Below are 60,948 nucleotides of genomic sequence, written 5' to 3'. Positions count from 1 at the left end.
AGGACCCGGAAGATGGGAGGCTGTTTGTGCCTCTGCCCAGCCCTGTGCCTGGCTAACAGCATTACCCTGGAGGTGCCTCATGCCTCATCAGCCCTTTTGCTACTCTGTGGTGTCATTCTGGGCACTTGGAGCGGCTGATGAGGTTGCCTGTTTTAAAATAGATTTTATTGTTATTCAGGTAGGAGGAGGGCGACAGATCAGAAGACAACTGCCCTTGAAAAAATCGTTCATTACTCACAGTTCCCAAGAGGGGCGCACATACCACAGGCACATGGACGGTGTGAGACCCAGTGTGGAGGCAAAGGGGACAAGGGAAAAATATGGACAAGAGCCTTTATTGTGGCATGTGTTGGCAGCAATGGAAGATACAGGGGGCACGGGTGGGGTGACTTGAGCAATTGCACCAGGCTTGTGGCCCAGGGCTTGTTCCTAGTTGCTAAGTGCTTGGCTCTGGCATGATCAGGCAGGGACTGGCAGCCTGGGGTGTGTGAGAACTTGATGAAGAAGCAGGGTTGCTTGTGGGTTCTGGGTCAGGTGATTTACACACTCAGGGAGTGCTTCCAGTGAGCCCCTCACTGCCAACCCAAGTGCTCAGCAGAGCCACAGGATGGCAGAGTGTCAGAAATAGACAAGGAAAAGAGCTCTGTGTTGTCACTTCTTCTTGCAGAAGGGGATGGAACACCACCCCAGCAGGCCTGCAGCCCAGCCTCCAGGTGGCAGGACAGCTGAGGCCTGACCTTGAAGGCCTGTGGCCAGTGGACATCCCCAAGGTACTGAGAATTCCTTGAGGGGGAGGTGGCCAGTTTCCCAACAGATCTCCTGTCCCTACCCCAGACCTAGCTTTATGTGGCTTCTGGTTCTTGTGTATTTTCTTTACCACATTTGTTTGGAGACCTTAGAAACATAAGAAAAGGCATCCAAAATGCACAGCTCCCCCACCTACAGACATACCTGATAGTGACCAACACCTGTTCCCCGAGCCCCTGGATCCCTACCTGCCTATAATCCCAGGCTGAACCTGACTGCAGTGCCTGGGTTTTCAGTGGGCAGGGGTAGACTGTCCCAGGGGTGATGGAGCACCTGTCCAAGGAGGGCTTCTTTGACACCAGTACTTTTCTTTGTGACTCTTGCCTCCTGTGTGTGGCTGTGGCCTTTTGAGAACACCACGTCCTCTCCAGTAGCTACTGTATCCACAGGCCCAGCACAAGCCCAGCATGTAGAGGCCCCTCGGTACAGCAGAGAAGCGAGCATGCTGCCTCTCTGCCTCCCCGGAGGCCTTACTTGGTGCTCTGGCCTGGTCTTGGTTTCCAGTGAGGCCTCTTAGAGGCCTTTCTGTGCTTTGACTGGGCTGTGGCTTCTGTCTTCTACAGGGTGACCGGAACCCTTTCATCACATCGGGACTGTGGCCAAGTCTTGCTTCAGTCCTTTGGTTTTGTGTGTCCCATTTTGTGCTCATGTCCTTCTTGTGTGTTTCCCCCCTTTTAACTAAAATGATCCATTTATTGTGCTAAAGGTTGTGTATTCAGGACACCCACCCGGCAGGTAAGCCTGCATCACAAGCAATAGCATGAAACAAAGAAACCAGTTCTTTATTTTCTAGAATATTTAATGGCATAAAGACTGCAATGGGGCCTATCCATTCTTTAGTTTTGGTAACATGGCCTTAATGCAAAACTTGTTGTTCTAACCACCCTTTTAAAGTGTGCCGGTTAGTGTCGTTGTGTGCCCCTGTGTTATTGTGTCTGTCAGTCTTTTCATCTTCTCAAACTGAAACCTTGTGCCCTTCAAACACCTGTTCCAGCCTCTGGCAACCACCACTCTGCGTTCTGCCCGCATGAATGTGCCGGCTGGGGAAGGTGAGATCATACAGCCTTTGTCCTTCTGTGACTGGCCTATTTCACCTCTCTGTCATCTACCTCTCTGCTGCATGATGTTTGGGCTCTCGATGTTCTATAGCTGTGGGACATAAAGTAGATGCCCTGCTTTCAATTCCGCGAGCTCACGTCTCAGTTTTCAAAAACACACTTTAATCTCTGGTTCTCCAATTATCAAGCACTTGATATGAAATGACACTGGTGGTCGCCAATATTGTAGACCTTGTCAGGATGCAGTCAGGTAGGTGACCCTGAATTCCTCCCACACTCCTGTCTTCTGGAGCCTTCAACCCACAGGACAAGCCTGGGACTACCCCTCTTGCCTGAGGAAGGGCTAGGTGGGTGGTGCCTTGCCAAAGTCAACACTGTTGATGTAAATTACCAGTTTGTCTAATTCCTTCTAGTGCCCCAGAGGGACTATGGCATTCAGAGCTGGTGATTCAGGGCCACACAAGGAAAAGACACCCTTTGAGTTGAAAGAATTCACCAAAATACCCCGTTATGGAGATTTATGCCCATTCTTAAATATTGGAGATTAATTTTTTTGAAAACATCTATAAAATAAGAAATTTATATCTAAAACAGTGCCATACACAGTGACAGGAAGGGATTAGAGTCAATTTATTCATGTATTAGTCAAAAAGTCGATTTCATATATTGTGTAGAAAAATTAAAATCCTTTCTGTATTTTATTACAAATTATGCATTCCCCATATATGGAGATAAATAATTGATAGCATTACAAATACTTAATCTAGAAAATATTTATTAGGAACAGACAACTCATTTTTAATGTGTTTTGTTGAGGGCGATATTGCACACTTTAAAAAATTAATGACTTTTTTTTGCAAGAAAAAGAATAAGCACCCTAATTCTTTTGTTTAGTCTCCTGCCCAGGACAGGCCCAGGACAGCACACAGATGCTGTTGGCCTCAGATAGCTGCAGGCCTCTGGGACCTGGCCCCCTGCCAGCCCCCTGGCAGAGCCTAGGAGAGGCCTTGGAGAACACCACCATACTTTCTTCTTCAAACTCTCTGTGGCTTGCAATTTTAGAATAAGTGTTTCTGACTTAATCTTGGAGAAAGCACCAGGCAATCTGATTTGTGAATGTGCTTGAAGAGCCAAGAAATCAACGTTGCACAGTTCCCAGAGTGAGCTCTGTGAGGCTAGAGACGCTCAGGCTGGGCTCAGCTGCACTTCAGAGACAGGTAGCCCCACCGTGAGGGGGCTCTCAGCCCCCTCCTCAGACTTGTCCATGCCCTGGGCTCACCCATCTTGGGCCTGCCCGGCATGAGGAAGGTTGAAAAACCAGGTGGGCTCTCTGCAACTCAGTCCCTTTACACCTATGCCAATCTTTGGAGTGGGCCTGTCCCTGCTCCCTGAGCTCTCTGTGTGTATTTGGTTCCCGGGCTGGCAGTTAGTGAGGCCCGGTGGTAACGCCTTGTTGCCCCATACCAGCCCACCCAGGGGAGCACCTGGGACTGAAGAAATAACTGCCACGTTTATTAAAATATAAATCTTGTGCCTAACGGAAGTGCTGCTTCTATACATAGAAAAAAATGTTTAAAATAAAAACCAAAACAGTTTTCAAAGGCCCCCAGGCATTAATTATTCATCTTTCACTAATGAAAACACGCCTTTGCAGGCGGCAGGCTCCCTTTACTCCACATGGGGGCCTTAGGGGTCCTAGGAAGGCTGGCTTGGGAAAAGGCAGCCAAGGAGCCAGGGTGAGGGGGTCTCTGTATGACAGGAGCCAGAGGGGTCTCTTTATGGCTGGAGCCAGAGGGGTCTCTGTGTGACAGGACCAGGGGAGGGAGTAGGTGGCTTTGAGTTCCAGTGTCCTTTGAATGAGGCGGGAGCAACTACATTGCCCTCCTTTTGTCTCCTCAGTGGGTGTGGGTGCCGGGTCTGCCATGGGGTGAGTGTACTGGTTAGGGGCTGTTTCGGAGCCTTGGATCCAGCAGGGGTAAAGGAGATAGCCTGACCTGCAAAAGTAGCAGTGGACACTGGTCACCAGACAGGCCAGAAAAGGGACAAAGGCTTTTGATCCGATCAGACTTTTCAGTATGGGGACAGCTCAGTGGCACACCTGGAATGGCCATTTCCTCTCAGTCGTGTGGCCCAAAGTCCTGAGGGCCTGCTGACCTAACCTGAGCAGTTACTTTTCAGACTCAGTTTTATAGGGATCAAGTCTACAGAAATTGTCTGGCCCCAGCTCAGATAACTGCCCCCCCCCCTGCAAGGCTTTTCGGCCTGAACATCCTTCTAGTAGCCCCACATTCTTCCTCTGGCTCCATTTCTATGTTTATTGACATCTCTTGTGTTAGTCGGGATGGGATACCTCCAAACCAGGGCTTTCATGCAACCGAGAAAGGTCCCAGACTAACTTGGTCTTGTTTGTTCTATGTCACTGGATTTCTAGAAATGATAGAATATTCTAGGTTCCATGTGGAAGGAGCCTGTAGTTCATACATGGAATGCCCTCACACTTACCCAGTCCTAAGGCCCTAACCACACACACACATAACGTGCTGGTCTCAGAGCGCTGGCAGGGGCAGCCTTAAAGTACTTGGAAAGTAGCCGCAGGTGTTTCTGTGACCCTCTGGCTCACCTTACAGCATCCCTGGCCCGCCACCAGCAGGTGCACCTGGCCATAGACATCCCAGCCTGGTGCTCCATCATCTGGTCCGCAAGACTGGGGCTGGGGCTGCAGGGCTGCTATCCGCGAGATGCTAAGCTTCGTTTCGTGCCTGGGGCAGTTCTAGGTTGTGTGCAGGCTCTGGACATTTGTTCTCATTCGTTCATTCATTCATTCATTCATTCATTCATTCACTTATTTCTACACCCATTCATTTACAAACACTCCCCAACACCCCAGACATGCTCTGGCAAACTGGTCTCCTGGGGAGGAAAGATGCTGAGCCTATCAGTCATCCTCAGCTCAGGGGCCTGGGGAGCCAGAGGAAGCCTCTCTGATCTGTACTGACAGCCAAGGGTGGGGGTGCAGGTGGTATCCAGGGCAACGGATCCCCTGAGAAGAAGATGAGCTGTGCCCTCAGGCAGCAGCAGCAGGGAAGGGCCCCAGTAAGGGGCCTTTGAAGCCCTGTCTGCCTGTTGGGTGAGGGGCAGGAAAGGAAAACTCTGAGTAGGGGCTAAAAGGGGAGATTCTCCTTGGTTAGGGAAGTGTCCCTTGTTATGGCCTCCTGTGCTAATGCCTGCCAGGATGTGGATAGAACCTGAATTTCTTCCAGCTCCGGCCAGGACCTGAGCTCATGGTTCTGTGCCAGGTGTCTCTTGGGAGTAAAAGGAGCCAGGAGGAGCCTGGCCCTGTGTTGGCCCAGCATAGCTCACTCAGAAGGTATGTGGATCTAGGAACCACTGTTCAAGCTACCCTTATCTCCCCGTCCCACCCACTAGCAGAACTGACCTTGCTGGAAGCATCCCTTGGCCTGGTATGGATTTCCTGTCTTGCTGAGGTAGCTGTACCAGTCAAGCAAAGGACCCAAAGTATTGGGCAGGCCTGGGTGAGGGTGGAGGCTTCGTGGACCCTTCTAGATCCTCCTCTTCCTGATGTCACTCTGACTCCTGGGCATCGTGTGTAGTATATGGTTTGCTCTACAGCATGTATATTTGTCTAGCCCAGACCCCACCCTTTACCACAAGCTATGGACCTCTGTTCACCTCCAGAACAGGAGAGGAATGACCCAGCAGCATCACCTCAGAGCCCCTTTCAAGGCCAGAGTGATAAGAACGTAACCTCTGAGTTCAGCTGCTGTGTCGGGCACAAGTGGTTTCACTCAGCATGGTCATCCAGCCAGATGACAGAAGTACATATATTGCTTCTGTCTTCCACTGGTACTGAGTCAGATGAACGCAGCTACGTGACTCTCTAGGTGGAAAACGGAAAGCCGCTGGACAGAAGGGAAAAGCCTGGACCGCAGGCCGATGTGGAGATGAGGGTGCGGATGTGAGGTCAGAAAGCTAGACACATGGAATGACAGGCAGTTGTGCACATACATGCTCACATGCATTAACTAGTACACACCTGCATGCAAAATGTAGCATCGTCATAGACACATGTGCCGGTAAGCATCAAAGCTGTGTGAATACATACATATGTAACACATATGTATATAAAATCAAAATCAGCCTGTTCACAGAATACTGTATATATGTAAAGCCAGAGCGTGTGCATGCACTACACAGTGAGCACACTTTCATACACACACATACTTAGCACACAGTGTAAAACACAGCAGAACTCAGCCGGGCGGTGGTGGCGCACGCCTTTAATCCCAGCACTTGGGAGGCAGAGGCAGGCGGATTTCTGAGTTCGAGGCCAGTCTGGTCTACAGAGTGAGTTCCAGGACAGCCAAGGCTACACAGAGAAACCCTGTCTTGAAAAACCAAAAAAAACAAAAACAAAAAAACAAAAAAACAAAAAAAACCCACAGCAGAACTGTTAGGTAGGTAGGGCTGGCTGTGGAATACTAACTAATTGGTTCCTGGGAGATGGACCTGACTCATCTTTTCTAGGAGCCAGAAGGTGACTGCAGGTCCTTGGCTCTGGGAAGGGGTCTGTGAGGTCCCATACCCAATCTGTCATTGACAGGAGGTGTGGGACACAACGGTGCTCTGCAGTGTGGGTCTCAGCTTGGCTGGGTGAGCCCAGACTCTGACAGTGATGAGACATGGGTTGGATACTTGTGCTGCAAGTAGAAGATGAGCTTGAGCACCCCAGGCCTGCGTGGGGCTCCAGCGCCTGTACTGGACTGAGTGGGACCTGTCATGCCCTGGAGGAAAACCCCTCCTATTTCAATGTGATACTTTATTTCAAGACTCTTATCTCTACAGCTTGTGGTTTCTACAGCTGTCCTGGCTGGAAGCGCTTCCGGGCCCTCATGCACGGTGTGGGAGGCCCTCATACACGGTGTGGGGGCTCCTGGAGTGCAGCCTCTGGCTTTTTGCATTGATGAACACAGCCAGCCTTTGGCTGCCAGTGAGGAAGGACCAGTGTAGGGCAGGCAGAGTAGGCTACTGGGTCAGGGCCACAATCTTCCTAGCCACATCTGTGTCCCATCAGCCTCCATCACTGCCACTCTGGGAGAGAAGAGCAATTTGCAAAATATGAAGGCATCTTATGAGGCTGCAGCAGAGTGAGCTGCCACAGGAGGGTGAGGACCACTGTAAGGAGGGAACAGAGGAGGAAGACGTTGAGGAGGCCTTGTGGGGATGGACTGAGGGAGCAGGTAGAAAGGACAGGGAGACCCAGAGGTGGGTGCTGGAGATGCCAATAGAGACAGGGTTCAGGTGCCCCAGCCTGCCCCAGCTCAGATCTGTTCCAGGAAGGCAGCGTAAAGTCTCCCTTAGCTGAATGCATATGCAGTAAGCACTAAATACTTGCTCCATTTGGAAAATGTCACTGGGGCCTGCAAGATGGCTCACCTGGTAACAGCATTGTTCCTCAGCCTGACAGCCTGAATGTGCTCCCCAGGCCTCACATGGTGGCACAAGAGAAACAACTATTTTAAGTTGTCCTCTGATCTCCACACATACACTGTAGCATACACACACACACACACACACACACACACACACACACACACACACAAAGAGAGAGAGAGAGAGGAGGGAGAGGGGGAGGGGGAGGGGGAGGGGGAGGGGGAGGGGAGGGGGAGGGGAGAGGGAGAGGGAGAGGGGAGAGGGGAGGGAGGGAGAAGGGAGAGGGAGAGGGAGAGGGAGAGGGAGAGGGAGAGGGAGAGGGAGAGGGAGAGGGAGAGGGAGAGGGAGAGGGAGAGGGAGAGGGAGAGGGAGAGGGAGAGGGAGAGGGAGAAAGAGAGAAAGAGCATAGGACAAAAACAGTATGGTGCAGTAGAACACAGAACACTGAGGCCCAGGTCATGCATACAGGGGGCTCTCCTGCAATTTTTCCAGTTGTGGGGTGGTTTCCAAGAACAGAAGGAGGAATTTCCAGGAGTGGAGCTCAAACATCCCAAGAGTGTAGGCAGAGGGAAAGACACCAACTTCAGGACACCTTTGAGATCCAAAGTCCCCAACCTGCTACAGAACTCCAGAGGGGCTGATGGTGCCTGGCCTTTGTTTTCCTGGTCCCTACACCCTTAAAGGTCCTGGATTTCAGGGAAGGTCAAAGTCAGGGAACAAGGTTTGGCTTGGGGGAGTCATCCAGGCAAGGGTGGGCTGGATCGCTCATGCCAGGATGACTAAAGACTTTCTAGGGGATCTTTTGAGGTCAGAAAGACTGGAACATGGCACGAACCAATCAGAGATTCTTTTAGAACTCTTGCCAATGAGAATCTAACTGCTTCCTCCTACCCAGCTTATCATCTCGACGTCCCAGCCAGGCCATTGCACTGACGTTAAAAAGACCCCGGGGCCTGAGCCTGGAGGCTGGAATGATGGAAGCCAGGGTCTTTAGCTACACATTGCACTTTCCGGTAAAATGAAGTCAGGTCCTTGCTTTGGATGGGAGAAATAGAAACTGTCAAGAAGGACAGCTGTGGCCCCTGACCTAATATTCTCCACTGTGTGCACGTGTCTTATCCCGGGGAGGGCCATAGGGGTTGGAAAGAGGACAGCCAGACTTCTGTGAGTCCCTTGTGGCACGGCTGTTCCTATGAGTCCTAGACACCCTGTAGATCCCCATGACCACAGCTAGTCCCTTCCTGCTATATTACAAGGTGCTCATGTCCAGGATGTCTATTTCTGGATGGTTTTGCCCCTAATCCCCTGCCTGGGGCAGGAGCTTTGTTTCTAGGTTCCTTCTCATTGTGTTATGGGGCCAGCAGGGGTCACTGTCCACTTCCTAAGTCTGCCTCAATCTGGTTGCTCCTGCAAGCAGATGCATCCTGAAAGCAAGGCTGCTTTCTGGAACTGGCATGTCAGGAATGCCTTCTCATGCAGCTAGGTACCACGAAAGAAGCTGAGGTCCTAGAACTGGGACCCATCATAGGGATCCCAGCAAGGAGTGCCTAAGTGAGGGTCCCTGGGTGTAGTACAGATTGCTTGGCATAAGAAAGAAAACTGGCCAGGGGACACATGCTGGGGGAAACCCCAAAATAGGTCAAATATGTTGAAAATGAGCTGGTAAGACGGCTTAGTGAGGAAGTGTGTACTGCTGTCCAAAGGACATTGGTTCGGTTCCCAGTATTCACATCACGCAGCTTACAACTACCTGTAACTTCTGGCATCCTTGGCCACCTGTATTCATATGCACGTGTGCACACACACACACACACACACACACACACACACAATCTTTAAAACTATGTTGAAATCTCAGCCTCAAGAGAGGAGAAGCTGGGCAACACGGAGTCTGGTGCTAGGATCGCCCAAGCGCAGCCCTGACCCTGGCCCACCCCTTTATGGATTGTGACTAGAGCCCAGTTTCCTGGTACTGTCTCAGGACCTCAGCAAATATATGAATGTCTCAACCTTGGGGCTCTGTCCTTGCTGGTTTCACTGAGACTGTCACTATTAACTCATGTTAAAAGAGTGGCCAGCCAGAGATACTTGTCTCTACCTGGACTGTACCTCTCCTCTTGGCCTTGATAGTCTGAGTAATACTGAATGTGTCTGAAGCCGCTATTCCAGTCGTACCCAGCATAGGAGCCACTGGCTTACCAGATCTCTAACAAAGTAGGTTGGACTCATGTGTTAACAGGAAGCCAGGGACTGTGTGGACCAGGTGGGTGGGGTTTGGAAGAGGCACTTCTGGAGCAAGAAATCTTGTGGAGTTCTGCAACTTCCAAAGGTAGGTGATCTGGGTCCCTTGATTCCTGCCACCCAGGCTGTCCCAGTCTGTGCTGACAACATACACTGGCTTGGTCCCATGTTGACTTGCTGGGGCCTGAGCTAGTGAGGGTCCATATCCATCTGCCATCCGATCTGCCTAGGAGTAGTCTTTACTGTACCTACTGGAGGGCTCCCAGGGGCTGGGAGCGATGTCAGATGCTCAAGCCTCTCTATAGCCACTAGGATTCAAAGAGTAGATTGTGCCAACGTCAACAGAATGAGAATGAGAACAAGACAGCCTCGTGGTACTGTCAGAGAGAATGCCCAATTAGGAGAATAGCTGTGGGGGCAGGGCATGCTCCGCCTATGACAAGGAGTGCTTTGGTTCAGGAAGGTACACACAGCCGTGAGCCTGCCTGCAGCACTTGGGTTACACAGCACTGCACTGTGAGGGCAGTGAGGAGTGACCCAGGAGGTCCACCCGCAGGTACACTGGCCGCAGAACTCAGCACACTGAGAGCTTGCAAGCCAGCAACCTCAGAGTCCCCAGCAGTGCACACTGGCAGCTACGCCTCACCTTGGGTTCTGAGGAGAAGTGCACGGGTGAGTGTTAAGAAGATCCATGCAGTTGCAGAGTTTGACAGACTCTGCCATAGTCCAGGGAACCGTGGGGTTCTAGGGCACAAGTAAACCACAGAGATTTAGGGTTGATGATGTATATGTTGTCCTAGGCAAGGCCTGGGGGCCCCTCAACTCACACACCCCCAATTATAGGTGCATTTCATTTTCTTTTCAGGCTGAGTGTGCAGAGGAGAGACTATATAGCCTGCAGCCTGGGACCTAGAAGGGAGACATCAAGCAGATCTCTCAGTGACTAATCTCCCCTTCTGCCAGTTCTCTAGAACTATCTGGAGATGCAGGGTAGTGAGGTGGGGGAAGGAAGCTACTCAGACACTGTCTGACCCCAGACTCTGCCTTTCCTAGCAGAGCTGGTCCCTAGGGTCTGAGGATCTGGCGTGGGTCCCAGGAAGCAGGCTGTAGGGCTTCAAGAAATGGAACAGACCATAGGACCCTGTGGACCTCTGCTTCCATAGGGATTAACATTTGGCCTGGGTCAATAATCCCTGGGGTGTTAACACATAGCAAGTGGAGCTGCTGGGGAATGTGTGGACACGGCAAATCCTACAAGGGGCTACATGTACAGGCTCTACATGTAAAGGCCCTAAAAGGTAGCTGCATGCCTGGGCATGTCTAGATTGGAGCCAGCTACAGAGAGGCAGTGGTAATGGGCAAAGACAAGGGCCAAAGTTAACAGTGGGGTCTAAGGAGCAGAGGCTTCTGCTGCTCCAAATCAGAGGTCGGGTGTGTAGGAGTGAGCCTGGCAGACACCAGCCCCCAGGTAATGTGAAGCTTCTCCTCGGGTTATCTGCCCGATGTTGCAGAGCCAGAACTGGGTGCTTCCTGGACAGCTGGTCACAGCCTCCAGCCTGGGCTGTGCTCTCCAGGAGGAAGCAGAGGCAGGACACACTGCTAGGTGCTGCTGGCAATGAGATTCAGACAAGAGGAAACAGAAGGAAGAGAGCAGCTGAGACCCCAGGCCAGTGAATGTAGACCTCAGGGGTTGTGGGTCCAGCAGGGTGGTCCTCAGAGTAGATAGCCCCACAAAGAGAAGGTGCCCACCACAGGGTGCCACCTCCACAGGCTTCAGAAGGGCAGGTCCTCACTCCTGGCTCTGCCCTGTTGCAGGGTCTGTTCAATGAACTGGGCCTGCCTGCTCTATTCCTAATGTAGCACCCTTTCTCTACATGCCACCCTAGGGCCACCCTACTCCAGAATAAGCTCAGCTCCTCCTAGTCCAGAGTCCTCAGCTGGCTTTGGAGCTTGGGCAGTCCTGGGGGGTGCCAAGGACTGAGGGCTGCTGAGCTGCTTTCCTTAGAGCTGAAGACCAGCAACAGCAAGACGTGGAGGCCCTGTAGTGAGGGACAGCCAAGGCAGGAGGGTATGGAAGACAAGATGCTGTTGTGGAGGCCCCGGTGCTATGAAGGCTCAGGGAAGGGAGGAGTAGGGTGGAACTCTCTGGATGGTTCCAGGTACTCCACCTAAAGTTACGGGACTGACACATGGGGACTGTGCTCTATTTCTTGTTGGGGCCAGAGAGCCTCACAAAGCTGTGTCCTTTCACGGTAAGTGGGAAGGGGCCAGGGACCAGGGGGATGGGGTCAGGGTCTCTGAGCCCTGCCTCTTCCTCTCCTCTTTATACAGGCCAGCCCAGGTTGTTTCCCAGCGTTCTTACAGCTTTATCCCCAGCCCCTCAGCCACAGCATTACTGCTTCCCACCGACTTTGTAAGGAAAATCCTGCATCTCTGAGCTGCTCCTTCATCTATGGTGAGCCAGGGCCGGCAGGAGGCAGAGAAGGCGCTGTGGTGTCTGGCACAGCTGCTGGGCAAGGAGATCCTCCGTCGCAGACCCTGTGAACCATGGACATGCAAGATCCTGCCTTTTCACTAACACCAAGAGCCCACTGAGGGTACATGGTGTCACCATCAGCTCTCCTTGAATGCAGAAAATTCTCTGCCCAACCTGCCTCTTGGAGCCTCCCCAATGCCAATGCTGGCCAGGACACGAAGACTACCCAGTTACAGCACCAAGGCCTGGTGAGCCTTGCTTTCAAGAGTCAGCTTTGACAGAACTGAGTGGACTGGGACAGCCCTGACTCTTCACCAGCCCTGGGGTGGGGGTGGGACTCCGTGTCAGCAAAGTACGACAGCTTGAGGGAGGGGCTTTGCCAGTCTATTGCCCCTCACATTTCTCACTGTCTGTCCCTGTAGCCTCTGAGCCAGCTGCCTTTCTGTCCCTCTGCTGGTCTAGTAGGGCCTGTGCCTGTGGGTAGGCAAATAGGTTAGTGAAGGACCCCTTCAGGCCTTTGATGGAGGTGGGGGTGGGGATAGCGGTGATGACTCTGGGTGGTGTTTGTATTGACTCTTGCAGCAGCCAAGGTTCAGGGTTGCCTCAGCAGTAAGAGGTGGGTACACTATGTGTGGCCTATTTCTACTGTGTAGTGTTGAGCTCTAAGGTGTTTGCTTCCTGGGATTAGCCTGTTCAGAGTAAACCCACTGCGGTGTTGACAGCTGAATTTGGAAGTGGGCTGGGCACAGCTTTTCTCCTTTCACCCAACCCCCAAGCACAGCTGCCCTCTCTCACCTATGCAGGTGGGCTAACATTTGCCTCACTTGGGCCCCTGAACACAGGCTAGACCAAATGTGAGGTCAAGAGGGACCCAGGGAACTAATGCTTTTGAAGGGTGACAGTAGGGACCACAGCACAAGTGCCTAGGCTGGACTCCCTACTGTGGGAGTGTGGACTCATGGTCAATTTGTCCCTCTGCAGGTCTTGGGGGTTTCTTGGGTGGCTAAGGGTGAGGCAGTAGGAAGGTCATGGTTGCTCCATGAGGGAGCCTTTGAGGGAGAACTAGGAAAGGTCTAGAATGGAATAGGTGGCAGGTAGACGGAGGGACAGGCCACCAGCTTACGAGCGCCTAGTCAGAGGAAGCAGAGGCTGACAGGTGGTAGCAGTGAGATCCTGCTGGGGTGGCACTGGGAGCCAGGGAGGGCTGGCCAGAAAGCCTCAAGGGGTAGGTCTGGTGAAGCAACCCCAGAGAGGATACCTAAGAAGAGTCTGTAAGCATCTGCTGCCCAAACCTCACTCTTCCTAGCAGCACAGGGACTGCTACCCAGAATCCCACAGTCGGACCAGAGGCACAAGTTCCACCCTCTTACTCCTCCCTCGCTCTCTCCCCTCCTTCTCTCCCTCCCCCATCATTTTTCAGAAATAATTGTGAGGCAACTCACAATCAGACAGTGGCTGAACCTTGCCCCAGAGCCTGGGCCCCAGATTCTCACAGGGTGGCCTGCCTGGCGGCTGGGTGTAGAGGTTGCCCTGAGAGCTCTGCAACCTCCTGTAATTGTCCATGCTTACATCTCTCCTTTGTCAGCAGAGCTGCAAGCCTTGGCGGCATCATTAATGCAACTCCGGCGCTCTGGTGTGAGGAGGGGGCTGCCTGGCTGCCGCTCCTCTTCCCGCCCCCGAGATGGATGTTCCTTTATTGCCCATAAATCTCTGCACAGTCTCTGTAAAGACAAATCGGAGGCCTGCTAGTCCCTTGTGTTTGTTGGGCCGGTAGGCTGTGGGTTTAATTAGGCCTCAGCACTCACAGGAGCAACTCTGGAGAGTTGAGGGGCAGGCTACGCCATGCTACGTCTTCAAGAGAGCAGGATCTGCACGCCGGGGGAGGGGGGATCTGACCTCCTGCTTTGTCTGCGGGAATTGAGGTTGGTCCACATGAGGGAATCATACATCACTCCTTCAAACATCTGTCTATGTGGGTACCCATGCTGGACCCTGCAATGTGGTCTGCTCTTGCCCATGTAGCTCTGCAACAGCCCAGGCCCAGGGTTGTCTGGGCAGGCCTCCAAGCAGTGACTATCAGCCCTTAGGAAGTCTTCCCTCCTGTGCCTTCAACTGGAGCACAGTAGGGACCTAATGGCTGCATGGGCAGATGACCGGGGCTCTGCCTCTTGCTACCTGTGCTGAAACATGAAGCATTTCTTCAGGCCCAGCCACAGTACTGGCTCTGAGGGCAGCGTCCAAATGGGAGCTGGCTGCCAGGGAGGTAGGTAGGTATAGCTTGCCCTGCCCTCTGTGTGTGCGTGTGCGCGTGTGATTGCTTTGCTGGTGTGCCCACAGAAATAAGGTTCAGTGCAAGTCCCATTTACCATTTGCTATATGACCTTGGGGCCCCTTGTCCTACCAAAACCTAGACTGTGAGGGTCAAGAAGACGGGCATTGGAGATGGCCTTGGTGTGTATGGTTCGGGGGAGAGGGCTCGGGCACCATGAGATGGTAAAATCCACAGATGACTTGGGACCATCTGACCAGACAAGTAATTTCGGTGTTCAAACATTTACCATGTTGTCTTCCCTCCCAGAGACATCCCAGGATTCCTGGCACAGGAGAGAGGTCAACACCTAGAATCCTGTGACATTCCTGTGTTCCAGGGTATCCAAGGCCAGCCTCAGCTCATAGCCAATTATGTAAACAAGTGTGACCTCAGGTCCAACCTTGTTCAGACAAGTCTCTTCCTCATATCAGGGACATCAGTAGTGTCCCAGTGGACCCTTGAATGTAAGGTTCCCACCCCATGCTGAGGGGGCTGAGATCAGGGCAGGCTCATGGCTAAGGCATTCTTCTCCCCACCTTGTTCCAGCTGTGAGTACCCTCTCTCTGTGCCCAGCTCATCTGAGAAATTCTCACTTCTCTGCAAACATGTTTCTGGCATGTTCTCAGTCTCACCAGACATCTACTATTGGACATTCTGCTGCTTCGATTATTTTAGAACTAATTTAAGGATTTAAAAATAATAATTCTCCCAATTACTGTGCAAAACCCCAACAGCAAGATAAATGGGGCAGATGTTCCTTTAAGTCCAGATGTGAAACCCTGAAGCAGTTTCTGAGACATGAGGACCTGCAAAGGGTCCTGAGTGACCTTAGGAGATGCCAGCTCTGAGCCCAGTGCCTCAAGGGCTGCTTGCTCCAGACTCATTTCCCAGGGTACCTACCCACTGTGACTCAGGCTGCAGCCATCAATCTCCAGAAATTATGCTCAATGGTGTGGCCTTGACAGGGCTTGGGATACTGGGCCAGGCCTGTGAACAGGGAAGGATTATGTCACAGGGAGCCCTGTGGTTGGCCTAGAATCCTTGGAAGGGAGCCAGGTGTGTCCATGGTAAACCAGCAGAGGCCACCCAAGTTGGGGGGGGGGGTGACATACTCCACAGTGCTTTGCGTGGCTTTAATTAGCTTCCTGCACAGCCTCAGGGTCCCAGAGACTCGGGTTGGATACTAGCCAGAGGCCAAACTGATGTCCAGAACCTGACCTAAGGGAGCCCGCTAAGCCAACACCAGGTGGGTAAAGATAAAGAGAGGTTAGGGTGGGCCAGAGTGGAGTCCTGGGGCTTTGGCCCACCCCCACTCCTTCCAGGTCCCTCCCCATCACCGGCCGGTGATCTCATCCATTCCTGGGCTGTAAATATCACCCAAATGCTCACGACTCCCAAACGTGTCCTCCAGCCGGGCCCCTCTCCCGAGCTCAGCCTGCACAGCCCACGCGACACCCCCGCCCAGATGTCTCCTGGGCCTCAACAAGCCGCTCCTCCTGGCACCCCCTCCTTGGGGACAGGCGCCCCTTGCCGGCTGCTTAGGGCAGACGCCTGGGAGCCCTGCCCACCGCCTCCAACCATCCTGTCAAGTCCAACTTGAAACACATCCCCTGCCTTCTGGATCTGCCACCCCTAAGGTCTGGCCAGAAAGTGGCAATTCCTTAGTCCTTGCCTGTGTGCAGACCCCACACTGTGCACCACTGCCAGAAGAGCCATCTCTAAAAATTAGACCCTGCCCACTCCCCCTTGAGACAAAGTCCAAAAGGATGCATGCTCTCTCACACATACACACCTCTGGCCATTGCTTCTGCCCCCTGTCCCTACCTCACCCTTAGCTTCTACACCACCTTCACTGACAGCCTGGCTAGGGCATTATCTCCACTCTGTAACATGCCCCCAGACTTCTCTCTCTGGAGAGGGGAGTGTGCAGAGCCTCAAGGGTCAGGGCAGGGTCTGTAGGACCCAAGGTACACATCTCAGGCTGTTAGCCTGGTTATAGTACAGCATGTGGTCCAGAAGCCTTTTCGCCATCACCAGGGCTGACTTCCAATCCCCACATGTGGGCCAGCTGTTGGTAACAGAAACAGAAAGTGACCTGAGGCCAGATAGTGCCTGCCAATGAGGACCAAGCTCAGCATGGGTAGTGAACTCCCTGTTCCAAAGGCATGCGGACTAAGATGGGACCCTCTGTCCTGTAAGCCACATCTGCTGCAGATGGCCAGCTCAGGACCCCTAAGGTTCTTTGTGAATGGAAGCTTTATGGTCCTGACTTACAATTGGGAAGACCTAGCCTTACCCCTCAGCACTGCCCATCCCGCAGACTCAGCAGGCTGCCTTGGTCTTCTCAAATAGGTAGGGAGCTCCTTGTTAGTGGTGGTGAGGTCGATGAAGACCCCTGTCCTGTCTACCAGGTGCAGGCCAGAAGCCTCCCAGGATGCTGGGGAGTGCTGTGGCAGGCTGTCTTCTTCATGGGCAGCACCAAGCCTCCCCAGGGTGAACAGGGTGTTGGAGAATAGCTCCTAAGGGGAAGGGCTAGGCAAGCACTGCTCTCCCTCACCCATGAGACCTGCTCCAATTGCAGTATCCCCAGATTAGGGACAAGCAATGGTGCCCTGGCCCAGAGCGCAGGCTAGAGTCCACTCTGCAGAGGAACAAACTGCAGGTGTAAGTGTGGACAGCCATGTGGGTATGTGTGGTAGCACCAGCAGGCCCAGGCCCAGGCCAGGAGTTCCTGAAAGGTTCCCTGGTAAGGAGGAGAAGCCCAGACCAGGACCTCAGACTCCAGCTTTGCCCTGGGCCCCTCCTCCATGGTGGCTGAGCGCACTCCTCACCCAGCCTCCTCCCTGAGCTTCTGGATCCCTGGCCGCCCCCATGGCCATCTGGCTCCCCAGATTCCCTCCCCCAGGGCCCTGCATTTTTTCTTTTCTCCCAGCTCTTGCCCTGGTGGGGGAGGCAGACCCCTTCCTGTTCCCCTCACAACTGCTTCCTCGCTCTTTTCTGGCCAAGTGGTTCTTTTCCGTCTGTGTCCGAGGCCTTTTCAGCCCAGGCCTCAGAGAATCACACATGCATCTTCTTGTCTGTGCTGTTTTAAGCACATGCACACACACGTGTTGTCTGTGTGGCTCCTGCTCTGCCATGTGTGTCTGTTCTGTGCTCACGTGTCTTCACGGCCACATGTATCCTCTAGTGTGGGCTGGTATGAGGCCCAATCTAGGCATGAGGGCTGTGACCTGGGGCAGAAGTATGAGGGTGCACACAGCCCCTGCGTGAGCTTGAGCTACCCCATTCCTGGTCATTCCCAAGCAGGGGGAGTATGGTCTTTACACCTCAATCTCAGCCTCCCCTTGGGCTGGACACCCCCAGAGTAGATGTCCCCACAAAACAGAGCTTTTTTAGAACCATATATTGCTAAGTTTATAGTCAGCCCAGCTCTCAGAGAAGTCGGCTGAGCTCAAGGATGACAGCTATGGGGCACGCGCACTGGTGCAGCAGGAGGGTGGTGAGAATGTCACCTCACTCCCATATGGGAGCCCCACCCCCGCCCCACCCTACCCCCCATTCAGCCCAAACTGCCCCACCAATGAGGGTGGGCAGTTCTATCTCCTCCCAGGCCTTCTGTGCCAGTGTCTAAAGGAGATGCTATGCTGGGACCCACCCTCGTTTCTCACCACCCACGGTGCCGCAGCCCGAGAGGCCACAGCTTAAGAAAAGAGCTCTTTATTCCACATCATCCAATATTTTACACAAGTAAAATAAAATTCATATCTCTATATACCGCGATCCGGGTGGGAGGCGGCGTTCTGGAACAAACGCCACCCCCGGAACCCTGTAAACATGATGGGGTGGAGATGGGGGTGGGCTGGTTGGGAGGCATCTGTCAGGGAGGGCCTGGCCTGCCCCTCAGAGCCTGTCCCTGGCTCTGGCTGGCGGCGTGGAGAGAGACCCCATATGTACACACACCTGGTGGCTGGTGGCTGGTCAGCAAGGCCCAAGCACTGTCCAGAGTAGCAGTGCAAGGCCCAGGGGAGCAAGGCTGCAGGCCAGAGCAGGCAGGGCCCCTGAACCCTCTGCATCCCCAGGTCCACTGCTCCCGCTTCCTGCCTGGCCCAGACGGCAGTGGCTGCGGGTACGGTTTTTTCGGGAACAGCCTGGCCTCCTGCGGGGACCAGTGGTGGGCAGTCCTGGTGACTCAGAACCCCCAGGCCGCAGGGCAGTCAGCGGGGGCTCTGCAGAGCTGGGCAAAGTCCCAAATGGAGAGTCATTGATGTGCCGAGGGCCTGAGCCATTGCCTGGTGGAGTGTCACCAGAAGGCACACGTCCCTTGAGGGCATTTCCAGCAGAAGCTGGCCTCCCGGGCTCCAGTACTGAGGCCTTGTCTGCAGCATCCGGCTGGCAGCACTTGGGGAGGCCCAGAAGCTCCTCATCAGTGAGCTGACTGGTCTGGATGGGACGGAAGGGTCCTGGAGCCACAGCACAACCCTCTAGGTCATTGGCAGCGAGGCGCTTAAGATCACGGCCTGCCAGGCGTGGGGGCAGGTTGCAGGGCACCTCTGATGAGGAACCTCGGAACTTCTGCAGCCAAGCCCAGAGTGGACTTGCCCGGCAGTCACACACCCAGGGGTTGTCATTGAGTCGCAGGTACTGCAGAGACCTCAGGGGTACTAGGACCTCTGCAGGCAGCATGGAGAGGTTGTTGGCAAACAGGTAGAGGGTCATGAGGCGGCCAAGGTCCCGGAAGGCATGTGGGTGCACACGAGCCACATGGTTCTGGTGCAGGAGGAGGCGGTCAAGACTGTGCAGGCCACGGAAAGCGTGCTCAGGCACACTGGGGATACGGTTGCCATGCAGAAAGAGATGCGTGAGGTTGCCCAGGTCTCGGAAGGTGTTGTCAGGGAGCGCCTGCAGATTGTTGTCTTGTAGGTAGAGGTACTGCAGAGCTGCTAGTCCACGGAATAGGCCGGGACCCAGCTCCTGCAGACCACATCGGTCTAGGTGCAGTGTGTGCAGGTGGCCCAGGCCATGGAATGTGGTAGGGTCCACGACACGAAGCTGTGCGTTGTCACTAAGATCTAGTTGCTCCAGGAGGGTCAGACCAGTGAAGGCAGCAGCATCGATCCGGGCCAGTGCATTAGAGTGCAGCCACAGGATAGTGAGATTTCGGCATGACTGGAAGCTGGCAGCTGGCACATGAGAGATTCGGTTGCCATGCAGGAAGATCCGCTGGCTAGAGGCTGGGATGCCAGTGGGCACAGCCTGCAGGCCCTGCTGGGGGCAGCTTGTTGTTACCTTGGGTTCATTGTAGCACACACAAGCACCAGGGCATGGTGTTGCTACCCTCCAGGCCTGTAGCCATAGCACCCATGCCAGCAGCCGGCTTCCTGTGGGCAGAGAAAGAGGTGATCAGACAGGAGCCCTAAGAGGTGAGACTTGATGCTAGAACCAATTCTCACTGAGTGGGTCTGCAGAGGACTGGGCAGAGTCCTCTGCAAACCCTGGGAATGGGGATGGAGGACATCTGCCTTCTACTCCATGTAGACAATACTGGGTTGTAAGCTGTCTTTGGAGACACATTCCACACCGGTGTTCATGTCTGAACTCCTAACCCCCATGCCACCCTACCTCATACAGCTGTTGACATACATGAGTGTTGCTTTACCCAGGGCTAGCCCAATTGGTCTCCAAAAACACACATCTGAAGGCCTTCTGGGATAGTGTATATACCAGCTCAGGACTACCACATACAGGAGAGCCCCTGGGTTGCTGCTTGCCTCCACTGGCCTTAGCTCTAAGCTTGGTCTGCCCAAATCAACTCCATCAAGGTACAGGTTAAGATGGAAGTGGGGAGTCTAGCTCTTGGGAAAAATCACTGTAGGAGCAGCCTAGACCTGCCATGTCCCTTGACCCAGGCTGCAGCAGAGGGCTTGAGGCTCACAATCCATGCCCAGCCCAGTCTCTTACAGCTCTTGAGGACCTCCACAACTGGGATTCTAGGGGACTCCCTCAAGCTAAAATAGAAAATATGCTTGAAAGGGGAATTTGCAGCCCCTGGAGGGCTTCCTTTGCCTGTAGAAGTCTCCTGAGGCCAGGGGTAGGTCTTCTCACTAGCACCTCTGCTAACCAAGAAAAGGAGCCTGGGGAAGGCAGGGAGGAAGGGAGGGAGAGAGGGAGGGCACAGGATCCTACCCCAGGAGCCTCTCCTAGGCCCCCAGGGCAGGCTGCTCCTCCTCCACAAGTCTCCCTTTTAAGCACTTCCTGACTTGGCTGTGAACACCTCCTGCAGCCTCCTCCCCTGGCCTCATTCTCAGTTCCATCCCTTTCCAGTCTTCCTGCACATCCTTGTTACCACCCCACTTCTCTTAGTGGTCCCAAGGCACTGTGCCCCATTCTAGCCTCCGGGCCAGATATACCTGGGTGTGGCCAAGGACCTATATAAGCCGCAGCAGACTGCAGCTAGGGATGGGGTGCCACATCCCTAGGAAAGAGCTTCTTGGCCTGTCACTAGAGCCCCATCCTTTTGAATGCCGAAGGCTCTTTCAGGAGCGAGTCTATTAAAATGTGAATCCCCCTGGGAGGGTTATGGCTTATCAGCTAACACCTCCATTGACAGCTAACACCTGTGTTGGCAGCTAGCTAAGAGCAGGATTCTGCAGACAGGAGGCCAGGCTGGCTAACTGCTTGGAGCCTACTGACACTAGAGGGAGGAGGGGCAGGTCAGGAGCTAGCTTTCCTCACCAAGCCTTGACCTCTGGGAACTTCTCACTGGCCCCCTTACCACAAAGGGTCCTTCTGCGAGTGTGCTGACTGTTGCTCTAAATCCGGAGCCCCACAGGCCAGGCAAGCCTAACAGCCCAGCAAGATTTCAGGCCCTGAGGGCTTCATTTCTAATACTCTGGCTTTCTTCGAAGAGCTTGGGTTTGCTGGGTCTCGAGTCATTTGTTGGCAACCATGGTGGCAAGCCAGGCCCAGAAGCCCCCAATCCATGGAGGCCCCTCCCTGGGCTGGTCATGTGTGGGTTGCACTTAGGCCTGAGGCTCTAAGCAGTTACCTTCCTCTCACATTCTCTTCTTACACATCCTTTCTGGGACAGTGGGGCCTGGCCTTGTCAGCACCCCATGATGCCCTGCCTGCTGTCACAAAAGAACACTATACAATGTATATACAATGTATACAGCATTTTCTGGACTTGAACTCATGACCCAGGACTGGGTAAGTGGGGGGCTTTCATGTCCTCATGGCCAGGCTGGAGATTTTACTGCCATGGGTGACAGGTAGGTCACTTTATCAGCCTAGTTGTGCTAAAGGCTGCTTATAGCCTACAATGTCATGCTATTGACTGGACCTCACATACACTCAAGGCACCACCAATTCCTCTGTGCTACCCATCACATCAGTGGTGGACTGACACATGCTTATCGGCCCGAGTCCTAAGGTTGCCCAATGCTAACACAGCTGTGGTCAGGGTCCTCAGGGCTGAGCCACAGTAGGGAGGTGGGCAACCAGAGGGCCTGCTATGTGGTGCTCAGACGTACCAGGCAGAAGGTAAAAGACGCAGCTGTGTTTCTGTTGGAAATCAACTTCTGAGAGGCGGCCCTTCTCACCCTGTCAGCACAGGGGCTGGGGTAGGCTCTTCTGCCGCAGCCACAGTAATTGGCTCCAGCCTGGCCCCCCTTGGGGCCTGCCCGCTGGTCTCCATGGCAACTCCTGCGCTGAGCAAGCATGAGGGGGCATCTTTTTATGAGCTAATCAAACCCAACTTTGCAGCATTGCGTGTGTTCACAGCAGGGGTTTGGGGAAATACCCAGACACCTGACCAGGCGTTGTAAGGATGTTCCCTGACCCCACCCCTGGGTTGCCCTATTTGGCCTGTATCTGCCACCTTGCAGGTCTTGCTGGCTCATTCTGTGGTTTCTGCAGTGCCCTGAGCCACAAGGCTTCTGAACTTCATGTCTGGAACCCCTATTCCCTTTTCTTTTCCATTCTCAAACCTGCCCACTGATTATCATGGGAGAGGACCTTTCTTCTGCAGAGCAGCCGAGCCCTCTGGCCTCCCTGTAGCCTCTACCTGACGACACCCCCAACCAGTGTCATTCATGTCCCCGTTTTCAGAAAGCACCTGTCATGCACATGTGGGCAGAAAATGGTCCTGGGAGGTCCATCTCTCTCACATGGCATCCACGCAGAGACTCCTTCAGAACGCTACATCCACTTGAGCCAGCCTTGTAAGCCATGCATATAGCTTTTTATATTTCTCTAGCTACACTTAAGTCAGTTGTCATCAGACCTGTGTGTGGGGTCCCCTCCAGGGCTTTTCCATTGGGAACTAACTGGCTGTTGGAACTAGGTCATGGCCAGCGGCTTCTAGCTCAGCTCAGGCCATCAAGGGGGCGACAGGGGCATGCAGGTGACAGTAGGAAAGGACTGGTCCCTAGTGCACATGACTCTGAGCTTCCCCAGGGAGGACAATGACTGGATACAGATCTCAGGCTCCTTTTCCACCTGGGGCAGCCAGGTCAGGTAGGATACAGACACCAGCCTACTCATTTGGTACCTGCAGCTCCTTTGAGTCAAGAGCCCATATTTACATTCATTGATGAGGGAATGGAGAGAGGGAAGAAGAGCGAGATGGGGAGACAGGAGAGTAGGGATGAAAGATGGAAGAGGAGGGATGAGGAAGGGGGAGGAAATGGGAGTCAGGAAGAGGGCAGGGGCAGAGGGAAGGAAGCCAGGGAACAGGGGGTGTGAATAGGAAGAAAGGGAGGGGAGGGGCCAGGTTGGGTGAGAGGCTTCTGGGGCCTTGGCCAGCAGCCGCTTGAACCAGCAGGCAGGCACTGCTGAGGTCAGCAGCTCACCTCAGCAGCCCAGTGAACAGACTGCCTTCTCTAGCATCTTCTCATCCCACTGCGGACTTGCGAACTTGCATACACTCCACCGCCGCCCTATCCTAGCTTGACATCCCATGGGGATGGCCTCTCGTCCTCACCTGATGAGACCAAGAAACAGTGCAGGCTCACAGACCCTGGGCACTGGCTTTCATCCTTCTACCAGCTGGGTGCCCTCAGGGCTGATGGGTCTGTTAAAGTACAAATATCTTCCCCATGGATGTTGGAGGAGCATACCAGATATACATTCCTCACCATCAGCAGCAGTCTGTTTCACAGATCGGGAAACTGAGGCAGTGGGTAGTGAAGCCTTACTCACATACTGAGGCAGTTTAAAGGAAGGGAGAGTGGGAGACGGGGCATGTGCTACCTGTCAGGGGGAGTCTAGCCAGCTCATGAAGGACAATTGCCACATTGCCAGGACAGCCAATGGGTGTTAGACTACTGGTCTGTTGGATAGGCAGTAGGGCATGGGGATCTCCCATGCTGTCTAGGGCCGGGAGGATATCTCTGTGGACATACAAAGCTGGGGTCAGAAGGCTGTGGAAGGGGTTGGGCTGCTGAAGCAGCCCAGAAGAGACCACAGTTACAAGGCAGAATAGCTCTGCATACAAGACCAGAAATAGCTCCGGGAGAGGTTGGCCGGACCGAGGTCATCCCCACACTGCAGAGTCGAGAATCCCTCCCCGTGTCCAGCGCATCTCTGCCGACCCCCACCCCGTCTGTACCCCACACCCACTCACTCCTCACACACACACTGCTCACCTTCCATTCATCATTGGCCACAGTGACAGCTTGTATCTGCACTGTGCTTCCTGGGCCCTCCTCAGAGCACAGTAAGGTGGGCAGGAAGGTGGCTTCCAGAGGACAGCCCACCCTGTGTCTGCTGAGGGTGTGGTCACCAGCCTCTGCTGCCCTGTCCTATCCCTTGAGGCCTTGTTCCTTATTGATCCTGACTATCGAGCAGAACGGGCCAGGTCGATAATGGGCAAGGTCACTTGCCACGGTAGGCAGATACAAGTCCCATGTTGGTGCACCTCAGGCCTGGACTTAGCAGTGGGTAAACTGAGGCCTGGTATGTGTTCTGACTGCTTGATGCATTGCAACTGGAGCAGAGCGGTTGGAAGTGGCTTTTAACTGTGTCAGGTCATCCTCTTGTCCTCAGAGAACCCACAGAAACCCCCCTGCCCCTGCCCCTGCCCCTGCCCCTGCCCCTGCCCCTGCCCCTGCCCCTGCCCCTGCCCCTGCCCCTGCCCCTGCCCCTGCCCCTGCCCCTGCCTCTGCCTCCTCTCTCGTGCTGCAATTAAAGGCATGCCCCACCATGCCCAGTTCTTTCAGTTTTATTTTGGGGACAGGGGCATGAAGCTGCCCAAGCCTTTAACTTGCAGTGATCCCATCTCAGCCTCCCGAGTAGCTAGGGTTACAAGTATGTGTCTCTCCTAGGAATCCATTTCTTTCCCCTGTCCATTGCTTACTTAAGGGGTTCCCGAGCCTCACCAGGATCCTCACCTCCCAGACCCTGCCCCTGTGAACCCTGCTTTGTGGGCCTATGGTAGAGTACCTAGAGGTTCTGCCTGGCTGAAGCCCATCCAACTCAGTGTCCCCCTCCCTGACAGGCAGCTGCTAGCCAACAAACACCTGCTGCCTAATTACCTGCCTCTCACCCCCAGGCCTCCTCTGTGGTCCTGCTGCTAATTCAATCCATCTTCCAGTCTCGGCTGCAGTCCCCAGGGACACTAATGTGGAACTAAGCAATGACTGGCATATCCCTACCATAGGCATCCTATGAAGCCTAAGCCCCAGGACTGTCACACAAATGTCTCCCATTCTTGCCATCCTGATGCTGTCCAGGATGGCGTGCTCTGCCCAGCCGGATCTACAGTACTGGATTCTGCCTTCTGTGTCTCAAACACACTTTTGTGACAAGTACCCTAGACAGAGTCATGGATCACCCATCCTATCCTTCATGAGGTCCTGAGCATCAACATACAGAGTAAGTACACGTCTTGGGGTGCGTGTGATACTTGTTATATACTAAGCCTGGACTGAGAGATAACATATACTAGGAGATAAGCCATTGGTGTGGGGAGGGTAGTCACAGAACTGTGTTGTCAATACATCATTTGCAGTGTGCAAAACAGGGTGAACATCTTATAGAAGCCAGTAACCATTGGGCACAGGGGCAGAAATGGGTTGGTATAGAGAGAGGGCTGGGCACACATCAGGACCTAGAGGAGGGTCTGCTACCCTGCGGTGGGAGGAGGTAGGTGACACCTCTCCACGGTTCTTGCATTTGTAGGACATGATCAACCAAGCAGGCAGGTGGCCTCTGTCCAGGCTGAACTCATTCTGCTATAAAAAAGCAATGCAGGCCTTGAGGCTGTCATCAGCTTGCACCCTCTGGCTCCCACCCTCTGGGACCCACCGACTGTGCCTCTTGGCCATCCTTAGGACAAAAGAAGGCAGACAGGACTCCACTAGAGATGGCCAGTTAGTGAAGCACACCCTCCTAAGCTGGGCTGCCCCAGCCTCCAGAGACTTCTGTCATAGAGCCAGTGGTGGCAGCGGGACAGGCAGGGAGTGCCCAGAGGGAGCAAGGGATCCAAGAGGGAGTGTACAATCCTCTTCAGCTAGATGTGCCCATTGGAATCACCCTCCAAGGGCAAAGCACTGAGTCCATGCAGCTAGAAGAAGGGCTGAGGGGCCCCAGGCACTCAAGAGCCCAAGAGCGGGCTGTTCTATTAGCAATAAGCTGTCTCCTTGGCATGCAGCCACATCTATGTGCTCACCCACGATCCAGGGCTGCTTTCGGCACAGTGACGCCGGCACCACACATGGTGTGGCCCACAATGCTGGGCCCTCTTACAGGAAGTTTGCCGACCTGCTTTGTGACTGAACACCTGCTGGGTGCAGTGTGGCTATCTTAACACTCACAAGGGCTCAGCCAAGGGCACTCAACCTCCTGCCTGAGGAAAAGGAACCCTGCAGTCAGAGAAGACTATTCACAGCTCCTGCCAAGCCCACATGGCTGGGTGAGCTGAACATAGTGGTCTCCCACCTTAGTGTAGGGGTAGTGTAGTGAGATGCTGGTCCTGCTGTGCCAGTATAATCACTTCCAGGACTTTGCAGACCTCTAATGACCCCTTTGCTGCAAACTTAGTGTTGGGCAAGACCAGCATTCGGGGAGATTGCAGGTAGCATGTGGAAGTAGTGAGTAGTGAAATCCTGTTTGGGTCATGGAAAATCAAGTATCCTGCTAAGGACATCAGGAGGCATGTGACTAAGTGTGCATAACAGAATACAACTTGGAAGCGGAGGTAGGAGGATCATGAGCTGAAGGTCAATCATACCAAGACCTTGTCTCAAAAACGCCAAACCAAGCTGGGGGTAATAGGAACACTTTACTTTTGCAATTGGGAGGTGGAAAAGGGAAGCTCAGGAGTTTGAGACCATCCTGTCAAGGTCAGGCTCAGGAGAGGCGGCTCAGAAGTTCTGAGCTCGGGGGTGGGGTGGGTGGGGGGTCGACTTTGCAGAGCTCTGATAACCCCTTTGCTGCAAACTGCTTCAGGAGCTCTGGCCAGGCTCCACGGAGCTGGCTCTCTGACTGACTGTGGTCAGTTCTTGGTCTGGGTGGAAATAGGAGCAGGGGCATGGAGCGAGCCAGCACTGACAAACTTCCCAAGACATGAAGAGTCTAGCCTTGGCTAACAGACATTCACAGTTAAGAAAACGGGATTTATTACAGGTGAGAAGACTTAGCCCAGGAAAGGTGAAGGAAGTACGTTTTGATAAACAGGAAGGTTTGGACCACTTCTGATGACCTCAGAGCCAGGTGCTCATGCAGACCCATGGCCAGGATCACAAACTGAAAGTGGGCAACAGGTATTTTCTGCTGTTGTTATCACATCGGCATCTCCATCGTCATTGCTGTCATCACCAACATCACCGTCACCGTGGCCGTCACCGTCACCACTGTCATTGTCATCAGCACGACCACAATCACCATCGTTGCGGGGCCTCGACCATCACTTAACAGTCACGGTCACGTGTTAGTCAGCTTTCTGTCACCATGACAAAATCTGAGTCAGCTTTTCAGGGAGGAAAGGTTCCTTTCAGATCACAGTTTGAGGTTCGGGCCCATGGTGTGGCCTTGTCGGAGGAAGTATGTCACCAGGGGTAGGCTTTAAGGTGAGCCCATGCCTTAAAGCCTAGTCTTGCCTCCCCAGAAGTTAGGCTAGTCACTCTCTGCTTGGGAATCAGGGTGTAGTTCTCAGCTACTCTCCAGCCCCATGCCTGCCTGCCACCATGCTCCCTGCCACGGTGATAACAGACTAAGCCTCTGAAACTGAAAGCAAGCCCCCAATTAAATGCTTTCTCTCATACAAATTGCCTTGGTCATGGTGTCCCTTCATAGCAGTAGCACAGTGACCAAGATACCCTATTACACAGTGAGTAGGTGACATTACTTCTAGTCCACACATAAAGGCCCTGCCGCAAAACCCCACGAGGATCCCAGTGAGGTGAGGAGACAAGGCACACTCCTTGGCCCCAGGATCCTTGCAGGCTTATCCAAGTCCCCACAGACCACAGGACAGGAAGAGACAGCTATTCTGGCCTTCTTCACCTCCCCCAGCACCTCATTCTTGGTCCAAGCCTTCTTCCTTGGGCTAGGTGAGGATTGAGGCTCAAAAGTAGGTTCTACCCACGTTTAGAGTAGCTGGAGAGAAGGCCAGGTCCCCTGAGCCTGTCACCACAACAGCAATGTGAGGCTCACGCTGGCCCGGCACCACCTCTCCAGGACCCTACAGATTGCCTACAGACTTGAATTCACACTGAAGTGTCCCTAGCCAGGTCTGGGCTAGAGTTAGTGTCCTGCCTCCCCAGAAGTTAGCCTATGACTTGACACCCAGGACTGGTATATCCAGCCTGACCTTGGTCACTATAATTCACATGAGGAGTTGGAGAAGGTGAAGTACAGGCCAACGCAGGGGAGCTACAAGACCCCTTTGCTGAAGCAGTCACAAAGCCACCCTGGCATGGCCTGACTGTGGTCCCTGTTCTATGCGGAAGAATGCTGTGCCTGTACCAAAGGACAGCAGCAGTTAGGATGTGCCTTTAGCATATTTGGAGCTGTGTCCTGCCTTCCCGAAAATCGTCTTAGCAGGCTTGCTGGCCTGTGGGGGGGCAGGGGTAGGTGGGCTGCATAGCACAGCCTGCCATATTCTGCAAGAGACCTGAACTCAGGTAGCGTCAGCTGTGGCAGCTTCATCACCAAGTATAACTGTTCTTTCTGCTCCACCCACCCACTACCATCACACTCTGTGAGCTGCATACAGACCCCTGCTCACTCTCCTCTGGAATGATGGTGACCAAGAAGCATACCCTGTGGAGAGTTGAGAGTAGAGAGACATGCAGAGAAAGGATCTCTGCTCTTGGCATATGGGGAAGCCCAGGGCAGGTCCTACTTGATGGCTCGGAATCTGCCAGTTCACATGTCCCATCTCAACAGAACCTTGAATCTGCCTCCCCTGAAAAAGGTGACCAGCAAGGATCACAGCTTCAAAAAGGCACTGAGGCAGACAACAAAGGAATTCAAGAAGTGGCAGGTAGAGGGTCAGAAAGAGTCAGAAATTAGAGGGAAATTCTAACTGGTCCACCCAGGATCAGAAGCGGATTTAAAACAAGAACAGGGTGCTATGACCAAGGAGTCACCAGAGAACAAGAAAGAGTGTCTAGAAATTAAAAATAGAATTGCTAAAATTAAAAGGATCAATAAGGGTTGGAAAACAAGGTCAAGGAAATCTTCCAGAAAGAAAAACAAAAAGAAAAACTGAATGAGACTCAATGGGCAAATGTAGGTCAACTGTGTTTTAGGGCAATTGTGTGAAGGGAGAACGGAAAATGCAGGGTAAAAAAATTATCCAAGAAATAATTTGGCACTCCTAGAGCCAAGGACCTGGACCATCACTGGGTATTCACAGCAAACTTCAAGCTTCTGGGGAGTAAAGGATTCCGGGAGGAAAAGCTGGCCGTAAACAACGCAGGGTAGAACTGGGGCTCCCCAAAGCACCCTGCATGTCCAGAAACTGCAATGTTGCAAGACTCAGAAAGGCTTTTAAAATATGGGATTTTGGTCCCAGCCAGTCCAGCTTGAACTCATTTGCAAACACGGGAGGGCTCGGACGACCCTTCGCTGTGCCTTCCCTACAAGTACTTCAGCCGAAACAAAACTACAGTCACAGAAGTTAGTGTGCATCCCACAAAAGGAGGAAGTCCCGGGCAGCAGGACAGGGCCTGGGATGGGACCCAGGGGACAATGGGGACATGGTGAAGAGCTTGTTCTCCCATGAGGTGGGACAAGAAGAGAAATGCTCTACAGTCAACTGTAAGCCGGGGAGAAACGAAGGACAGGTGAAAGAGAAGAGAGTGTGAGTCCTCCGAGTGGTCAAACGCCGGTCAGGGAGTAGAACTGGAAAACCAGCATCCTGAGCAGGGACAACGCTGGTCTCTGGGGTGGCCCCTGGCCAGCCAAGGGTGGTTGAGAATGCACCTGGGTCCTGACCCCCTACATTCTCTGTTATGGGGCTTCTGGAATTCAGACGTTTGAAGGGATGCTACCAGGTCCAGGTCTGTAGTCACGGTTCCTCGCCCCCCCCCCATGCCCCTCCACATCCACTTTGCTCTGGTTCTATTGCCCTGACCGACCCTGACCTGGTCGGCTGCTTCCCACAGGTCACTGTCTTCTCACTGTCACTACCACCGCCACCACCCTGTTCAAGCTTCAGCCTCCATCTCAGGTTGTCTTGGGGGCAGAGAGGCAGTTGAAAGTCAGTAAGGGCCACCTTGTATTGGAGGTGGGACTCAACCCCTGGGCCTCAGCTTCTCTATTCCTCAGAGTTCCAACCTGCAACAAAGCCCACAGCACACAGGCAGGGGCAATGAGAATAAGTAATTGCTCTTTTATTAACGAATGATAAATTATTCCTATATGATTGTGTGTGATAACGCTTGCTTATTTGAAATCAATTTGGAATGGAAATTGTTGGCGGCTTCTCACCTGCGCGGGTGGAAGCCAGGCACTACTGCCTTATACAGAAAAGGAGGTCACTGTATTCTGGCTACATCCTGCTGCTGCTGCATTTAGGATGCTATGGCAGGCATGGGGAGGGGGAGCCATGGGGCTATGAAGCCAGGGAGACCAGGTACCTCTAACCTCATTTCTGGGCAGCACCTTAGGCTCTGTGGCCCTCCTGGCCTTTCCGCTGCCCCTACCTGCATCTCTAAACAATGCAAAGCCCCGTTGATGAAGCACCTGCTGTGCAAATGTGATTGAGGGCCTGAGTTAGGACACCCAGCACCCACAGAACAGCCAGATGCTACCCGAAGTGTGAGCCTCTAACTTCAGGACTGGGAAGAGAGAGGAAGGACAAGAGTGGGAAGGCTGGAGCTCACTGGTCAGCCAGGCTAGACAAACTAGCAGGCTCTGGGTTTAGTGAGAGACCCTGTCTCAAAAGGAAGGTGACGAGCTCTTACTACCATCAAGGACCCAGGCTCCTTTTGAGCTGAGAAAGGACCAGATTGGGGAGTCTCCTCCCTAACAGGCCCTAGGCCCCACTAAGGACTTCTCCAGTGACCACAGCACGGCCAGAGCAGTGTCAGGGGCCACACCTAGATCTGGCTGCATCCATCTCTCCCGTGTGATTCTTGGGAATCTGGGAGCCCTGACTTTTACCTCATAGCCAGTGTCCAGTTCAAGTACCAACCAGGCCATTCTTGACTCTCACTGGCAAGCTTCAAAAAGCACTTACCCTTTTCCTGGCCATAGTCTTTTGTTTTGTTTTGTTTTTGTTGTTGTTTTGTTTGTTTGTTTGTTTGTTTGTTTGTTTTGTTTTTTCAAGACGGGGTTTCTCTGTATAGCCCTGGCTGTCCTGGAGCTCACTCTGTAGACCAGGCTGGCCTCGAACTCAGAAATCCGCCTGCCTCTGCCTCCCAAGTGCTGGGATTAAAGGCGTGCACCACCACCGCCCGGCCTCCTGGCCATAGTCTTAATGATTCCACAAAACATGGCCCTAGTTTCCTCCCTCCCTGAAACCCAATGTAAGAGGGTCCTTAGAGTGCCTAGGCCTCTAGTGCTCCTGTTCCAAAAAATGGAGGCCCAGTAACCAGGTCCTACGTCAGTCAGCACCTCTCCTTGGGAATGAGTACTTAAAACCCTGTATCCAGCAGGCCAAGCAGATCCTCCCTCTGACTAGGCCCCACCCACTCCTCAGCTGTCTTGGGTGGCTGCTGCAGGCATAGGTGGTCATGGCTTGGCCAGTGGGTTAGTCCCATGTGATCCCTGAGGATTTGGCAGCCAGCAGTGAGGCCGGGTCACCCTGAGTTCAGCTACATGGGGCAGTTCAGTCATGACTGATGCCCCAGGGTAGCACACCTGTGAAGCACACCCCAGAGTCCCTCAGTGCCAGGGTTCCCATCAGCCCCACAGGGACTGGACAGAGACTTAGCCAGTGTCTCTGCAACCTGTTTCTGTCACTGGGTCATGGGCTGTGGGCACCATGGAGCAGAACCATGCCTCGTGACAAGCATACAGTAGGAGCTCCACGCTTGTTTGTCACATGCAACTACATGCTCACTATAGGCAAATGACAGACTGTGTGGCTGTAGAGATGACTTCCTGAGGATGCCCAGCGCTGGAGCCACACTGATCCTCTCCTGGTTGGGGGAGACTCGTGCACTCAGGTTCTGAGTTTCTGTGAGTGGCCCTCAGAGTGACTCCACCTCCTTTATGGATGTTTGTACTGTTCCCTCCCCACCACCAATTTTTTTTTTTTTTTGAGGCAGTGTAGGACAGCCGAGGCTAGAATTTACTATGTAACCTAGGCTGGCCTCAAACTCTAGAGGGGATGCCCTGCTTCAGCCTTCCAAGTAGTGGGAGTCCAGCACGAGTGCCCAGCGTCCCCCCAAATCATACACCCGAAGTCCCAGTCCCCAGTGTGATTTTATTATTTACTCATTCATTCATTCATTCATTCATTCATTTGGAGGGCACTAGAGGCTCAGGTTCTCTAGAATCCTCTTGGATTGGGCTCCAGGGAGGAAAGAGAATGGGCCCAGTTTTGCAGAATCATTAAGACTATGGCCAGGAAGAAGCTAAGTGAAGCTTGCCAGTGAGAGCCACGAATGGCCTGAGCCCCAGGTGTGAGCTCTGTGAGGTGAGAGCCTGGGACTCTTCATTTTACTTTCCTGCTTATGTGTATGAGTGTTACACATAACACTCGTGTGTATGTTGCCTGTATACCATGTGGGTACCACGCCCCCAGAACCAGAAGAGAGCATTAGATTCCCCTGGGACCAGAGTTACAGAAGGTATAAGATGTCATGTGGGTTCTGGGGACTGGGGACTGAACATGAGTCCTCTCGGATGGGAGGGGCAGCCTGTGCCCTTACCTGCTGAGCCAGGCCTGGAACTGTTCATCTTTCTGCCTTGGCCCCCAAATGTCGGGGCTTTAGGTGTGTAACCAGTACACCCTACCCCTGATATGAAGGTATTTCAAGGGAGTTAATGGGAGGTGGTTAGGGTTGGATAAGGTCTTAAGGGTAAGGTCTTAAGGGTGAGGCTTTGAGATGGGTCAGTGGCCTAGAAGAAACCCCAGAGAGGCCATTCCCTACTGCAAGAAAGCCATCTGCCAGACAGGAACAAGTAGCTCACTAGAATCTGACTGTGCGCTCTAGGAGTTCTGGTCTAGGAGTTCTAACCTCTAGAACTGAGAGAAAATGAATTTCTGCTATTTGTGATGCCCAGTTCACGGTATTTTGTTACGGCAGTATGAGCCAGTACAACCTCCTTCTCAAAACTTTGGAGTATTCTTTTCAGGTTTTCAGACACGAGTATGAGAGTACGAGCTAGTAAAATCCAAAATGTTTCCTGCTTGTTCTGTTTGATGTCACATTGATGCCAGAGCAGGCAGAAAGAAACACATTAACATCCCTGTGCCCTGAGGCACATGTCTATCGTGTAGGGCAGCCCTGAGTGTATCAGGGGTTGGGAGGCTTGGATCCACTTGTATGGGGGCCTGAGTTTATCTTTCATCTGGATCAAGAACCATGATGGAGTTCACACCTGGCTCGTTTGGGGAAGCTGTATGATGCTGCACAGGAAATGTCCTGCCCACCAGCTCAGAACTGCCAGCAGCACTTGGCCTCTCCCTGAGGAAATGTCCCCACCCTGTGGAGGAGAAAGCCCAGTGCTGTCCTTCCATCCCTCCCTCCCGCAAGACTTTGTTCAAGCAACTCCCCTTGGGGCATAACTACTTTGTTCCCAGGCCCAGGCCCAGGCCCAGGCCTAGGCCCAGGCCCAGGCCTAGGCCCAGGCCCAGGCCCTCAAGGCCTTCTGAGGACCTACTCCTTCCCCAGCCCTGGCCTTTGCTCCTGCCCACCTCCAGACACAGAGAACTCTGTGGAGCCCTCCTGGGGTCAATGCCTATAAGCTCAGTCCAGGGGCTGTAAGGGCCCAGGGCTAGGGCAGAGCAGGTCTTCACCACATGTGTTCCCTGGTGAAGCAAGGACAATGAGCGTCCACACACAACCTGGTCCTAAGGGAGGCCCTGGGCTGAGAGCCTCTCCCTCCCTGACTATCTGCCACCACAGAACCACATTAGCAAACCCTGTCCTCCCCAGGGCTGTGGTCACAGCTGATAAAGATGGTCATATGACCTGAGGGCCTGGGGATCCCTGGGAATTTATCCCCTGAGGCTTTGGGTCTGGGTAGCTGTCTTGGGAGGGGGGAGTGTGGTAGAGATGCTGGGGCCACCACAGCATACACACAGGGACTCAAGTGTGTATGCCACTGTTCCTGGGGTTGCTGGATGTCACTGAGGCCCTATAGGAGAGCTGGGAATAAAGTAGCCTTCAGTGATGGAGAGGGCTCTGAAGAGGTCTGATGCCCCCCGCCACCACCCACCTCGAGGACATCTTGAGCTACCTTGTAGCCAGGTTGTGGCTCCAGCAGCAGGTGAAGAATGAAGTGTACTGGGGCCACCATCTGTCTCAGCTGTGACGGGCTCTCTACTGACATCCAGGAGGGATGTCGATGGAATATCTTTATGGGAAGAGTTTTTCTTTTGCCAATTTTCGAACAGGAAGCCAGACACTTGTCACACCTGTCCTCGTGTCAGCCTTGCCTGACATAAATTGGGGCCGAGGCAGGGAGATGAAAGACAGGCCGGACACGGCCCAGTGTGCAGAGACCACGTGTCAGGCCGCAGCACACACCGAGCCAAGAGGGTATCCTGCTGGGGCTGTGCGCAGTGAGTTCGTCCCCTGCCTCCTTTCTCTCTCTGCCCAAAGACCAGCCTGCCCTGGTACCCCTGCCTCCCGTGGAGCAGAGGGACATCTGCTCTGGGCCCCTCCCCTTGGCCTAATCGCCAGTTGGGGGTGGAGGGAGAAACCCCACAGAGAGGGTGGGCCTCGAGAGGGTGGGGATCGAGGGGGCGGGGCCTCGAGAGGGCTGGCCTGGGGTCCTCTTGCCACTCTGTTGACGCCCACACTACACCATTCAGTCTTAAGATTTGAGGACATCTCCTTGGAGCTTCGAACGCCTCTGGGAGAAAATCTCATGTTATAAAGATCCTAGTGTCTCCACTGTCCAGGGCCAGCCTGTAACTGGTGGGACAAGGAAGACTGCTGAGAGGAAGGAGGGAGAGGCCAGTACCATCTGAGGCCTTCCTGCAATGGGAACTCACCCAAAGCCCAATGTCCTCACAGTGGGGACTTGCTCAGTGCCCATCAGCTTTACCAAGGGTGGGGTTGTGGTCCTCCTGGGGGATCAGCACACCCGGGGCCATGCAGATAGGCCAGGGACACTCAGTGGGGGAACACCAACTGTCCTGCTGCTTCCTCAGACAGAGCTGAAGGTTTGTGTCTGCAGCTCTCAAGGAGACCTAAGGGGTCAGCCTGCCAGGCTCCCATGCCACCATCATGCCCACTCTCTTGAGGATGGGGGCACTGGACACATCTCAACTAGGGCAGATGAAGGCTGAGAGCCTATCAGGGGAACAGGGCAGAGCTCCAAGGAAGGAGCCACTGGGGGGTAGTGTGGAGGCAGAAGCAGCCATGGGCACTGCAAGCAGCACACTCTGGGCGACCTTGGGCTGGCCCGCAGCCCTCTCTGGACTGCTCTTCTGGAGGCTGGCCAGGCTCAGGACAACAGCTACCCCGTCTCTCTATGGAATTCTGCTTCCAGCTACAGTTTTAGGGTCCACTGCCTGAACTGCTTCCAAGGACCAAGTATGAAGACAAGCACCTCCTCTCATGTCCTCTCATGGAGGGACAAAGGCCTCCAAGCTCTGAGATCAGCCAGGCTCCTTCTCAGGGGTCAAACTGCACCTCACACTTCTCAAAGGTATGGAGATCCTAGCTTCCTGACTGCATTCCCAGCTGCTGGGCCTGCCTGGAGCCAGAGTGCCCTTCCTCACCCTCTCAGTCCAGTGACCATGAGCTAGAACATTGCTCCTTAAGACAGCTGGCAAGGAGGCTGCTGGGGGGACGGGCAGCTCTAGTGTGGGCTCTTCCTGTACCCAGTGCTTCACAGGGGCTTGTGGTCAGGGAGCTCACAGAGCCCCCACACCTATACCCATTTTCTGTCCAGAGGTGGGGCAAGGGTGGGACTGACCAAAAGTTAGAGAAAGTACAGGAATTGGGGGCTCTGTCTCCCGCCAAGGGCTCAAAAGCCATCCCAGCCTCAGATTCCAGAGCTGGTTCCCTTGATTTATGCTGGAGGTGTAAGCATGTTGTAGCCTTCTGGGAGGACTCCCATCATCCAGATGACCAGCAACTGGCCAGCATGGCCAAATCAAGCTCCCTGTGGCCAGCTGGCTTTCACCAGCATGTCCACCTTCACACTATCCATGCCAACAGGGAAGCTCAGGAGCCAGCATCCGCCTTTGCGTTCTGAAGCTCTCACCTGCACCATCTTGGCCAACTAGGTTTCCCTGGCTGCTAGTCCTGAGGGCTGTGAGCTTGGGTATTTCCCAACAGATAAAAGGGCAAGTGGGTGGCCGGGGAGGATGTGTCTCTTTGTTGATATGCTGCAGCTTTCAGGACCTCCCTGCAACTATCTGCTGGAGCAGCTGCCCATGCTCCTGTTCCCTAAAGCCTCAAGCCAGGATGGGGCTGCTCGGAAGATGCAGAGATGCAGAGGCTCTGGAGCCCAGGTGGCAAGAGATTTTCCCATCAAGTTCCTACACAAGGTCTTCTAGCTCACCCTGAGAGAAAGTGAGCAAGGCTTTACTCTTTGCAGGGGCAGCCAGGGTGGACTTCAGGCAGAATCAGAGGTTAACAGGGGAGATGATATAGCAGCAGGAGCCTAGGGTACAATGGAGGGTATCCATGCCTGGGCCAAGGACTGGTGGCTCGGATAGGTTTGCAGCGAGGACTAGAGGGGATAGCCAAGAGTCAGAGTGGACACTGGGCTTTCTTCAGGGGTGAGAGGAGGAGGCACAGACTCCAGACTCTGATGACGGGTGCAGAGGATATGATACCCCCTGAATCTGGGGAACCCGGGATGCTCCGTGGAACATAGCTGGGGAACTGTGGTATCAGTTGGGAGGTGCTGAGTATCAGCAAAGACAAGAGACCTCACTGGTTTGCGCACTGCCCAGGTGCCTGTCTACCCCTGCATCACCTGGGAGCTGCTCAAGCTGGTGACCCTAGCTGGCTAAGATGGCTGCAGGTTGAGTGGTCTTGGGAACTAAAGACGTCTACTTGGCCACACTAGCCTGGCACTTGGCAGGGAGGGAGTTATTGTTCATTACCTACTGCCAGGCCAGGTGGAGCTGGACATGACAAAGGGACATACGGGTAGAGGCTGTGCATTCTTAGAAGGATGAAACCTCTTCTTTTCTGTTCACCATTCATGTTACCTGTGTACCTACAGTATGCAAGGCTCATGTGACAAAAGGCTCCCCCACCGTTGCCATGCATGGTCCCCATAACCTCTCTTAGAGAACAGCACCCCAAATTTTGAGAACTCTGTTTTTCTGGTTCTAGGGGCACTAAGCTAGAAGCACCAGGATTACAGGTAAACAGGATTACAGATGACACCTTCAGTGACCAGCAAAAACTGGTGAGGCCCAAGGTTGCACAGTAAGTCAGCACTGCATGAGCTGATCCTATGGCTGGATGGACTCAGGGGAGGGGGAACTTCTGGCAGGTTCCCAAGCTGGCCCCATCTGGGCCCTGGCAGGAGGGTGAAGAAAGCCAACATCTTGACAAGGTCATAATAGCTGGGACAAATTGAGGACACCGTGTGTAGGGGACTGCAGGCTGGACAGGGACAATCTGAGAGGGCTCCCAGGAGGCAGTGAGCACCCTAGAGCCTCACTCTGGTTTGAGACCCTGGCCACTCTAACATGTTCAGCCCCACTCCCTACCTCAGTGGGCCCCTCACCCAGCTTCAGCCTTTGCCTGACATTTCCCGTGACATTTGCTGCAAAGAAATAGAGTCATAAATCCAAAGGTTAAATTTGCACATTGCCTTACAACGCCAGGAGAAACCTGTCCCTCCATCCACCAGGTGGCCCATGGGTGCAGCTTGGTGTGGGATGGCCTGCCCATCCCCCTCTACCCCATCACTATTTCCCAAAATGGCGTTGTGAGTATACCAGGCCATGGAGTTTGTTCCATAGTTTGGAGATGCCTGTGCCGTCTGAAACCAAGGCTCTGAGGTGCCCTGTGGGAAAGATGCTGTGTCAGCAGCTTAACCCAGCCCACCCCAAAGTTGATCATAAACCTTTGTTTGATATCCAACAATAGCTGGGCAGTGGTAGTGCACACCTTTATCCCCAGTACTCGGGAGGCAGAGGCAGGCAGATTTCTAAGTTCGAGGCCAGCCTGTTCTATAGAATGAGTTCTAGGACAGCCAGGGCTACACAGAGAAACCCTGTCTCAAAAACAAGAAAGAGGAAGAGGAAAAAGAAGAGGAAGAGGAGAAAAATGAAAAAGAAAAGAAAGAAATCCAATTGTATTCTATGAAACTCCAATTCCCAATTTCCAGGAGGACCAAAGAGCACCCCTGGGCAACCTGCTCCCCATGAAGCGGAATCAGCTCCTGAGATGTCTATATCCCACCTCTGCCAACCTCCACATGCCAGGGTGCTGCATGCCAGGGTGCTGCATGCCAGGGTGCTGCATGCCAGGGTGCTGCATGCCAGGCCCACCTGGGACACCACAGGGAGGCTGGCTTCTGCCTGCTCAGTGTCTCCCCAAGGACACTTGGGAAATAGCCCTTGCCTCTTGACTCCACTACCTGGGTTTGGCTCCTCTAGAGAAAGACTATTGGAGCTGCCATGGGGACACCTCAGTCACCTCAGCCTCCAACCTTCCACAGCAGGCAAGGTACCCAGGAGCTCTGGGAACAGGGCTGGAGAAAGGTGCCCCAAAAGGCCAGCTAAACAGATGGCCCTCCTGACAGCTGGAATCATGGTCCACTTACCATGTCACCCACCTGATGTGTATAAAAAGACTCAGATGGCTGGGGGTAGGGTGGGGCAGCAGTAGGCCCTGGCTGGAAGTTGGCTCAAGTGTGTAGGGAGGGTACACATCCTGGCTTTGATGCTTGTGGGGATATATATGTGGGGTGGGGGTGGGGGTGAACGGCTGAAGACAATGCAAAAGGCCAAGGCAGGTTTAAACAAGTACATCTTGGTGCTTTCTCAGGAAGGGATTCCACACTCACCAGTTAAGCATGATTCACAGGAATAGTTCCCGATGTGCAAAGTGTTTAAAATACAGTGACAAAAGAAGAAACCGCAGTACCAAACACCGGGTGTGATGGGACCTAGCCAGGCCCACGCACGCTGGGGACAGGCAGGGAGATGGGAGGCATGTCCCCTACATCCACTGCTAGACTCCCACTGATGGCTGTGTGGCCAGTCACCTGTCCCTTAAAACATTTAACCCTGGAATCAATGAGGTAAGGACTCATCCCCTTCATCCTCTGCTCAGAGGAGGATCTGCAGGCCACAAAGGAGTGGGTGAGCGACAGAGGGTGATGAGCAAATACAGCATCTGGGATTTAGCCACGTGGCTGGCACAGGTGACCTTGGCTGGGTGTAGCCAGGCCACAGGGCAGGCACACAGAAGGGTGCAGAGGGTGCCAGGCCCTGAAGAGACATAAAAACAGCCACCCCAAAACAGCCACCCCAGCTCTTAGGGATCTGAGGGTCCATAATCTGGCTGGCTGCTGAGAGTCAGGCACTGCCTGGGGCTGGAAGTCAAAACCCACAGAATGGGGGCAGGGTAGCATCAACTTCACTGATCAGACACAACCCAGGAACATCTTAACTCTGTGACAGGGTCAGGTCCTTCTCACATACTCCTTCCATTGCACACAGACACAGACACAGACACACACAGACACAGACACAGACACAGAGACACACAGACACAGAGAGAGAGAGAGAGAGAGAGAGAGAGAGAGAGAGAGAGAGAGAGAGAGAGGAGGAGAGGAGAGGAGAGACCCCTTTTTTGAATGCACAGCTTGAGGTTTCTGGGAGACTTTCTGGGCCCTGGGCCCAGGATTGCAGAAGGGCTCCCTCTGCCTTCACTTCCAGCTGGACCCTTTCTCTCCAAAGGAAGGCATGGTGCCAGGAGCCTGGCAAGTAAAGGGTGCTAAAGCCAAGCCTGGATGGCAAGAGGGAGGCATGATCCCGCAGACAACTTACCACTTGCAACAAACAGCCACAAACCTGGGCTTCTTCATGGCAGAGTCAGCCCTTAGCCCTCCAAGGTAACAGGCCATTGAGCACCTTACCTGCTCTTGGGCCAGCCTTGAGGGGTTCTCCTCTTGTTGCTGCCCTTTTACTGAATGACCTCCACTAGCCAACTCTGTGACCACAGGTCAGTCCTGCCTGAAGGAAACAGGCTCAGAGGGACTACCAGGGCCCTGTTAGTCCAGGGCCGAGACGCAAGCTCATCACCATCACCCTCCCAGCTCATCACCTCCCTCAATACCCAACATATCTTCCAGGAGGAAGGAGGGAGGGGCCTAAATTGGCAGGTGTCCCAGGAAAACCCCTATTGACTAAGAGTTGAAAAATCACATTTGGGGAATTTTAAAGCAGAAATGCTGGGGGCCAAACCTTGGAAGCAAAGTTTAGTGGCTTAGACAGGTAATTCCAAAACTCAGGGAGCTGAGGCATAATTCCAAGTTTAAGGCCAGCCTAGCCTATGTGGTTACACCTGCCTCAAAACAAAACAATAAAACCCCTTGGGAGCCAGACATGGTTAATTCCAGTACTCAGGCAGTTCTCAAAGACCAAGGACATCTGTTCTACATAGAGAGGTCCAGGCCAGGGCCACAGCAAGACCCTGTCTTAATCCAGGAAAGGCCCCCTGCAAGGAGTAACTGACCAACACAAAGTGGACCTTTTTTCTGTTCTTTTTTTTTTTTTTTTTTTGTCTTACTGATTTTCTTTCTTTAGTTTGTCTATTTTGAATTTCGGTTTTTGGTTTTGCTATTTTTCTTGGCTTTGTTTCATTTTGTTTGAGAGAGAAGGGAGAACATGGAGTTGGTTGTTAGGGAGGAGGATCCGGGAGGATTTGAGGAGGGGAAAGAATATAATCAAAACATATTGTATGAAAAAATTAAAACAAACAGAGCCACCTCCTTGGGAAAATTGGACTGGACCCCACTGGGCATCAGCTTGGAAGCTGCCAACAACTCCAGATCGCTGGCCTAATCACAGAGGAGGAAGGCTGAGACAGGGAGATGGCTCTTTAAGAAAACACAGCAGCAGGCTCCTTGAGCTCCCCTGTGCCAGGTGGGATCTGGTGCAGACCGCACCTGCCTGAGGTCTTGCCTTGGAAGTACACCTTCCTCCCCTGAACTGCAGTAGGACAAGAGACAACGCAGCAGTGTCAGAGATGGGAAGACAGGCCTGGGGCTTAATGAAGGGAGTGGGCAGGTATTACCCCACACAACACCTAAGCTAGGTGAGCACCACAGAGGTCACCTGGGTGGAATAACTAATATGCTAAAGGCGGGGTCTCTCGGAGGCCATGCTGGGTTGGATTCCCTAGTTGGTGGAACTGCAGAGGCAGCCAAGTGCGCCCAGGGTCAGATCCTTTATCATGGTGGTGACCTCAAGCTGGGAAATGCATCTTCCCTGCCCAGGTAGATTCCAGCCCACCACAGACCACCACTGCCCCAGCCCTGGCTGGTGGGAGAGCGGCTGGTAAACTCTGTACCTCACAGTGGGCTGGAGACACTGAACAAAACCCCTAAATACATTCCAAAAGCTCTTGGTCCAGATTTGGGCAGGGTATAGAGATAGCCCTCCTAAGTATGCAGGGGCACCCACACCCTGAGACAAACGGAAACATGAAGATATGTTTAAAGGCACTCGTGGTCATGCACACAGGCACATATGTGCAGATACATATCATGTTACACACACGTACTTGCACACACAGACCCAATCATTGTGAAGGAGACTCCAGGACTTGCCCCTCTGTCTGTGGGTCCAGCTGCCCAGAGCATCCCTATTCAAAACTCAAGCATGTCTCCATGTGAGTGGGTCCTGCTAAGGGGCCCCAGCATGTGCAAGCATGAAGATAGCAAGCAGCAGGCAGCCTGTGTAAATGCATGTAGTTGTGTAGGCAGGAGTGAGGACAGGGATATGCACCCGAGGACAGGGATGTGCCTATAGTGTTTATGTGCATGTGTACACTAGGGCAGATTTAGTATGAGTGTGCACTAGAGGTGTGCAAGACTGTATGTAGCCCACGTAGACACGTGCAAAGAAACGTGTGTGCAGCCTGCGGCACCATGGACATCAGCAGCGTAGATAGGGTGGGCGCCTGGGGAGGCAATGTGTTCACTCCAGATTCTCCAGGTAAGGCATGTCCAACCTGCACGAAGCCCATCCTCCCTTGCCCCTACTGCGGGGGCTTCGCACCCAGATGGGAGCAAGGAATCACCCAGGGCTGCCAGGGAGGGGGTGTTTCGAGCACCAACGCCCCTCAATGGAGCCTCTCACTCTCAGGAGCCCTCCCGATCTCCGAGGAGGAGACATTGCGCTTCTCTCTCTCTCTCTCTCTCTCTCTCTCTCTCTCTCTCTCTCTCTCTCTCTCTCTCTCTCTCTCTCTCTCTCTGTGTGTGTGTGTGTGTGTGTCCTCCTCACTACCTGCTCTAGGGACAGCTCAGCTCTAGGATCGACCTGTCCCCCACGCCCTCTGCTGCTGCTGACAGCCCCTACCCTGACCGCAAACAAACAGCTTCTTCTGAGCTGGGTTCGCTGGGCAGACGAGATACTCTCGGTCCGGTGCCCACGTTTCTGCAAACCCGCTTATTAACCCATTCGCCGCCTTTGCGCTCGCAGGTGGGACTCCGCCCTTCCAGTCCTCAGTCTTCACCCGGCCCTGGTCCAACATCTGGAATCTCGGACCCGCCATCCCTGGCCCCGTCGTCGCTGTCAACTTTCCCGCAAAGCCGCAACTTTTGCGGCTGCCGCGGGCTCCGCCCTCCCAGGGCCCAGTTGCTAGCGGCCAGCGCGCGGCGTGGCACTGCGGTGGCCCTCGGGAGCGACCGGCGACCCGGCTCCAGCTCCGGCAGCGCAAGCCATGCCCTGCCCCCCCCCCGCCCCGCCCCTCCCCGCTGCAGCCCGGCTCCGGAGCGGCGCGGACACTCACCTCCGGAGGACGCCCTCTTCATCTTCTGGGTCGAGCGGGGCGCGTCGGGCACTGGAAGCGGCTTCGGGGCGGGCGCCCGTCTGCGCGCGGCCGGGTCCGCATCCAGGCGCCGCCGCTCCGGCCCGGTCCCGGCCCGGCCGCGGGACGAGGCTCGGGCGCTCAGCTCAACCGGGCCGGGCTGGGCTCTCGGGCTGCGGGCGCACAGGGCGAGGGCGGCGGCGTGGACTGGCGGGGCTCTCACAGCGCGGGCCGGGAGCGGATGAATGTTTTATGGGATCATGTGGTTTGACGCGCGGAATCCGCCCGGTCTCCCCGCCGGCCCGGGCGGGGCGGGGCCGGGGCGGGGCCTGGCGCCGGGAGGGGCGCTCACCTGGGCGCGCGGCGCGGGCGCGAACCGGTGGGTACGGGGTGCAGGGCTAGCGGGCGGGCGACGGGAAGGGAGGCGAGGGTGCCCGGAGAGCGGTCCAGGTGGCAGGAGACGCTCAGCTACCCGGTGCATGGGCCACGCGCGGTCCCAGACAAAGGCGGCGCATTCCTGAAGAGGCGGCGGCCCCTGCAGGCGGCCGCGGGCACCGCGTCCCGGAACCGGCCGTGGGTGCGGGCTCGAGGGCGTGGCGGCACAGCCTAACCAAGTCCCGAAGGGAGTCCTGGGCATCGGACGGATGCAGCAAGCCTTTGCATGGCCTGCCTCCCCTTAAAGCCCTTTGCTGGTCTGTCCTAGGCGACTCGGTAAGGAAACTGAGAGGCAAGGTGTAAGAGTGCAGTAGTGCTCTCCCCAGCTTTGTAGTCCTCTCTAGCTCCCTGTCCCAGGGAGGACACTCAGGCCTTGTCTGCACCTGCCTCTGCACAAACTCCCGTCTCTTTCCTCTTTGCAATGGAGATTACAAAGTCCAAGACTCCTCTGGACCCACCCTCCACCAAGCCAGACCAATAAAAGGCCAATATTCCTGATGGCACCCCCACCCCACCCAACATGTCCCATCTCCCATTCCTACTTGGGTGCTCTTCCTGGAGTTCTTAAGTGCATTCTGGGGTGGGGTGGGGGTGGGGTGCTTCGGCTGGCTGCCTGGCGGTTGTCTGTGTGTGACATGATCCAGCCAGAGAGCTGCATGGTCTGCCTGCCTCAGTAGGAAAAACATACACCAAGTATGGTATAAGCTTCAGGGTGGAGACCCGCCAAGGAGCCTGCAAAGGAATGGCCTTCTGGCTAGATATGAAGGCTACACTGCTCAGTCCTGCCATGGCTGGGTCCTCAACCACACCTCTGTGTGCCTTGTCCCAGATGTCCTTGCTCGTTTGACCTGGATTTTCAGGTCACTGAAATGTGGGAGATGAGATTGAGGCAGGGTGGGCAGTCAAGTCCGCTTCTTCATTGGATACTGGTCACTGAGTGCCATCAGGTTGACCCCTTATGTGGCTCAGTAAATTCTCATCCTCACTCCTTGCCACATGGGAGGCTTGCCACCCGATGACAGATGGATAACCCAAAGCTAACTTCAAAGCACCAGCAGAAGGCCATGGCCTATAGCCTAGACCACCACTTTTCTGCCAGTATTCTTGAACCCAGCAGTGCCCACACCCGTGTCTGCTATGACTGTAAGACCACCTCATGTCATGTGACTTGGCTGAAAATCTGAGGACAAGGCTAAAGTTCTGGGCTACCATCTTTGTAGAGAGGCTTAGAGAAAGCATTTCCCCAATGACTATTTTTAATGATGGCCAGGCTTCCCATTAAGAGACTATGACACCCCCCCCCCCTTCCATTGCTGGGATATAGTTTAGCTGTGGGAGGGAAAGGAGAGCCATTGCTACCATGGAGACTTCTGGTGCCACAATTCTCTCCAGCTCAAACATGACTGTTCCTGGATGCTTTAGGATAGGGCCTGGATACACCCTACCTGCTCACAGGTCTATGAGGTAGGGGCAGGGATTAGATCTGTAGTGTGAACTGGGCATCCATTGTCTTAGGCATGCTGTTGTCTGTATACCCATTCCAGTCAGCAGGTTGGTGCGCTTCTCTAGAGGCTGAGCCTGCAGGACACCTGGATGCAGACTAAGGTACAGGCCAGCTCTGAAGGGGCCCAGTTAGGGAACAAAGTGAGCTGCAGGCTGGCCATTTTGCCTCCAGGAGGACATGTCTCTCTTAGGCAGGAGATGCAGGTCTGGAGAGGCATAGTTATCAGGGTGTGGGCAGGTATCGGGCATAGCACCATCACCACCCAGGGCCCCAAGGATGAGGGAGGGAGGGCGGGCGGCTGACTGAGAGTGAGTGGAGGATTTACTAGGGCTGAAGTTAGGCTAAGACCAACAGCCTTAGTTGGTCCCTGGGGGGAAGAGTCAGAGGCCCAGTTGGGGAAGCCAGGCTACTCACTGTCCTTTTCAGAAAGTCTACAAGGATTGGTTTGTGGAAAACCCCAGCAGAGGTGCTGGGATGGCGGGCCCATTAGACTGGCAGATACAAATTCTCCCAGCCTTTTGTACATATGTTCCTAGGAATCAAAAGAGGGTGTGGAGTCTGCAGACAGCTCTCCCCAGGCTTGAATATATCAGTCATTCCTACTGGGCTGGGCTTGTAGGACTAGACTGGAGGTCTGTCTGAATTGCTCCCCACCCCCATGGTTTGCTCGCCCAGGCACTACCTCCTGACAGATACTGCATCACCTTCCTCCGCTGGCCCCAGATCCAGCTCAGTGATCTGTATGTGGCATGAAAGCACCCTGTCTGTCTATGGGACTTCAGCCCAGCTCTTGATGTTTGTTGATAGATGCTTTGGGGTGTGGTCAGATCACTATCCCTTCTGTGTCTGCCTCTTCTGTTCCCTGAGAGAACTATGTGGGATCCTAGCAGGGGACACAGAGATGAGCAAACCTCCAGGTCCAATCAGAATCCAGCATAAGGCTAGCCAGGGCTGACAGGGTTGTGGTGCAGCCTTGGAAGGTGGTCCCTGTTGCAAGGGCTCAAGGGGCTTATGAACACAAGCCCTACTGGGACATCCTTGTAGGATACCCACACACCCTCAGGCTGCTGGTGCTCTAGAAAGGGAGGAAGAAATAAGGGGACATGCACTGGGCCACTCTGGGACAGTGTGAGGAGGAACTAGGAAAGGAGGGAGAAGGTCAAGCTATACGCCTGCACCTGCTGCCTAAGCATGCCAAGGCCACCAACCTGAGTGGGTGGCTGGGGATGAGTTCTCAGTGCCAGGGAGCTGGGGGGCCATCTGCTCTCACCACAGAAGGTGGCATCGTGCCCAAGGCCCGAGAGGACTCTGCGCAGGGCCTGCTAAATACATGGTGCTATTGGTCCTGCGATGGCAACACCACCGCCTATTTTTCCAGACAGGAAAACAGGGCTGGAGAGTTTAGACAGACGAACTCTGGCAGCCCCTCTTGGGTCACCCACACCTTTGCTCCTACAGAAGCTTCTTGCCACGCTCCACCTTGTGTTCTGGACTTTCTTCCTTATCACTCTGAACCTCTGTGGAACCCCACCCTGCCCAACTTTGGTGCATATTAAGCCATAATTAGACGGCTTCCTCATCTCTAATTCATCAAAGGCACACACAGCAGTAACCGGGGCTGGTACAGGGAAAGGGCCTGGCATGTCCCAGAATCCCACTGGGCCTGCCCATCTCCCAACACTTCTGGACTCTGCTCTAAGCCAGGGCCTCCTACAAGGCACCATCCCGGACTCTGCTATGCTGAGCACACCTCCTGAAACATCATATGTGCACCCCACCTCTAAGAGGTTGCTGGGATATTGGGCAGGGTTTGTGCAGTGCAGGATTACCTCTCACTGTGGTCATTGTGATCCATCTGGATGAGAGCTGGAGCAAGGAGGGAGGCAGAGCCTCAGGCCAGGCAGCATGCTGACATGTGGGCCCAAAGGTTGGCTCTATTCCTTCTTCCAGCTCCCATAAAGACTGAATGCCCAGAACTTCCAGGCCTTGGAAGTGCTTGGGACACTGATAGTTGCTGCAGGACAGAGTCTCAGGGTTGTCTCCTCAGGAATGCTGCTGACTTGGTGTTCTTGGAGTAGGCACAGCTAGCCCACTCGAGAGCTGGATATGAATTCTGTGTTCCAGGGGTCCAAAGCCTGGTATAGGAATGGGGGCCAGAAAACACAGTCCCGGGGCTACCCCACATCATCACTGTGGCTTCTGGCCCCTCCTCGAACCCTGTGGGAAATGTAGATTCTTCTCTAGAACCATTCATCTAGAGTGATAGTTAAACTGGGAGCTATTGCTCAGGCTAGGAGCCCAGAGGGCAGTGAAAACTGGGTCAGAACACTGTCTAAATGGACTCATGCGCTTGCAGCTCCATGTGCTGGGCTGGAAGGCACCTCCGAGCCCTTTTTAGGCCCTCAGTGAAGGGTTTCTACTAGGCCACCTCACTGCTGCCCATGTTCAGGACAGCACTCCCAACACTCCCAGGGCCCAAAGATTGGCTCTGTCCCTGTTTAGGCCACTGCCACCCACAGAGTGCAAATATGCTTTATTTGCCAGGTGGGGAGGGCACAGATGGACTAGCTTGACCCAGAGCCTAGTGATCCCATTCAAAGGACACCAAGGAGAACTGTCTTTTCCTTATTGCTTTCAGCGTTTGGCCATTCAATACTCTGGGAGGTTATCAGTTCACACTTCTGCTAGATCTTGGCTCTACTCACCCTTCATCCCTGGGATCTCCTCATCAAGGTACAAATGGGGAACCTGAGCCCAAGGAAGAATGTCTTGCTCTGAGTTTCTCAGATAATACAGAGCAAAGAGTCTATCCATAGCATGTGGTCAACTGGAAACTCCAAGGCACAGGGCAGACTGCCTCGCCTCGCCTAACTGCACCCTCGTGTTCTCCTTTGTTTGTATGTTTTTTGTTTTGTTTTATTTTGTTTTCCAGAGAGAATTTCTTTATGTACCCCTGGATGCCCTGGAACTCACTCTGTAGATTAGGCTGGCCTTGAACTCAGAGATCTGCCTGCCTCTGCCTCTAGAGTACTGGGATTAAAGGTGTGCCCAGCCATGCACCCCATATTCTGTTCCACTTTCCACAGCAGTTCTGCATCCTGAGAACCATGGGACAGCCTCACTGCCAAGATTGTCCAAGACCAAACTTCTCCTGATTCCTGCCCAGGCTCACTAGACCCTGCTTTCACATAAGACAGAGGTCCCAAAAGCTGGTTTTGTAGCTGGGGCCTGGGTTTGGTACTCACTGAGTATAGAACATGCAGTTTTTCACATTCCCTGTCCCCTGTCAGGGAGGTCAGGGGCACAGATGCTCCTACGTGAAGACCATTCTTAGAGGTGGAAGCCACAGATAGGCTTCTGAGTCTGGAGTGGTTTTAGCCAGGATTCTGTTGACAGTCCAAGATGACCAAGGTTTGCTGTCGGGCTTGTGTGCATATATCCCAGCTTGTGTTGGACATACAGTGTCTTCCCATCCCTCCCACCCTCTGCTGCCCTGCTCCACTCCTGCCTTTCTGCCATGGCCCTTCCCAGTCAACAAGTCTCTCACCCTGGGATCAGCTGGAGTCTTAGTGTCGGACAATGGGTGGGTCGAGGCCTAGGCAGAGCCTGGAGCTGGTGTCCTGGATCCTGGTGTTCTGGATCCCGAGATACAGCCAACACTCTCAGTCGGTCTGAGTGTTACATTTCCAGAAGGCTTCCATGCTCAGTTGGAATGCCCACAGGCTACTGTGTTCTACAGATCAGAAATACTGCTTTGGACTGAAAAGCTCATCCAGAGGCCTAGAACCATCTTTTCTTGGCTTGGATCCTTTCTGTGACACCCTCGTTCAGAGCCATCCACTGCTCTGGTCCCTAGGTTTAGCATGGCCAGATTGACCATACCCAGACACACGCATATATCCAAGAGGCCAAACGTCAACCCACAGAGCTTTGCAGGTTAGCCAGGAGCATCCACTTCCTGGGAGACTTCAGAGAGAAGACCCTCTGCTCGGCTGTTCCTTGGGCCCTTTCTCTGTCCCAAGGATGAGGCAGAGCAAGGGTCTAGCCCTGGACACACCATGGGAATGTCATGCATCTGAGGTCCGAGGGGAAAGGGCAATGTGATGAAGCCAGGGGACAGCTCAGCACAGGGGCCCACTCACTGAGTCCTGACTGTTTGTCAGAGCCATTCTGAAGGTCACAGGGAGACGAGACAGAAGAGATGGACACAGGGAGAGGTGGGTGAAGGTAGCAAGCATGAGTTATGGAAGAGTGTGGTTATAAAGCTATTTTTTAAAATTCTAATTCTGTCATGGATTTTTTTATTTTTGGTGGTGAATAAGTGAATGAAGATATATTTGATAGTGAAAATGTGAGATCCAACAAGACTCCACGTCTCCATTCTGCTTCTGACTCTTTTTTTGTTTTGTTTTGTGTTTTGTGTTTTTTTTTTTTTTTTTTTTTTTTTTTTTTGAGACAGGGTTTCTCTGTGTAGCCCTGGCTGTCCTGGAACTCACTCTGTAGACCAGGCTGGCCTCGAACTCAGAAATCCGCCTGCCTCTGCCCCCAAGTGCTGGGATTAAAGGCATGCGCCACCACCGCCCGGCTCTGCTTCTGACTCTAATGGCGCACAAGATCACTGATTAATTACAGTACATGATTTTTTTATTTGTTCAATTGTTTGAGACAGGCTTTCTCTACATAGCTCTGGTGGTCCTGAAACTCACAGTGTGGACCAGGCTGTCCTTGAACTTACCTCCTGCTTCTGCCTCCCAAGTGCTGAGATTAAAGGTGTACCCCACCAGGAGGGACATATGCTTATGATATTTTTTATTTGCAACTTTTCTATAATAAAATTTTATTTTGTTTGTTTGTTTTAAGAAAGGGCTGGAGAGACATCTCAGTCTTTCAAAGGACCCAGGTTCAATTTTCAGCACCACATGGCAGCTTACAATCATCTGTAACTCCAGTCTCACAGGCTCTGAACCTTTCTTCTGGCCTCTGAGGTCACCAAGCATGCATGTAGTGCACTGGCATACACATAGGCCAAACACTGATACTCATTAAAATAATTTTTTAAAAATGGAAAAAAGTTAAGAAGAAGAAGGGGAGAGAGGGAAGGGGGAGAAGGAGAGGAGAGATGGGCAGTTTTGAATCCTGAAACACACTGCATTTTTAAAAATTAATTATTTTATTTATTTACATTTCAAATGTTGTTCCCCTTATTCCTCGTCTCCTTTCTGAAAACTTTCCTCCCCATCCCTCCTCCCCTTTGCCTCTAAGAGGGTGCTTCCCCACCCACCCACCCACCCACCCACTCCCAGCTCCCCCCTCCAGCATCCTCCTTCACTGGGGCTACAAGCCTCCACAGGACCAAGCACCACCCATCCATTGATGCCAGATGAGGCAATCCTCTGCTACTTATGTAGCAGGAACCATGGACCAACCCATGTATGCTCTTTGGTTGGTGGTTTAGTTCCCGGAAGCTCAGAGTGGTCTGGTTAGTTGATACTGTTGTTCTTCCTATGGGGTTGCCATCCCCTTCAGCTCCTTCAGTCCTTCCCTTATCTCTTCCATTGGGGTTCCTGGGCTCAGTCTAATGGTTGGCTGTGATATCTGCATCTGTCTTGGGTGCTGGATGAACCTCTCAGAGGACAGCTTATACCAGGCTCCTGTCTGCAAGCGCTTCTTGGCAAGTGTCAGGGGTTGGTGTCTGTGGATGGGATGGATCCCGAGGAGGAACAGTCTCTGGATGGCCTTTCCTTCAGTCTCTGCTCCATTTTTTGTCCCTGTGTTTCCGATCCATGACCATGGGACACATTGCATTTTAAGGCTACAAGGATTAACACAGTTCACGGGCATCAGATGATGGGAAAGAAAATCCAGTGGAAAGACTCAACTACAAGTATGAGGAAAAAGAAAGAGAAAAATATGGGAAGAAAGGTGAGTTCTTCAAAGACTAAATACACAATCAATACAGGGGTTTGGGACAACTCAATAAGGGAAAGTTTGGGTCCCTGCCTCAGTCCTTCATATTAAAATAAATACCCAAAGGACCAAAGGTTTAAGAAGTAAAAACAAAACAATAAAACAAACCACAATGCCCGGTGTAGTGATGTGAAGGCAAAGGCAAGTGGGTCTCTGAGCTAGCCTGGGCTACATGGTTCCAGGACAACCAGAACTACATAGCAAGACCTTGCCTCAAACAAATAAGCAAATCATAAATTAAAAAAAAAAAAAAACCTATAATTTTAAATCACTCTTAGGAATTACACAAAACTTAGAAGCCTTAAAGCGAGAGACAGGCATATTCAACCTCATCAAGATAAAACTTAGCTGCACAGGAGAAACAAAATCAACAGATATATGATAAAATGGCAAAGTATCAGCAATTGATTTCACAAAGGACTGTTCTTGGGAATATAGAGAAAAATGGGCACAGACATCCGAGAAGCCCATCAGTATACACTAAGCCTCACCCAAACTAAGACGGAGCATGTAGGTTCCTGATACAAGATGCCGGTTACATCTCTCTACCTACTAACCCCTCCCCTCGCTCACAGGGAGGTGAGGGTGGAGGCTCATCCTGCCAGGTTGCTCCCTCTAGTGGTTGGCGAGAGATTCTAGTGAGACGCTAGAGGGGCGTGTACACAAGGAGAGGCACCTGCAGATAGATCCATCTGGTAGGACCAGAGCTTTCTGTTGGTGAGATAGGCTATGAGGTGACTGGAGTAAGTTGTGAGAGAGTCCACCCACAACAAGAAATATTTAAACAGGAGACACAGACACTTGGCCCTTGGTGCTACCACCAGTGAAGCTGCAGTGGCAGGGGACTCCTTGGCTGTCCCATCTGCTCACAGGTCCATACTAAGCACTCACAGCTGCACGCTCAGCCTCTTTGTCTTCATTAGCGCCCTGTTAGCAGTGGCCTATGTTTATTAATTAGCTCTTGTCCCGCTGTTCAGGAGCAGTGCCAGATTCAGCTGAAGCCTTGCCTGGCCCCAGCCCTGACTGTGAACATCTCTGTCCTTCCCGATGTCCAGTTACTCCTCTTCAGACCCCACATGTGTCTCTCAAAGACATGGCCTAGGCAGTGTCTCTGTCTTTCTAGCCTCAGTTTCTCTGATAGTGAAAGGAGATGTATTATTTTTGCAGGCTATGACAAAGATACTTAACAGAACGTGTGTGTGTGTGTGTGTGTGTGTGTGTGTGTGTGTGTGTGTGTGTGTGTTGAGACAAGATCTCACTTGGTAGCCCAGGCTGGTCTTGTACTCCCAGCAGTGCTCCTGCCTCAGCCTCCCAAGTGCTGAGATTACAGCATTTGGCATCATGCCTGGCTCTGATACTCTAGCTTCAGTAAGAACAAGGATCTTGAGAGCCAGGCAGGTGGACCATGTACAGCATCTACGTATAGACTTTATTTTTGTTTTATAGATGTTGGGCTTGAACCCAGATCTTGCATGTTAATCAAATATCTACCACTGGGCTATATCCCCAGCCCTAACAGAATTCAAAAAGAGGAAAGGTTTGTTTTGACTCAGGGTCTCATCCTTCATGTAAGGGAGAGAATGGAGAAGCAGAACAGGTCACTTTATGGAGACAGGAGACAGAAGTGGGAGATACAGGAAGTGGGCAGAGCAAGATACAGCCTCTGTATCATGTCCTAGGATGTACTTCCTCCAACCATGCCCCACCCCATGCCTTTCACCTCCCAGTAGTACTGTACTGTGAATCTATACCACAGGCATGTCGAGCTTGTGAATATCACAACATGATACTGCCATCCTCAAAGTTCACACAAAAAATAGTGAAAGAACTCATAACATTTTTACTAACTTTATGGTTTTTGTTAGGCTACATGTCACTGTGATCCCATCCCCTCTGGGACACACACACACCATGATCATGGATAACTAGGAAATCTTTTATTGGTCCCTTGTGTGGTTGGCAATTCATAGAGTGAGACCTACTTCCTGTGAAGTAGACTCTTAAAAATGGAGAGGGCCAGAGTAGGGATTCAAGAGAGAGAGACCAGAGGAGCTTGAGACTGCTAGGCATTGGTTAAGAGAAGCTCGTTGGTTAGTATAGCTGACCCATGATGACCAAGGCCCCTTGTCCACTTGTGCATGAAACAGGCCTCATGATAGCTTAATTCATATATCTGTCTAGCTGGGATCAATGTCAGGAGCCTTCCATACCGCTGTAGGGTCCTGTGCATCTGGGACCTGGCTGAGGTTATCCCCAGTCCCATGGCTGACCTTGAATACACACCGACTTTACTATCTGTGTAGAAGATAAGGTGTCTGACAGGCCTGAATGCTGGGCAGCTGCTGGACCTGAGCCCCAGAGACTTAGCAAGATGAAACTGTTCTTCCAGACCCATTGTGTGTCTTGAGTTCTGGTTAAAAGTCACATTTTCAACTGAGGTTAATCTGGAGGCAGGAGGATGGCTGTGAGCACAGGAAGTGACAGTTGGGCATGAGGATGAGGGCTCTCACTTCTAGAAGCCACACCTGAGGGAGCAGGCTCTGTCTCCAACCTCATCCTATCTGGATGTAGGAAAAAGAGACAACACTGTGGTCCCTCAGGTTCCAGAGGAGAGCCTGCTTCATGATCACAACACAAGTAAGAAAAGATCTCAGGGTGCAGGCCGTATGTGGTGATAGCATAGCAGCAATCCAGACTCACGGTATAGATGAAGAGACAAGCTTGGGAGAATGCCTCCGGCACCTCTGGAAAAAGAGAGGCATCCTGGTGTGAAGTGGGTTTCTTTACCATCTTAGCAGGCCTGGCCCCCAGAGAAGACCCTGAGAAGCACAGAAGGAGAGTTTCAGAGTGTCTGTGGAAGGTCCAGCTGGCTAGCCTATACATCTATCCCTGTTCTTGGGGGAGTTTGTGACCAACAGTCAGATCGTGGAAAAGAAAAAAGAGAGATTGGGTCATAACTTAGAGAATCTGGAGAAGAATGATTTTGTTGCTAGGATTCTCAGTGTTGGCTCATCAGTGATGGCAGGAGTGTGGTATTAACAGCAGGAAACTGGGTATGTGGCATATGGGAGCTTTCTGTACTGTCTTTGCTGCAAATCTAGAACTATTCTCAAAGAAAAGCTTATTTTAAAATGATGAGTTTATTAGCAATACCAAGCAGAGTCTGCCCGGCCTCTGTCCAGGGCAGTTCTTGCCCCCAGCTCAGGTCGTCTGTGACCATTGCCTCCCGAGTCCTGTACACCTCCCGGGGGAGCACTGACCCCAGCCTGAAGTGCTCTCCTTGCTGGTGAGAGACCTGGTGGGTTGAATCCATATGTCTGTCTTGCTGGGTTCCATGTCAGGTGCCTTTCACACTGCTGTTGTCCCCGTGTGTCTGGAACTTGGCCGAGGGCAGTCCCATTATACATGGACAGCAAATGCCTGACCACACCCTCCCCTGAGCTCATGGGAGGTCAAGGGTTTGAGGGTAGACGGTGTGGGTGTGGCTGTGTTGTAGATTTCTGGCCTTGCTGACTTTTTCCGTTTCATCAGCACAGGCAGAGAAGGTTGATGTCTGAAGATCAGAAAAACCCCTCCTTGCCCAGCTGGAGCCCTGCCTGGACTTGTTGCTGTAGGTGGGGGCTTCCCTCACTAGTGTAGCTACCCCGATAACTCTCTCACAGGTGTGGGTAGCCATGTGGGCAACCGGGCTTATCCAGTTATGCTGACCCATGGAGAGGTCAGATAGGGCCTTATCTACAGGGTTTCCCCTGCAGGCCTTGTTAACATCTGGGAGCTGGTTTGTGAAAGTGCAGAGTGGAAGGGCAGGGAAGCTGCTGTGTTCCTGAATTGCTGTGTGCTGAACCTCAGGGATTAGCCTGTCCCAACCCCCGGGCCTCCAGACAAGTCTACTGCTTGAGTCTCACAAAGCAAGAGACAGCCAGGCCCATAATTTGGTGTCCCAAGGATGCCACAAAGGCTGGGGAGTGGGTGACCAACACATTGCCTCTCCTACCAGAGGAACCAGAGTCTGATATAGTCCAGAGGCAACATATCCACTCAGTTCTCCTGAAGTTTGTAGGTCTTTGTGGGGTCTTGACAGCCCTGCCCTGCAGTAACAGGCCCTCCCACTAGAAAAAAACAATAGTCCATTTCTAGGATCCTTCCAGAAGTGAGAACGGACTGTTAGAGGGTTTAGTGTAAAACACCAACCCAACCACTAGGCCTGTGCCAACATATCTAACTAGGTTGACTTTCCTTGTCTGCTCCTGAAGCCCAGGCTCAGGTCCTGGGACAGGTGTCTAGGGTAGGTAAGGACTGGGCATGGAGCTCAGATGCTGTAGGGTAGGTAAGGACTGGGCGTTGAGCTTGAGTGCTGTCTGGTTGCACTTTTTGCTGCTATGGCTGCTCCTGGCTTCCTTCCCTTTATGTAAACTTACAGGAAGCCTTTGATGGTCTCAGTGGAATGGTAGGCCTACCTTGGGACTGAGGAACTCTTGGCTTGGAGCAGAGAGTTCGACGTCCCTAAAGAAACACCCTGTTCCTTGAGCTCAGCTCCCCAGACAGTCATGGGCATAGACTGAAGGAGGAAAGAATCATTGCCATCACCCAAGAGGGCAAACTGTGGCTGGGTGGTCCCAGACCTGCCCTGAGAGCCACTGGGAGAAGGCAGCTCACCCCTCTTCCCCTGCTACCTTAGGGCAGTGGGGAGGAGCTAACAGCAATCAGAAAATCCTGCTGTAGGTCGACTTTTTCCTAGGGGCAAGAGTTGAGATGATTAAAGCGTGGCTCATGGGGAGATGAAAAAAAAAAAAAAAAAAAAAAAAAAAAAAAAAAAAAAAAAAAACTTGTGAGCAGCATACAGGGTGGAGAAGATGGAGCCGAAGAGCCTCAAAGGCCCTGCTAGGCTCTCTACGGGTGACTCAGAGACACATGGAGAGGGGTAGCAACTGGCTCTGTTGCCAAGTTAGGTGTCTCTATGCAGTGCAGCTCACCCCCAAATCGTCCACATTAGTAGTCTGGGTCTAGGGCCTGGAAGAGGGACATCAATGTCCCGGACCACGTCCCGGAGCCCAGCGGCCCACCTGTTTCTCAGGTGGGGCTCAGAGTCAGCCACCACGACGGGGTGAAAATGACTGGGTGTGCTACACGTGCCCGGCAGGGTATGGCATTCACACGGACAAAGAGAAGCCGGTTTCTGCTGGGGGATCAGGCATCATCCCAGCTCCCACTCCCTACCCCACCAGGAGAGGTGGGAAGCCTTGAAGTGCCAGGCTTGTGAATGGCCCATCTCCATGACAACACATGGGTACAAAGCGCTGGGCCGGTGTGCAGGCAGTGGCTGCGCAAGGATGGGGAGAAGAAAAAAAATCTTATCTATGGGAAAGGAGCATGTGAAACTGGGCTGTGGTCTGGCTCTGTTCTTGAGGTTATAGCCCCACCCTATCGCCCAGGGATCCGAGCCAGCCGCCCACCAGGCACAGCACTGACCCATGGGCAGAACATAGACAGGTGAAGGACAGGGCCTGTACTCAGTAGTACTCAAACAGCTACCCCAAATGAAGGAGCCCATACATACCATCAGGCACACCAGTGTCTATGCACATGAACCTGGACAGGGGTCGTGATGGTTACCTACTTGACCTCCCCAAACACAGGCTGGTGCAGAAATGGCACCTAGTAAGGACCTAAGTGTGGTTCCCAGCACACACTGGGGAGATCATGATGGCTTATAATTCCATCTCCAAGGACTCTAACACCTCTTCGGGGTCTGCTAGCACCTATATCCACATGTAGTACACTAGCACCTAAGCACAAGTATGCACACACACACACACACACAACATACACAAAGTCACACACATACACATAAACACACATATGCACATATATACACACATAAACACACACATACACACAAATACTCAGGTGCACACATGCACACACACTCAAATACACACAGCACACACACACACACACACACAAATAGAAATAATTTTAAAAAGAAGCCCCTAAGGAAAAATCTGAAACAAGAGAGCAATATGCAAGAGAGGGGTGGATCCAGGAAGAGTTAGAGGGATGAGTGGCGGTGGATATAATTTTAAAAACCATTGTGTACTTGCATGAAATTATCAAAAAATAATAAAATATTTTTAAAGAGAGAGACTGGAAATAGCCAGACATGGACAGAAAGAGACAAAGAGACACCTGTGACACAAAGACACAGAACAGACAAGGGCTGGAGTGTCTGAGGATGGCTGAGGATGAGAGGCTCGAGGGCAGAGGTGGTCCAGCACAGGCATCCTCACCTCTCTATGCCACCCTAGCTACTCTAGGAGGGGAGGGGAGGGGAGGGGAGAGGAGAGGAGAGGAGAGGAGAGGAGAGGAGAGGAGAGGAGAGGAGAGGAGAGGAGAGGAGAGGAGGAGAGAGAACTCTTTATCAACCTGTTAAGCTCCCTCACCCCTCTCTTTTCCTCATGCATGGAGTAGAACTGTGTGAGAGAGAACCTTCCACGGGGGGGGGGGGGGGCTGATAGAAGATACGGCATCCTTGGCATCCTTTCCACCCCAGGCCAGAACTCTGAGCCTTGGAAGTCCCCCAGGCCTTTCAGGAGCCAAGAGCTGGAGCCTGAGAGCCCCAAGCACCTCAGTTCACCAGACTGCACCCAGCACTGCCTCCACCCATGCTTGGCTTTACTAATGTGGGTGCCTCTCTATATATAGGGCTACTGCCTGAGATCTTTTTGGTCTTTGACATACTAAGTTTTGGGCCCAGAGGATCAGGGAGGGATGAGAGGAGGGGACCTGAAGAGGCAGGCGGCAGACAGGGACCACAGCAGGTGAGAGCTACATACAGAGGGAGCTGCCAGACAGGGTCGAGTAGCATTTAGAATTCCTTCTGTGTGGTCACTGTTCAAGAACGGCTCTGATTGGCCTGGCAGTGGCGGTGCACACCTTTAATCCCAGCACTTGGGAGGCAGAGGCAGGCGGATTTCTGAGTTCGAGGCTAGCCTGTTCTACAGAGTGAGTTCCAGGACAGCCAGGACTACACAGAGAAACCCTGCCTCGAGAAAAAAAAGATAAAAAAAAAAAAAAAAAAAAGAATGGCTCTGATCTCTCCATTCCATGAGAACCTTCCCAGTCTATGTCACACGCATGCACACGCACACGCACACACAGTACATCGCCAGTGCCCACAGTTGTGGGGTGGGAGCTCTGATAGGGCCCTGGCTCCTGGAGCTTGTACTGCCCAGTGCTCATAGTTGAAGGCTATGCCTGCCCTCGCCCTGCCCTCGCCCTGCCCTCGCCCTGCCCTCACCCTGCCCCACTCACGGCTCCCTCCTGTCCCATCCCATTCACGCAGGGGATGTTGTTCTCCTTTCATCTCACTTCAACTCATTCCAAAAATGAGGAAGCCATGAAGCCTGGGACCAGTAGAGAGAAGTAGTCCAGCCAGCCTCCAGATTCTGAGACCATGCTTGCCCACAGAAATAATCAGGACCCCCTGAATCAAGGAGGGCTTCCATGCCCTCTCTGTCTGTGTGCATATGCTCTATGCATATCGCAGATAGGAAACAGACAGGGATCCCCCGAGAGTAGAGAGTGCCTTATACTTGAAAGAGGTTATACTGGGAGCTCCTTCCAGGACAGTGGAGACCAGGAAGCCCAGCCCACACAGGAGTGGAGGGAACCACGAACCACCACAAACAGGACCAGGATCATCTTAAGTCACCAGAAAACAGCTAAGACCATAGACACCTGGCGTTCCTCCCATTACTGCACAGGACCGACCACTCAGGCCTCACTCAGCCTGCCTGGTACAGGGACCTGTAGACAGCCAATGCAGGCTCCTAAATGTTGAGATGAGGAGCCCTGAGGACTGCAGGCACTGGGGGGCAGGCTGGGGATGCTCAGCCCTGCTCAGCTAGATTTCTAGCTCAGCCAGCCTTTCCTCCAGTGGCCCAGGACTGAGCCAAGCTGCAGGGAGCCAATTATCCCCAAGGCAAACCCATTGCAGATAATTGGAAAGACAGCTTTTGACTATGGAGCCAGGCTCTGGGGTACCTCTGCTACTCTGGGACCTGGAGACTTGGAGGCCCACAGAACTGAGGCTTAATTGGGGGCCCTTGTGCCACTGTCTGTCTGGTGGGTGGCGATGTTTCTTAGCAGTGGATTGGAGGAAGGCAGGACTTTAGATGAGAGATCTGGGTTCCTTGTCTTTTCTGCTGCCTTTCTCAAAAAACACAAGGTACCTACCTCAGCACAAGTTTACTGCAAGTGCTTAGGCCAGCCCTGCTCACAAGAGGAGATATCGGCACCTTACCCTGCTAGTGTAGGGCAGTGGCTACACCCCAACCCAGACTGCTATCTCTGAATGAGGCAAAACAAACAAACAAATAAATAAATAAATAATAAAAAAAACCCCAAAAACAAAAAGTGTTTCTTGGGGCTGGAGAGACGGCTAGTCAGTCAGTCAAGAGCACTAATTGCTCTTCCCAAGGACCCAGGTTGGTTTCCAGAACCAATGTAGCAGCTCACAAGGATCCGATGCCCTCTTATTACTACCACAAGCACCAGGCACACACACACACACACACACACACACACACACACACACACACGGTACAGACATACCTGCAGGCAAAACATTTATATATATAAATTATATATATATCAATGTAAAATGTGTTTCTCATTAAAACAGGTGGATGCTGCTAGCATAGTCACACAGTGCCCCGGAATTGCCCCAATGCACTCTACACCACAGATATGAGAAAGACAGACAGAGAGGAACAAACACTCATGGGCACAGAGCAGGCAAGCCCTGTGTTAGGATCTCTTCCTCGCCCTGGGTTAGGAGATTGGTGTAGCTCGGGAATAAGATAGGCAGGATAAGATATGAAGCGTTAGCTTCAAGCCTTGGTCTTTGAGGCAAGCAAGACTTCTCTGTGTGGGTTTCTCTGGAGTCGGGCAGCCAGAGGGAGGCAAGTAGACACAGCAGGGATCTTTTCCAGCTGACTGCATCACCCAAACGAAAATTCCCAGACTGAAAGGCAAGTGCCTGTGCTCGGCAGAGGGTGTGTCTGGGGTTGGGCGAGTCATCGAGGAGGGGTAGAGCCCATCAGGTGAGGGTGTGGGCATACTTGAGACAAAATGACACTGGTTCCGGGAAGTGCCTCATGGAAGCAGGAAGACACGTTGGACTGGGGTCAGAAGCAGGCTATGACACATCAGTGTCTCTAAGCAACAGAACTAAGTGAGGTAACTCGTGGGAAGAGTCCTGCAAGGTGGGTTTTAGGAGCACATGGTTCAGGCTCTGCTCTTCAAAGTTCCCTTGGCCGTACCGCCCATGGGTAACTCCATTGACTCTTTCGCTAGTTGTCCATCAGCCTGCCCTGGCTCCAGTATCCCCTTTGTGCTGCGACCTTCCTGGCCTGGGTTCTACACTAATGCACCAAGCTCTCCAAGCCTGGCAGGACCGGCGACTACAGGCAAGGCAGCCAGACAGGGTAGGGAACAGGCGGATTCTCAGTGCAGTGTGCAACTCCAGAAGTGTCCTGGTTACTTTCTTGCCAACTTGACAAAAGCTAGAGCCATGTGAGAAGAGGGACCCCTCAGCTGAGAAAATGTCCCCACTAGGCCAGCCTGTTGGCAAACCTAGGTAGACTGTTTCAGTTTGCTTTCTTTTCCTCTTTCTTTCTTCGTTTCTTTTTTATGTATGACTGATGTTGGAAGGCATGGCTCACTGGGCAGTCCCCATGGTCCTGGTTGGTATAAGAAAGCAGGCTGAACAAACCATGGGGAGCAAGCCAGTAAGCAGCATTCCTCCATGGCCTCTGCATCAGCTCAGCCTCTGTGTTTCTGCCCCGACTTCTTGCCCTGGTTTTCTCTGATAATACAGTATGATGTAGAAGTGTAAGTGAAATGAACCCTTTCCTCCCCAAGTTGCTATGGTCATGGTGTTTCATCACAGCAACAGAAACCCTAACTAAGAAAAGAAGTCTGGGAATGGGAGTTAAGGTCTTCAGGGCAAGGGGTTGTTGGGAAAGGTAGAAGCAGGCAGAGCCACGGAGGCGGGAGGTATGGCCAGTGGTGAGCATTGGGTGTGCCCGCTCTAGCCAGGGTGTGTGGGT

At 53.0% G+C, this 60,948-nt stretch overlaps 1 protein-coding gene across 2 annotated transcripts; it reads right to left on the bottom strand.

Annotated features, from left to right (window-relative positions):
- Nucleotides 1-18,045: 18,045 nt before the first annotated feature.
- Rtn4r (reticulon 4 receptor) lies at nt 18,046-43,215 on the bottom strand. Of its 2 annotated transcripts, none has more exons than XM_034515284.2 (2): nt 42,913-43,215; nt 18,046-19,722 (listed from the first exon to the last, which is right to left on the bottom strand). In XM_034515284.2, exons 1-2 carry the CDS (start codon nt 42,932-42,934, stop codon nt 18,323-18,325), a joined length of 1,422 nt encoding a protein of 473 aa, XP_034371175.1. In that variant the 5' UTR covers nt 42,935-43,215; the 3' UTR covers nt 18,046-18,322. The 2 variants fall into 2 exon arrangements, with proteins under 2 accessions (XP_034371175.1, XP_034371176.1); XM_034515285.2 differs by lacking the exon at nt 42,913-43,215 and adding an exon at nt 23,989-24,388.
- Nucleotides 43,216-60,948: the final 17,733 nt, after the last annotated feature.

The sequence above is a fragment of the Arvicanthis niloticus genome, chromosome 12, assembly GCF_011762505.2.
Source record: "Arvicanthis niloticus isolate mArvNil1 chromosome 12, mArvNil1.pat.X, whole genome shotgun sequence".
NCBI lineage: Eukaryota > Metazoa > Chordata > Mammalia > Rodentia > Muridae > Arvicanthis > Arvicanthis niloticus.
Note: the sequence above shows the minus strand (reverse complement) of the source record. Positions and strands in the feature narration are given on the sequence as shown.

Excerpts from the sequence above, each read along its gene's own strand:
- Rtn4r (XM_034515284.2), bottom strand. The coding sequence starts at position 42,934 with ATGAAGAGGGCGTCCTCCGGAG. Across the intron at positions 19,723-42,912 it reads GAAGAGGGCGTCCTCCGGAG|GAAGCCGGCTGCTGGCATGG; the intron begins GTGAGTGTCCGC and ends CTCTGCCCACAG.